Source organism: Tauraco erythrolophus, unplaced genomic scaffold, assembly GCF_009769465.1.
Source record: "Tauraco erythrolophus isolate bTauEry1 unplaced genomic scaffold, bTauEry1.pri scaffold_40_arrow_ctg1, whole genome shotgun sequence".
In the NCBI taxonomy this organism is placed as follows: Eukaryota; Metazoa; Chordata; class Aves; order Musophagiformes; family Musophagidae; genus Tauraco; species Tauraco erythrolophus.
This window is the reverse complement of record NW_028238614.1, coordinates 1119537-1189397: the sequence shown is the minus strand read 5'-3', so window position 1 is coordinate 1189397 and position 69861 is coordinate 1119537. Positions and strand designations below refer to the sequence as shown.

General features: G+C 52.8%; 3 protein-coding genes and 2 pseudogenes across 3 annotated transcripts; 2 read left to right on the top strand and 3 right to left on the bottom strand.

Moving 5' to 3' along the window:
* The first annotated feature begins 1802 nt into the window (after nucleotides 1-1802).
* LOC147526043 (olfactory receptor 14J1-like) lies at nucleotides 1803-2873 on the top strand (annotated as a pseudogene).
* A 674-nt stretch (nucleotides 2874-3547) lies between these two features.
* On the bottom strand, nucleotides 3548-4282 carry LOC147526042 (olfactory receptor 6E1-like; annotated as a pseudogene).
* Nucleotides 4283-23743: 19461 nt separating this feature from the next.
* LOC147526041 (olfactory receptor 14A16-like) lies at nucleotides 23744-24712 on the top strand. The gene has a single exon (XM_086630608.1). It carries the CDS (start codon nucleotides 23744-23746, stop codon nucleotides 24710-24712), a length of 969 nt encoding a protein of 322 aa, XP_086486734.1.
* An 8850-nt stretch (nucleotides 24713-33562) lies between these two features.
* Nucleotides 33563-58468, bottom strand: LOC147526040 (antigen WC1.1-like). Its single transcript, XM_086630607.1, has 11 exons — nucleotides 58378-58468; nucleotides 49783-50109; nucleotides 49382-49696; nucleotides 48716-49030; nucleotides 48190-48252; nucleotides 47784-48105; nucleotides 47335-47363; nucleotides 46937-47074; nucleotides 46273-46368; nucleotides 45758-45841; nucleotides 33563-33654 (listed from the first exon to the last, which is right to left on the bottom strand). Exons 1-11 carry the CDS (start codon nucleotides 58466-58468, stop codon nucleotides 33563-33565), a joined length of 1872 nt encoding a protein of 623 aa, XP_086486733.1.
* Nucleotides 58469-68224: 9756 nt separating this feature from the next.
* Nucleotides 68225-69255, bottom strand: LOC147526039 (olfactory receptor 14J1-like). The gene has a single exon (XM_086630606.1). The coding sequence runs from the start codon at nucleotides 69197-69199 to the stop codon at nucleotides 68225-68227; it is 975 nt and encodes a 324-aa protein (XP_086486732.1). The 5' UTR covers nucleotides 69200-69255.
* Nucleotides 69256-69861: the final 606 nt, after the last annotated feature.

The following is a 69861-nucleotide window of genomic DNA, read 5'->3' as shown; positions in this document are numbered from 1 at the left end:
GGGAACTTTAGGGGGAGAAACAGCAAATGAGCTCTCGTGCTTGGACAAGTCACTGAGAGCCCTGAGCTCTAACTTGGAGATATCAGGAGCTCTGAGAGAAGCTGCTAAAGTGCCTTCAGCCACTGCTCTGCCTATGGGAAGCACCAGCATCACCTTTGCTGGACTCATCAGGGTTGGTCTGACCTCCCCTGTCCCACCTGCACACAGGAACATGTGCCCAGCCCGTGCCCTGCAAACAGGCAGTTTCTGTAGGGCCACGGTGAGTGCACAGCAGTTGGGATGGGGGCTGCCAGAATTCACAGGGAAAGAAATGGCACAGGGAAAAACCTCCCAGGAGGAAAATCTCTTGGCATCAGAGGCATGACCAGGGAATGAGAAGAAATTAAACCCAGAAATGTTTTGGGAGGGAGAATTCAGAAAACTCTGCAGGATCCCCTCCAATGCAGACCCCTCCCTCTGAGCAAGCCCCCTCGCCTCCTCTCCCACCCAGCAAAGCCTCTGCCCTCAGGGCAGTGGGGTCCAAGGCTTGAAGCACCTCCCCAGCAGCCAGAGCTCCAGCAGAGCCGTGCTGCAGCTCTCCAGCCACGTGCCCAGGTCCCTCTGCAGAGCACAGGGGCTGAGAGCAGCTGCCCGGCCATGGTGGTGTCTGGGAGGTGGCGTGACCAGCTGGGTCAGGGTAACGCTGTGCCCAGTGCCCGGCTGCCTCTGCCCTGGCCTCTCTCAGCCACCCCCTCACTGCTGTTTTCCTTGTTTCTCCACTTGTCTGTGTTCATGTCATTGTTATTTCGTTCTTGCTCTCAGGCTCTCTGGGGAGGTGGAGTTTCATCTGCAGAGTCACACTCTGATCTTGTGGGTCCTTTCATGCAGGTGTGTCCATGGGAATGAGAGTCCCAGCTTTCTTCTCACCTGTGCAAATCTGGTCAATGCAGTCTGTCCAGGCACAGTATGACTTGACTCTTACTTACAGAGATGCCATCTTTAAGGCACTTGGCTCTCTATTTGAGGTGTTCTTCCAAGCTTTGAGTGGCTCTCAAGGGTGTAAACTTTTCCCACAGCACCTCTGTTTTATCTGAAAGTCCCATAGAGAAGGCAAAGACTCTACAACTGAGGAAAAGTTCTTGGGTGTGTGAAATGAGCCATGAGTTTCTTTGGCTGGATATTGGGTGCTGAGACCTTGAGAAGAGGTGAGACATTTAGTGGTTTGCACTGGATCCCTTTGTTCTCAGCAGTGCCTGGTTGATTTCAGGGTCACATGGGAGTGTGATCACTCTCCACCTAAGAAAGGTGCAAGCCCAGGGCAGCTGGGAACAAGACAGAGGGACAGACCAGCTCCCCTCCCTCTGTACTGAGCCACAGTCAAGCCTCTTGCCTTGCAGGACTCGCTCTCTTCTACTGAGAGCAGCAGCAATGCTGAGGGTTTCTGACATCCAAGAACACTCCCCAGGGCAGATGGGGGGAGCTGTCAAAAACCCCAAACCTCTCAAACCACCTTCTGCCATCCTGGTTCCTCAGCACTGGGCATGCAGATGCTGGCAGGCACTTCTGCATTAAGAGAGGTTTCATCTGACAAAGTCAAACACCAGGACTGTCCTCTGCTCTCCCCGTTCCCATGAACCCACTGCTGCAGAGCAGGGCTGACTCCTCAGCCAATAGAAAGCAGAGGCCCTTCTCCCTGTGGCACAGTTGGTCAACATCAATGAGCAGTCCATTTGCTAGGCTGAAGGAACATCTCCTGGAAAAGGAAAAGTAGGTGTGTGGAGCAAGAGTAGTGTGTATGAGAAATACCTCTGATTTCGCTTAGAGAAGTCTCCCAAAACTTGTCACTCTCTTTTCTTCCTTGAACAGGTCCCCATGCTCAGAGAAAGAAAATGTCCAATGGCAGCTCCATCAGTGAGTTCTTCCTCCTGGCATTCGCAGACACACGGGAGCTGCAGCTCTTGACCTTCTGGCTCTTCCTGGGCATCTACCTGGCTGCCCTCCTGGGAAACGGCCTCATCATCACCACCATAGCCTGTGACCACCACCTCCACACCCCCATGTACTTCTTCCTTCTCAACCTCTCCTTCCTTGACTTGGGCTCCATCTCCACCACTGTCCCCAAAGCCATGGCCAATTCCCTGTGGGACACCAGGGACATCTCCTACTCAGATTGTGCTGCACAGATGTTTTTCTTTCTCTTCTTGATAGCAGCAGAGTATTTTCTGCTCACCGTCATGGCCTATGACCGCAACGTTGCCATCTGCAAACCCCTGCACTACGGGACCCTCCTGAGCAGCAGAGCTTCTGTCCACATGGCAGCAGCTGCCTGGGCCACTGGGTTTCTCCATGCTGTGCTGCACACGGCCAATACATTTTCACTGCCCCTCTGCCACGGCAATGCCCTGGACCAGTTTTTCTGTGAAATCCCCCAGATCTTCAAGCTCTCCTGCTCACACTCCTACCTCAGGGAAGTTGGGCTTCTTGTGGTTTGTGCCTGTTTAGCATTTGGGTGTTGGTGTTCATTGTGGTGTCCTATGTTGCAGATCTTCAGGGCTGTGCTGAGGATTCCCTCTGAGCAGGGACGGCACAAAGCCTTTTCCACGTGCCTCCCTCACCTGGCCGTGGTCTCCCTGTTTCTCAGCACTGCCATCTTTGCCAATCTGAAGCCTCCCTCCATCTCTTCCGCATCCCTGGATCTGGTGGTGTCAGTTCTGTACTCGGTGGTGCCTTCAGCAGTGAACCCCCTCATCTACAGCATGAGGAACCAGGAGCTCAAGGATGCCCTGAGGAAACTGTTGACTGGTTGTTTTTAAGCAGCAATAAACTGCCCATCTTCTTCTGCATATAACTCACAATGTAACTCACTCCAGGACCAACTTGTCTTTGGTAGTTGATTTTGTTTGCTCGGTTTCTAACTTTTCTTAGGAGTGCAATGTTTGCTGGCACCCCAGAAAGCCAACCGTAGGAATTAGGAGTTAGGAATTCAGTTTAATGAGAAGACAGAACAGAGTGCACTGGTCAGGTTCCTCCTCTAAACATCCCATAAGAAGTCCTGTGCAATCCAAAATGCTCTTTCACTGCGTCCCAGAAAGTGTCCTACATCCCTCGGCAACACACCTCTTAGTTCAAAGGGTGATCCAGAGTGCTGCTTTCAGTGACTCGTCTTGATGTGACCTGGACAAAAAGGCTGATGGCTCTCCCAGGGCAGCCCTGGAAGGAGCTGGGACAAGATGCTCATTCCTCAGGAGCCTGTCATTTAGGTTCCCATATGTCAATGTGCCACTGTGCTCTTCCTGGTTTGTGGAGACGGGCTCTTGAGGAGCTGATGGCTCTCCTCACATGGGCCTGGCAGCAACCTGGGCAGGATATTAACTGAGTTACTCCTCCTGTCATTGTTTGTGCCTTCTTTGTGTGTGCGGATGAGCTTCTCATCACTGAACCTAACACAAGCTAAAAGGAACAGCGATCTCCTGAGGTGTCTGTGTTTGGAGGTGCCGTCCATATGCATGGGCATTATTTAACATACGACACCAGCTCATTGGAATTGCTGTCTAGAAAGTCATCCTGGTTAGGGGAGAAGTTGTGCTGTGGCACGGGCAATGGCTTCCTTCAGGGCCTGTAGCACAGTCCTGTTTCTGAGACTGTAGATGACGGAATTAAGAATGGGTACAGGACAGTGTTCAGCAAAGCCACAATTGTGTTTGTCTCCACGGAAACAGCTTCAGAAGGACGCACGTAGAGAGCGATGCAGCTCCCATACCCAATGGCCAAGGTGGTGAGATGGGAAGAACATGCAGTAAAAGTTTTTTCTTCTCAAAGATGACTGGCAGGTGTAGAATAGAGAAAAGGATGCCCAAGTAAGATGCCAGAGTTAAACAGAAGGAACCCAGTATGACACAGGATGAGAAAACAGAGTCTGCTTTCCAAAGCAGGCTGGTGTCAGAACAGGACAATTTGAATAAGGGCGAGTTGTCACAAAAAAAATGGGGATCTTCGAGCCACAGAAAGTCAGCTTGTAGAGGAGGACCGGACGGAAACTCGAGAGTGTGATGCCTGTGACCCAAACAGCAACAGCCAGGTGGATGCAGAGCTGAGGCTTCATGACGGCAGCGTAACGCAAAGGCTGGCAGATGGCAACATAGCGGTCAAAGGACATAACGACAAGGAGAACAAGCTCTGTACAGCCCAGGCCAAAATAGAAATAGGATTGGGCAAAGCAGTTTCTTCGTGAGATTGTTCTCCTTCCAGAACTCGACTCCAGTGTCATCTGCAAACTTGCTGAGGGTGCACTCGATCTCCTCATCCAGATCATTGATAAAGATGTTAAAGAGAACAGGCCCCAACACTGAGCCCTGTGGAACACCACTGGTGACCGGCCACCAGCTGGATTTAACTCCATTCACCACCACTCTCTGGGCCCGGCCTGCCAGCCAGTTTTGGATCCAGCGAAGCACACACCCGTCCAAGCCACAGCCAGCTTCTGCAGAAGAATGTTATGGGAAACAGGCTTTGCTAAAATCGAGGTAAACAACATCCACAGTTCTTCCCTCGTCCACCAAACGGGTCATTTTATCGTAGAAGGAGATCAGGTGGGTCAAACAAGACCTGCCCTTCATAAATCCATGTTGACTGGGCCTCATCATCTGACTGTCCTGTACGTGACGCATGATAACACTAAGGATGATCTGCTCCATGAGTTTCCCTGGCACTGAGGTCAGACTGACAGCCCTGTAGTTCCCTGGGTCTTCCCTCTTACCTTTCTTGTAGATCGGCGCCACGTTCGCCAGCCTCCAGTCAGCTGGTACCTCCCCCGTTAGCCAGGATTGTTGGTGAATGATGGAAAGTGGCTTGGTGAGCACTTCTGCCAGCTCCCTCAGAACTCTTGGGTGGATCTCATCCAGCCCCATGGACTTCTGCACATTTAAGCTGTGCAGCAGTTCGCTTACCGTTTGCTCTTGAAAGAAACCTTGACAAAGCTCTCCATCTCCAGCATTTGGTTCTAGAGGCACATCACCCAGTGAGTTGGTCTGACCACGAAAGACTGAAGCAAAGAAGGCATTGAGTGCCTCAGCCTTTTCTTCATCCCCAGTCACTGTTTCTCCCGTTGCAGTTAGCAAGGGGTGGAGATTCTCCCCAACCCTCCTTTTACTGTTAAGGTGTTTGTAGAAACTTTTCTTATTGTCTTTTATGTTGGCTGCCAGATTAAGCTCCAGCCGGGCTTTTGCCTGTCTAATCTTCTCCCTGCATCGTCTCACAGAATCCTTGTCGTTTTCGTGAGTGACTAGCCCCTTCTTCCATAGGTCATAGTCTTTCTTTTTCTTCCTGAGCTCTGGCCAGAGCTCTCTGTTCAGCCAGGCTGGTCTTCTGCCCTTCCGGCTCGTCTTGCGGTTCACTGGGACAGCCTGCTCCTGGGCTCTGAAAATTTCCCGCTTGAGATTGTCCAGGCTCCCTGGACCCCTTTGCCTTTCAGGACCAACTCCCAAGGGACCCTTCCAACCAGTCTCCTAAGAAGGTTGAAGTCTGCCCTCCGGAAGTCCAAGGCAGCAGCTCTGCTGACCCCTCTCCCTACTGCTTCTGTGACTGAAAATTCCATTATTCCATGGTCACTATGAGGTGACATATTTTGTGTGCTCTTTGACTTAGTTATCATCAGAAAGGTCTCCCAGGCGTTTGTTCCTCAAGGCAGGACTCTGAAGGAAAAAAGCTAACGGTGGGAATCCAATGAGGGGCTACTTGAACCAACTCAAACATTACTGGTCAGAAGGGACCAGATGTACAAATGTCTGTTTACACAGTGGGAGAGATGATGTCATTGGCTTGCTGGACCATGCCCATGGCCTATGAAAAAAGTCATGAAAATTTACAGACTAGGGACAAATTTCTGAAAACAAAGACTTCTTACACATTTATGGCACTGGGTTATTTCTTACAAATGATTCAACTTCTGCCTAACATCTTCAATCAGGGGTTGATAGAGTTGCCCACACACAGGTGGCCACTGCCTTCAAGATTCCCAGGGGTGCTAAAACCCCACACGGGACTGGGAAATGTGACCCAGAACTGATGGGAGCCTTTCTGAAGCAGGAACTCATGGACAGGCAGGGTGGGCCAAATCATCTTAGCTGAAACAACTCATTTCTCTCCCTGGAGTAGAAAAGGATGTCTGGAACATTACAGCCAAGCTGCCCAGTGTTGGAGGAGAATGAGAAATGAGAGGGTCTAAGGGCTGCAGAGTCTACACAGAACATGCTGCTGTAACCCAGATATGTTGGGGTTAGTGCAGATCTGGCTGTTCTAACGAGAGCGTTTCGTTCCCTTTCTCTCTTTGCTTCCCCCTGTGAATTGAGGGAACTCAGGACTTCAGCATGTGACTTGCTGTGTGCAAAGACTGAATATGGACAAACAGACCAAGGAAAGGAGTGTCTGGGGGGTTCTTGGGGTCTGTGCTTGACACAGAAAGATGTTTTCTATTGGTCTATAAGCCACCCACTGTGGAAAGTGGACCTCAGAGGAGGGAAGGTGGGCTTAATATGCAACAGAAGACCATGCATTCATATTCTCTTTTTTATTGGACCATGTCTTCCTTTTGTGGTTTTTTGGTTGTTTTTTGCTGGGTTTTTTCAACGATTAAGAAACATCCTTCTGTGGCTGGGTGCAGCCTGTTCTCCAAGTGAAGCAGGTGGAAATTGGTGCCAAAGGGCTGAAACACGCAGCTACAGACTGCAGTGGAGAAAGCCCGGACTGGAACAAAGGTGCTGGAAGTGCCAGGTGGCTGACGAGAGAAATGTGGGGTTGGAGGCAGGGACCAAGACTGCCATAGAGTGTCTGACATACAGGGTCTTGAATTCCCTGTGTATTCAGACTCCATTTGGAGATGATTATTTTCAATATCCTTTGGAGATTGCTGATGTCACTTGGTGTGTAAGCAGATAAATGAAGGAAAGTGGAAGACAAAGAAATCCTTTCTTATTGTTATTGACTATTGAAACCTTTTCACTTCTGAAATCTCTCTAATTAACCACATAAGAATTGAGGAGTTACGGCAATTATACCCAGAGACTTGGCTTGTCAGGGCATTTTGCATGTCAATGAGCCCTCTGGTGCCGAGTTCCTGAACTGCAGATCCTGACAGCGAATTGAACTGGCCTCTGGAGAAGTAAAAGTCAGCAGCAAACCTCCAAGTTCCTGAGGGTGTTAGCGGGCCCCACTGAGGGCCATCACTGAAGAGACCATGGAGGGAATGAGCAGTCAAGGTGGCTGTCCCTGGATCAAGAAGCCAGAGGCAGTGCTTACGGGTTGAAAATCCAATGTGGAGGTGCCCGTGAAAGTACTTGACATGTTCCATCAAGCAGGATGTTCCAGCCTGACCCTTATCCCCTGGGAAGGGGGATTCTTTCCCTCATGGGATGCTCAGGGCTCTTCCTGGGGGCGATGAGATGAGGGGGGTTGAGGTGCCGAGTGCAGGACAGTGGTAGGACACCTCCCAGGCTCTCTGGAGAGTGGGGGAGGAGGCAACAAAGTGCTGGGGCTATAAGGAACTGGTGTCCTCCCAGAGGCTTCAGGGGAAGAGACAGCAGCCATGGACAATGAGACAAGGATCTCAGCTCTGTTTGGGAATTCCCATCCCAACAAAGGGACCATCCCCACCACAGACAGTCCTGCACTGTCCTATGCCTGTGCCTCTTTCTCTGCAGAGTTTAACCACCAGCCCTGCTTCCCCACCTCACCCTGACCCCATGCTGTCCCAAGCTTTACTGATAACTCTCTGCCTTCACTCTTTCTTTAAACACCAAGCTGTGCTTTTGCTAAAGGCTTTGAGTTCCCCCAAACCTTTTGCAGCTTCTTCCCAAGCCCTGATAATGCTCCCAATCACCCCAGATGTCCCAGCCCCCAGAGTCATTTGAATCCTCGATTTAGCTCCGTATCCAGCACTGAACAGCACATCCTCCTTCTCTGCTGCCTTAAAATCCAAACTCAACCTATTTCCCTACAGTTTGCCACACTCCTACCCCCCACTTCTTCACATTTCTTCTTGTTTTTTACACACATGCTGCCACGCACACCACCCTCCCATCCTCTCTCTGCACTCCCAACTTTTTCACAAACCCTTCCTCTTCCCCTGCAGTGATGGGACCTCAGCCCAGGAGGTTTGTGCATCCTCCAGGCTCGTGGATGTTTCCTGAGGTCCATCCAAGTGTGAGGAGGGAAAGAAGAAGAGAGCGGTGTCTCAGCCTCCCCATCAGCCCCAAGGCTGAGGGCCAGCCATGGCATGAGGAGATGGAGGCCAGTGTCTCCCTGTGTCCCCTGCTCCTGTCTCCAAGACATCCTCATTGTCTACTGCCAGCAAGCCCATCGATACCAGCCCATCTCCTAGGAAAAGTCTCCTGGCCCAGGGGCTCCTCTGGCTGCCCCAGCAATACAGAAACCTGCCCTGAGCTGGTGCCTGCAGGAATAGGTGTCTCTTTGGTCACTTATTCCTCCCCGGAGGCATAGAACCTCTCCTTTGCTCTTCTCCAGGGATGTCCCTGCCCCCAGAGAGCCTTTCACCATGGAAGTGTGTCCATGCTGACCTGACTTACCGCTCCTACCTCCTCGCTATGGCCTTAACATGGCCCTGAGCTGGTGGCACTGCTCTGCAGAGCAAGCGGGCTGTGGTGCCTGAAAGCCATGGGGGGACAGTCCTAGGCACTCACCCTGGTCGATCACTCACCATCTCCAGGAGAACTGGGCACCCACAGGTGCAGGCTCAGCCCGGGCCCATTACCTAACACATCACCCCATTTCCTCCTCCCCTCATTCCACAGAGAACCAAAGCCCAGCACCACGGCCTGGTGGGGGCAATTCCTTCAGCTTGACCTCAGTTTTGGAAGAAGAGCCCAACCTCCAGACCTGGCATTGAAGGAATCCCCTTTCATTACAGAGATGCGACAGGGGAGGCAGCTGTACCGTTGTGCCAGACAGACGTGATCAGGCCTGTGGGTCAGACAGGCTGGGTTCATGCCTCTGGGGAACTAGAGTCGTCCAAGTAGACATGGAGAAACATGATTATCACAGAAAAAGTACCCAAACTGCAGGAAGTTCCCAGATGAATTTTAAATCACTTCTAAATTAACATGAGCATCTTATTGCTGTTGACAGAAAAATGATTGTATCGGCTTCTTCAGTGTGACTTTAAGCTCCCCGTTCCTGATGCTGTAGATAAGGGGGTTCATGGCTGGAGGCACGACTGAGTACAGAACTGTCATCCCCATATCCAGGCATGGGGAGGAGATGGAAGAAGGCTTTAGATAGGTCACTTCCAACCCAAACCATTGAATGGTTTGGGTTGGAAAGCACCTTCAAGATCACCTAGTTCCCTTTTGGTGAAGAAATTTTTCCTAATATCCAACCTAAACCTCCCCTGGCACAATTTGAGGCCATTTCCTCCTCTCCTATTGCTTCTCACTTGGGAGACAGACACCCACAAGGTAACTAGAAGACCAGGATCATTTGCCATGATCGTATCTGAGGTAGATGGGATGAATCTCACTGGGACAGTGGAGGTCATTCCTGGAGTAACACACAGAAATTCCAGGTGTCCTCATCTGAGCTGGCCTCGTACACTCATCATACAGACGTGGGTGTTCAGAGACCAGAGGCCTTCCTTTGCAGACGTAGAGGCAGTGCACTGCAGCAGTTGTAGTGTCTCCCTGGCCTGCTGTTGCCACTCCCAGGGGCTGGGAAGCACCTAAGCCCTACAGAGTAGCACCCTGCTTTGCACTCATTGGACATGTCCCGGCGCGTGAGGAATGGACACAGGAACTTCGGGTCAAGGAAGCACATCCCAGTGCTGCCTTCAGGTGGTTTCCCAGGGGACGTTACTCTCAAGGTGAAGTGACCTCAAGACACCGTCTTTCCCACAGGCCTTCACGGCAACCCAAGAAGAGCTGATGGCGTTTGTGCTCTGTCGCGTTCACCTCACTACAGGCACACGATGTCTTTAGTCTCACCTCATACAATCACAGAAGGGTTTGGGTTAGAAGGCACCTTTAAAGATCATCTAGTCCAACCCCACGTTTGTGGGCAGAGACATCTTTTACCAGATCAGATGGCTCAAAACCTCATCCAACCTGACTTTGAACACTTGCGGGGATGGGGCATCCACAGCTCCTCTGGGCAATCTCTTCTAGTGTGTCTTCACCCTCATCAGAAAAATATTTCTTCCATATGTCCAATCCAAACCTCACCTCTTTCAGTTTAAAGCCATCGCCCCTTGCCCTGTCACTACAGGCCTTTGTCATTCTCTCTCTCCATCTTTCCTCTAAGCCCCTTTTATGTTTTGAAAGGCTGCAAGGACGTCTCCCTGGACCTTTTCCTTCTCTGGGCTGAACAACCCCAACTCTCTCAGCCTCTCTTCATAGGAGAGATGGTCAAGCCCTTGGATCATTTTCGTGGCTCTTCTCTGGACCTGCTCCAAGAGGTCTACATCTATCTTGTACTAGGGAATGGAGAGCTGGACACAGTACTGCAGGTGGGGTCTCACGAGAGTGGAGTAGAGGGCGAGAGACACCTCCCTCATCCTGCTGGCCACGCTTCTTTTGGTGCAGCCCAGGATACACTTGGCTTTCTGGGCTTCAAGAGCACATTACCAGCCCATGCCCATCTGTTCACCCACCAATTTCTCTAAGTTATTGTCTGCAGGGCTGCTCTCAATCCACATTCATCTCACACTCTTTACTGACAATGGGCATTTCCCCGACTCAGGTGCAGGACCTTGCACTTGGCCTTGGTGAACTTCTTGAGGTTCACATGGACCTACTACTCAAGCCTGTCCAGGTCCCTCTAGATGTCATCTCTCCCCTCAAGCGAATAACTGTCCCGCCACAGCTGGTGCCCGCTGGAAACTTGCTGAGGGTGCACTCAGTCCCACTGTCTATGTCACTGCTGAAGAAATTAAATAGTACTGGTCCCAGTACGGAGCCCTGAGGGACAGCCCTCCCTCGTTACTGGTTTCCACTTGGACACTGAGCCATTGACTAGAACTATTTGCATGCGGTCATCTTTCCATTTCATAGGTGTGGCGAGTCTCCCTCACAGGGGGAGATCGGATTTTACTAAGTGAGGACGAGGCAGGAGGTTTTTGGGGTCCTGGTGTGTTTTTAATTCCTATACCTGGAAATCATTATTGTTCCTTAACTACACGAGTGGCGTACTGGGCAGGTGGTACAGATCCTCAGAAAAAGGCAATCTGCTGAGAATTGCCACTATGGGATTCTCCGATTTGGCTTCCTCAGTGTGATGATTTGATGTGGGGGGTGGAGGTTCTGGTGGCAGGAGCTGGCCACCAGATCGGACTCCCATTCCCCTCGGGGTTTGAGCCAATCGGCACCTCTGCGAATTGTCCTATTTAAGTTGGGACAAAGGAACTGGAAAGATGTGTCTTTGCCCAGGAGCAAGGAGAGGGGAGGAGGGCTCTGCCCTTGTTCCCTGGCCCCCAGCTGGGCGGCTGCCCACGCGAGGCCAGTGCCACGCGCTCAAGATGGCAGTGACGGAGCCGTTTGGGGAACTCGGGGAGCATCCTGCTCCCGGGTTGCCTGCTGGGCAGAGTTCACCCAGAGAGGACTGAGATCTGAGAGAAACGGCCACACAGACACCAGGTCAGTGAAGATGGAGTGGGAGGAGGTGCCAGAGCTGAGTTTCCCCTGCAACCGGTGGCGAGACGGCAGGCTGATGTTCCCTCCCGCAGCTGGCGAGAGAAATATCTTGGGTAAAAGGATGACAGACAGAGGGAGAATTTTGGGTTGCAGAGGTTTGGGGGAGTCTGTTTAAGGCCTGAGCAGCCCGAGCTTTGGACATGAGAAAAAAACAAAGCAGCTTTCAAGAATGGTTTGGAATTAGTGGTACTGTCCCTTATAACAGTCACAGGGCGGTGCTGTAAGGGAACGCCTGAAATCCTTCTTTTTGCTCGGTGATGATAAACTGAAGCTGTTCCATTTCCTTCCTGACAGTCATTCTGTCTGACAAAACAGCTGTAGGTCCGCAAGGGTTAACCACTGGCATGAAGTTTTTACAATGATGCTTTTTCTCTCTCTGCTATCTCTTTTTTATCATTTAAAAATTACACCTCAGAAAATACTGCCCCTGTGTCATCCCTGCTTTCTGTCTTTTCTCTTCATCTGTTTTTGGCACATAAGGGAAGGTGAAATAGGAAAGTTGATTTTTTTTAATTTCTTTTTTTTAGCCAAAGAGCAGCAAGGGGCAGATCGCAGATTAGTTGCAAAGGCACAAAGGAAGCCAGAATTTTCTGTGATGTTCACTGACACCACCATTACCTTCAGTTCCAGTCTCTGAAGTCCCAACTCTGCTGCAGAGATCCTGGAAGCTCCGAGCTCCCTTCAGCTGCCCTGCATGTCAGGATGTAAAATGAAATGAACCTACTCAGAGAGCGGGTTTTGATTCTTTTCACAGCCTAAAGCACCTCATGGACCAGGAGACAGGCCACACACCACAAGAAGACTTGGTAACTGCACCAAAAAGGGCTCCCAGCAACCAACAAGGACTCCTGGTAACCGCACAACGAAGGGCTCCCGGTACACACAAGGAATTCTGGAAACCGCACCAACAAGGGCTCCCAGTAACCAGTAAGTGATACTGGTAACTACACCAACAATGGCTCTCAGTAACTAAGAAGGGCTCCCAGTAACCAGTAAGCGATACCAGTAACTACACCAACAATGGCTTTCGGTAACTAAGAAGGGCTCCCAGTAACCAGTAAGCGATACCAGTAACTACACCAACAATGGCTCTCGGTAACTAAGAAGGGCTCCCAGTAACCGCACCAAGAAGGGATCCTGGTAACTGCACCGACAAAGACTCCCGGTAACCAACAAGGGCTCCTGGTAACCGGTGAGGGCTCTCGGTAACCACACCAACAAGGGATGCCAGTAACCTAGAGGGGCTCCCAGTAACCAATTAGAGCTCCTGGTAACCACAACAACAATGGCTCTTGAAAAGCAAAACGGGCTCTCAGTAATCGCACCAACAATGGCTTCTGGTAACCAACAAGGACTCCCAGTAACCAGCAAGATCTCCTGGTAACCACACCAAAGAGGGCTCGCGGTAACCAATAAGGGCTCCCAGTAACCAGAAAGGAATCCTGGTAACTACACCAAGAAGGGCTACTGGTGACTGCGGTAACAAGGGCTCCCGGTAACCAACAATGGCTCCTGATAACCACACCAACAAGAACTCTCAGAAACCAGTAAGGGCTCCCAGTAACCAACAATGGCTCCCAGTAACCAATAAGGGCTACCGGTAAGTGCACCAACAAGGGCTAATGGTAAACAACAAGGGCTTCTGGTACTGGCACCAACAAGGGCTCCAGTTAACTGCACCACCAAGGCTCCTGGTAACCGCAGCAACAAGAGCTCCTGAGAAATAACAAGGGCTCCCGGTAACCAACAAGGAATTCTGGAAACCACACCAACAATGGCTCCCAGTAACCACACCAACAAGGGCTTTGGGTAACAGCACCAGAAGGGATATTGGTAACCGCACCGACAAAGGCTCCCAATAACTAACAAGAGCTCCTGGTAACCATGGAGGGCTCCCAGTAACCGTACCAACAAAGTTGCCTGGTAATGAAGAAAGGCTCCCAATACCCAACAAGGGCTACCAGAAATCGCACCAACAGGGATTCTGGGTAACCACATCAACAAAGGCTCCTGGTAACCAACAAGATCTCCTTGTAACCACACCAACAAGGGATCTTGGTAATCAACAAGGGGTAATTGCAACTGCACCAACAAGAGCTCCCACTAACCAAAAAGGGCTCCTGGTAACCAACAAGGAATCCTGGTAACCGCACCAACTAGGGCTCCTGGTAACTATCAAGGGCTCCTGGTAACCAACAAGGAATCTTGGTAACCGCACCAACAAGGGCTCCCGGTAACTATCAAGGGCTCCTTGTAACCAACAAGGAATCTTGGTAACCGCACCAACAAGGGCTCCTGGTAACTATCAAGGGCTCCTTCTAACAGACAAGGGCTCCCGGCAACCGCACCAACAAAGGCTCCTGGTATACCTCGCCAACAGGGGTTCCCAGTAACTGCACCAAAAAGGGCTCCCAATAACCAACAAGAGCTCCCGGTAACCAGCAAGGAATTCTGGAAACTGCACCAACAAAGGCTCCCGGTAACCGCAGTAACAAGGGCTCCCAGTAACCACACCAAGCAAAACTCTCAGAAACCAACAAGGGCTCCCACTAACCAACAATGACTCCCGGTAACCAATAAGGGCTACCGGTAACTGCAATAAGAAGGGCTCCCAGTAAACAACAAGGGCTTTCAGTAACCAACCAGGGCTCCCGGTAACCAAGAAGGGTTCATGGCAACCACACAACCTAGAGCTCCCAGTAACTATACCAAGAATAGCTCCCGGTAACCAATAGGGGCTCTAGGTAACTGCGCCAACAATGGCTCTCCATTTACTAAGAAGGGCCCCCGATAACCTCACCAACAAGGGCTCCTGGTGACCGCACCAAGAAGGGATCCCAGTAACCAACAGGGGCTTCCAGCAACTGCACCAACAAGGGCTCCTGGTAACCGCACCAAGAAGGGATCCCAGTAACCACACTGACAGGGGATCCCAGTAACCAACAGGGACTCCCAATAACCAACAAGTGCTCTCGATAAACGCACACACAAAGGCTCCTGGTATACCGCACCAACAGGGGTTCCCAGTAACCTCACACGAAAGGGCTCCCGGTAACCAACAAGGGCTCCCGGTAACCATGCCAACGATGGCTCCCAGTAACCACATCAACAAACACTCTCTCAATAACCAACAAGGGTTCTCAGTAACCAACAATGGCTCCCGGTAAGCAATAAGGGCTCCCAGTAACCGCACCAAGAAGGGCTCCCAGTAACCGGCAAGGGCTCCTGGTAACCAACAAGGGCTCATGGTAACTTCAGAAACAAGGGCTCCCGGTAACCAGCAAGGGCTCCTGGTAACCAACAAGGGCTCTTGGTAACTTCAGAAACAAGGGCTCCCAGTAACTGCACTGAAAAAGGTTCCCGGTAACTAACAAGGGCTCCCAGTAATCAAGAAGGGCTACCGGTAACCGCATCAACAAGAACTCCCAGTTACCAAGGGCTCCCAATAGCCGCACTAACAAGGGCTCCTGGTAGCTGCACCAACAAGGGTTCCTGGTAAAAGCACCAACAAGGGATCCTGGTAAAAGCACCAACAAGGGATCCTGGTAAGCAAAAATGTCTCCAGGTAACCAGCAAGGGCTCCCAGTAACTGCACCGAAAACGGCTCACGGTAACCAGAAAGGGCTCCCAGTAAGCAACAAGATCTTCTGGTAACCGCACCAACAAGGGATCCCGGTAGCCATTAAGGGCTCCTTGTAACAGACGAAGGCTCCCGGTAACTGCACCAGCAAGGGATCCCGGTAACCGCTCCAACAAGGCTCCTGGTAACCATGAAGGGCTCCTTGTAACAGACAAGGGCCCCCGGTAACTGCACCAACAAGGGATCCCGGTAACTGCTCCAACAAGGCTCCTGGTAACCAACAAGGGCTCCGAGTAACCAACAAGGAATTCTGGAAATCGCACCAACAAGGGCTCCCAAATAACCAATAAGTGATACTGGTAACTACATCAACAATGGCTCTTGGTAGCTAAGAATGGCTCCAGGCAACCACACCAACAAGGGCTCCCGGTAACCGCACCAAGTTAGGATCTCGGTAACTGCACCGACAAAGGCTCCCATTAACCAACAAGGGCTCCTGGTAGCCAACAAGGACTCTCAATAACCAATAAGGACTTCTGTAAACCAACAATGGGTCCCAATAACCAAAAATGGCTCTCGGTAAGCAACAAGGGCTCCCGGTAACTGCACCGACAAGGGCTCCCGGTAAGCAACCACGGCTACCCGTAACCAACAAGGGCTCCTGGTAGCCACACCAACAAGGGCTCCTGGTAACCAGCAAGGGCTCCCTGTAGATACACTAAGAAGGGCTCCCAGGAGCCGCACTGTCAAGGGCACCTGGTATCCAGTAAGTCTCCCAGTGTCCAACAAAGTCTCCGGGTAGCCAATGAGAGCTAAAGATTACTGCACCAACAGGGGTTTCTGGGTAACCAGCAATGACTCTTGGTAACCAACAAGTCTCCTGGTTACCACACCAACAAGACCTCAGTTTCCTTGGTGCATTCACCAGATGGTAAAGGGCTAGTGAGATGTTGTGGTTTACGCCGCTCCAGCAACTAAACGCTACACAGGCGCTTACTCACCCTCCCCCACCTCCCAGGAATGAGGTAGGGAATTAAAGGAGAAAAGGGAGAGAGACCCGTGGGTTGAGATAAGAACAATTTAATATCACTACTACTAATATATTAATATATACTGATATGTACAAGGATAAATATATACAAACAAGTGATGTATGGTGTAATTGCTCACCACCCCTTGACCGTGGCCCGTCTCGTCCCGAACTAACAATCCCGAAACAGATAAGTCCCAATACCGCAATCCTGGACAAGCGAGAGGCCCAAAAAAAGAGAGCGAGACACTCCAAGAGTCCAAGAGTGAGAGTCCCGGAAGAGCAAAGGCCCTTCTTTCCAGCTGATCCTCATTTTTATATTGGGCATGATGCTGCATGATGCGGAATACTAATTGGCTAATTTGGCCCTCCATCCTGAGTCTAAGCACAAATCATAAGGAGAGTCGTGGACCCTCTGTCCCGGCCATGCTCCCCCATACATATATATACAATGATAAATACATGCGAATGAGTGATGTACGGTGTAATTGCTCACCACCCCTTGACCGAGGCCCGTCGGTCTGTGTCCCGCACACTGACAAGAACGCGGCAGCTGAAAAGTCCTTGAGAGCTCAGTGCCAATTATAAACATCAGTGTGCTGTCAGCGTTCTTCTCAGAGCAAGTCTCAGTTAAAATAAAAACCATGGAGCTCTTCTAGCTGTTACAAAGAAGAGCTGACTCTGTCCCAGCTGAAACCAGGACACCTCGCGTCGCCTTGCCCTTCCCTCGCCTCGCCTCACGGTTGCATCGCCTGGCCTCGCCACTGCTTGCCTTGCCCTTGACTCGCCTCACTATCTCCTCGCCTTGCCTTGCACTTGCCTTGCTTTTCCTTTCCCTCGCCTCGCCCTTTCCTCGCCCTGACTCTCCTTGCCCTCGCCTCACCTCGTCTCACATCGCCTTGGCTTCCCTCACCTCGCTTTGTCTCACCTTGCCTTTCTCTTGCCTCGCCTCGCCGTGCCTTCTATGAAGGCATTTCTGTGTAAGGTCTTCTTGTGATGTGCTGTTGCAGAAGAGAACCTGGCGTGATATTCATTTCAGGAAACTTCATGCTCCTAAGAAAGAAAGGTCTCATTTCCCCAATTGCATCATAATCATGTGTTTGCCCTCCTCACCCCTCTCGCCTTTCAAAATTCACTTACAAAATCTCTTCTCAGGTGAGAAACTGTTTCCTGAAGATCATCAGCCTTCTCTTCAAGCCTGCCTTGAGAGCATCTTCCATCAGCTGGTTCCTGGGGCTGAAAATAAAGGGACACATCAAAGTAGTGACCACTGTGTTAAGGGCCACAGTCTTGTTATAGGAGATGTGGTGACTCGCAGGATGGACTTACAGGAAGATGCAGCTACGATAGACCAAGATGACAATGATGAAGTGAGAAGAACATGCGGAGAATGTCTTGTGCTGTGGGGGAATGGAGGACAAGCTAAGTATGGTGTTAATGATGTAAAGGTAGGCCATTGCTGTCACGTTCACTGTGTCCAGGAGGATGATGGACAAAGGTATGAAGGTGATCAGCTCAACAATCTATGTTTCTGCCCAGGACAACTTGATCAAAAGCACGCTGTCACAGAAGAAGCGGTCAAATCGATTGGCACTGCAGAAGGGCATCATCTTGGCAACCAAGACTGTGGAGACAACGGTGGCCAGGAAGCCCACTGTCCACAAGCCCAACAGTAGCCGAAAGCAAGACCATTCATGAGCATGGGGTACTGAAGATGGTGGCATATGGCCACGTAATGCTCATGGGACATGACAGCCAGAAGAAAAATGTTGATGTAGCCCAGAAGGGAGTAGAAGTAGCCCTGAGTTGAGCATTCTGGGTAGGAAATGGCTTTGCTGCCCATCGGCAAGTTTCCTATGGCTTTGGGTGTGAAGGATGTAGTGAAGAAGATCTCCAAACAGGAGAGGTTACAGAGGAAAAGCACATGGACCTGTAGAGATCTCTTTCAGCAAGAACGAGGGAAACGATCAGCAGGTGTCCCCCTAAGAACAGCAGGTACAAAGCCAGGGGAGTGATGGCCATGAGGTGCTCCCGGTGGTGGAGGGAGGGGAAGCCCAAGGGAAGGAACTCTGTGACACTTGGGTGATTCAACATTTCTGCTTCTGAGCTGCAGTGAGGGAAGGCAGATGGTCAGTGGAGGAAACTGCTTCAGGAGGTTTAAAGATGAGACACAATGAAAGAATGAAGAAGGGTGAGAAAAGAGATTCATGGGGACATTCAAACAAAGGCTGGGAGGAAAACAGAGGAGAGGAGAATCATCCTGGAGCAAAGAGACATCATTTCATGCACTAAGAGCAAATTCAGTGTGGCGGTTAGGGTAGGAATGCACGATGAACCATATGGAAGTTGTTGTGTTTGAGCTCTTCACCCAAGAGACTCTTTACAGTCAATGGAGAAAAAATGGGCTTTTTCTCATCCATTCTTCCTCTAGTTAATTCAAACAGATCTTGCAGTGAGGCGTTCTCTTGGAAACACCTCAGCAAAGTGGCTTTCACCTTTTGATTAGGAGAGAAACGGAGAGAAAGCGGCTTGAGGATGGTGATAAGTGAGGAGACGTGTGGGAAGTGAAGGCAAAGGGACAGTTTGAGAAGAGGGAAGTTTTACTCTCTGGGAAAGGTTTGGTTTTCAAGGAAAACCAGAGCCAAAGAGGGAAAAGACAAACATCTTGTGTTTAAAACTCTCCCGTTTTCAGGACTGTCTTTCCCTCCACACTTGCACTGTGCCAGGTAGAACAGAAAGTTTTGTAAACAGATTCCTCCTCAGTCACTGACAGCTTTCCTGCTGAAAAACAGTTTTGATAGAACATTCTGGCTGTCAGAGGGAAAAATAAAAAATTAAAAAAGCAACACAGACAACGTGTATAAACCAAAGGAAAAACCTCTGGGTTTGCTTCTTTCAGGAGCCTCAACTTTACCGTCTCCTCCCTGACCGTTACACCCCTGCCCAGCTCTTCCTTGTCTGTAAGTACGATGCCCCACAGGGCACTTCACCTCACTGGCTCCTCCGTCACCCTTGTAAGGAAGACGTCACCAATGAGCTCCAAACCCCTCCTGGATGGCTGGAACCTCACTGCTTTGCCCCTGCAGCACATGCTGGGATAGTTTAGGTCTGCCATGACGACCAGGGCCTGCAAACATGACACTTCTTCCAGTTGTCTGAAGAGGCCTCAGCTACTTCCTCTTCCTGATCAGTGGGGTCCATAGCAGACACGCACCCAGCACAGCGTTGCCCACCTTGTTCTGCCCTCTCCTGCTGGCCCTTCAGCTCTCAGCTGAGTCAATGTCCATCCCCAGGCAGATCTCCATGGCTTCCTGCTGCTCTCTCCCATAAAGGGCAACTTCCCCTCTGGGTCCAGACCTATGACTTTGTCAGTCCCAGACCCCCAGGACCCACAGTTTCTCCAGCAGGGGGTGTTGGTAGTGCCTTGCAATTCCTCATGTCCTTCTCTTGTGACAGACACCCCAATCAAGAGGAGCCAAATGCATGGAAACATGAAAAGCTGAGCAAATGGTGCTTCAGGGCAAGGGCAGGTGCATATGGGGCTGCATTAGAAGGAGCGTGGGCCATCTAAACAACCTGAGTTATCTTTACCCTCAACTCAGCCCTGGTGTGGCCCCACACAAATGGGTGTGTCCCAGTGTCTGGATCCTCATTTCAGAGAAGTACTGATGAACGAGAGAGTGTGGAGTGGAGATGTGCCAAAGTGGGTTCAGGACCTAGTGCACATGATCTGCGTGGGATGGCTGAGGAACCTGGAGTTCTTTGGCTCAGCGGCGTGGAGGCTTCAGGCAGTATAGGAGTAGCCTGAGCGTACCTGAAGGGTGGTGAGGAAGATTTTCTCTGTAGTAAGAAACAGCATGAGAAAGAAATACTGACACAATGGACAGCTAGGGAGACCCAAACTAGACGTGAGGAAGAAGAAATGTCACTGGAAAGACAGTGGTGTGTTGTAACAAGTCACTCAGAGGGAGACTGGATCAGCCCAAGGCTCTGTGTTTCCAGGAACAGTCAGGGAGGATGGAGAGACACCAGTACAGGAAGGAAGATGCTCAGGTGAGAGCAAGGTGTATTAGCAGGGTGGATGTCTACAGCCTGCAGAGAAAGAGGTGCAGGTGTGGGACACTGTGGGACAGCCTGTGGTGGAGGTGATAGAGGGACGAAGAAAGCCTGAGAAGCTCCCAGTGGAGATGAGCTCTTTCTCCCCTTGGCTGTGGCTGGTGTCTCTGCCACTGATGCCTCTGAGGAAGCCCCTTGTCCTTACAGCGCCCGGGTCTCATTGCCTCCCCTTCCCCACCCAAGAGCCTGGGAGGTGTTGTCCCATAGCCCTGCCCTTGACATTGCACATCCCCACATCGCAGTGCCCCAGGAAGGGCCCTGAGCACCGTGTGAGGGACAGGATCTCCCTTCCCAGGGGCTGGGGGTCACGACTTGGCCCTTTGGCTCAAGGTAACACATCCAGGTTTGCTCAGGATCTGTTCCACCTTTTCCTTGCCTTTGCCTACCTGTCATCTCTGCCTCCAGTTTTCTGCTGCAACCAGCACCTGGGGAGGCTTTGCCAGTGATGGTCCTCAGGGGGACCCATTAACTCTGCAAGAAACTTTGGAGTTTGCCTCTGACTTGGACTTCCTGAGAGGCGTCTGCAACTGCCTCTGACTGCCGGAGGGTCCTGGAGTCAGCACCAAACCCACCAGAGGGGTCATTAAAATGTGCTGGGCTGGTCCTGTGCTGCTGAGCTGGGCCGGGCTCCTGGGATGGAGGGAGCTCCTGGCAAGCGGGCAGCGCTGCAGAGAGACAGCTGTGCCCAGGAGCAGGGCTGGGGGCACTGCCTGCGGGCACCCAGGGGAGAGGGGGGAGGCACGGAGGGGTTAAAGGCAGACGGGGGTGGGAGGGTGCTGGGAGCTCAGAAGAGGAGAAATGTTCACAGCCCGTGACACAGTGAGTCTCTGGGTGCGGGGCAGGGCAGCTGCAGTTCGGGGAGGGATCGTGTGAAGCTGGAACAACCCACAGCCGGTGGGATCTCTCTCTTCTATGGAGGAGGAGGACACGCTCCAGAGCAGGGCTGCCCTGCTGCACTGTCAGAGGGACAGGGCATGATGGCTGCCTTCTCCCAGGGATGGCTGCAGGGTGTGAAGGTGGGTGTGCAGCCAGGGGTGCCCAGGGCTGTCCTTCCCAGCAGGGTCCCTGCACCCCAGGGGCTGTGTGCTGGGGCAGGGACTCTGCCGCCTGCCAGGGTCAGCACTCAGCTGCCCGGGGAGCTCCGCATGGCACTGTGGGGAGAAGGTGTGGGTGGAAGGAGCAACTCCTGGCAGGAGAGTGTCCTTCTGCTGTCAAAAGAGTGCTGTGTGGGTCAGAGCTGCTCACAGGTCCAGATCAGCCCCAGGACAATGGCAGAGGCAGCATTTCCAGAGCGATATCAAGGCAGGGGCTGCCTTAAACATTGAGACCTTTCCAGGGTCTGTGATTTCAACTTTCTGCCAAGGGAGAGGGGAAAGATGCTGACAAGTTTGAGTAAGTCCCTGAGACTCCTGACCTGTTACAGTGTTACAGTTACTCCCCTACCTACAGACAGCACCAGCATCACCTCTGCCTGCAGCATCAGTGCTTCTCTGACCTACTCCTTAGGACCTGCCCACCCAGAGATGCCCCTGGGCAGTGCCCGGCTGCCAGGAGGGGTCTGCAGGGCAGAGCTGAGCACCCAGTGGGTGGGATGGGGTCTGTGAGCACTGACAGGGAGGAGACCTGGGAACAGAGAAACAGCCCCGGCAGGGACAGCTCCAGGCACAGAGAGCCAGGCCACCCCTCTGCGTCAGTCTGCTCAGCTGCACGGGGAAAGAGAGGAGAGTTTGGAGAAATGAACTTTGAACCTGGGCTCTTCTGAGCTCACAGAAGTCCACTTTCTTCTTCTAATACATTGTTACTGAGATCATCCTCCAAAGGAGAGAGGTGCAATAAATAAAGGACACCTGCGTGGTGACCAGCAGGTCACTCGTGGGCAGAGCAGCTCTCCTGACTCTTCAGTAGGACACAGGGAGACCTTGTGTCCCTCAGGGCTCACCAGTGTTCAGGCTGAGAGCAATGTGAAAGAAAAAGGATTCTGCCGTTTCCAAGAAAGTGCCCTCACTCAGCAGCACAAGCCTGAGCTCACCAAAAGGAGCTGAATTAAGTTTCCTCAAAGAAAGAGAACTAATTTTGAGGAAATTTTTTAAGAAACAGCATAGGTGTTGTGGTTTTTGGACTGAGGGTCGAGACAAGAACCGAGAGGGAGAACCCACCAACCATGGTCCCGGGCAAAGCATGACTCAGGCTTTCTTCTTAAAACAAAACAATTTATTAACAGTTACTAAACAAGAGACACAAGGGAACGAAACAGGTTACTTGAGAGGAGAAAGAGAAAACAAGGCCAGATCTTAAAACAACATCTCCCCACCCCCTGTTTCCTTTCATTCCTGGCTCTACCTCCCCCCCGGCGGCGCAGGGGGGACAAAGAATGGGGAGTGCAGGTCCATCCATGTTGTTACTGCTGCTCCTTTCTTAAGGGAGGAGGAGTCTTTACACCATTTTTCCCTTGCTTCGGTGGATCCCCTACTCACGAAGAAAAAAGTCCCCAAACTTTTCCAACGTGAGTCCTGCCCGCAGGATTGCAATCCTCCCCATGGATTGTACCAGTTCGGGCTTTACCAGTCTCGGCCTCTTAGGGAGCTGCTGCCACTCGCGTTGGCATGGGTCGTCCCACGGACTCCAGATGCCTCCACGACCTCGTCGTGCATTCCATGCCCATTATTAACAGTACCTCGTCGTGCATCCCGTGCTCCACGACCTCTCCTGGGCTCAGGCATCTCCTTCCCGACGTGGGTTTCTCCACGGGCCACGAGTGGGTCTCTGCTCTGCTGAGTACACCCTGGCTGCAGGGGGGCCGCCTGACATCTTCACACCGATTGCAAGGGAAAACTTCAGCTCCAGCACACCTCCTCCTGCTCCATCTTGGCTGACCCGGTCGTTGTGGTTGTTTTCTCTTAGATCTTAATCCTCTCTGGGGGAGCTCGGCCCGGCGGGCACCCCGGGAGCGAGGCGCTTCCCGAGCCCCCCATGCGGCTCCCCCGGTGCCATCTTGAGCACATGGCGCCGGCCCGGGCCCGGGCAGCCGCCCGGCCGGGAGCCAGGAGTGAGGGCAGCGCCCTCCTGCTCTCTCCTCGCTCCTGAGCAAAAGACCACCAAAAGAACGCCCTCCCATCCCTTTGTCCCAACTTAAATAGGGTAATTCGCAGAGTCGCTGATTTGGCTCAACCCCCAAGGGGGATGGGACTCAGATCTGGTGGCACAGGGAGCAAATCACCTCTCCTGCCACCAGAACACCCACACACACATCAAACTATCACAATAGGACTGGCTCAAAAAAAAATCTGCTTTAAATTGTCAATGTCCTCTTCTCTTTCAACAGGCCCTCATGCCCAGAGTGAACAAATGTCCAACGGCAGCTCTATCACCCAGTTCCTCCTCCTGGCATTCGCAGACACACGGGAGCTGCAGCTCTTGACCTTCTGGCTCTTCCTGGGCACCTACCTGGCTGCCCTCCTGGGCAACGGCCTCATCATCACCACCATAGCCTGTGACCACCACCTCCTCACCCCCATGTACTTCTTCCTCCTCAGCCTCTCTTTTCTTGACCTTGGCTCCATCTCCACCACTGTCCCCAAAGCCATGGCAAATTCCCTGTGGGACACCAGAATCATCTCCTACTCAGAATGTGCTGTGCAGCTCTTGTTCTTTATCTTCTTTATCACAGCTGAGTATTGTCTTCTCACCATCATGGCCTATGACCGCTACGTTGCCATCTGCAAACCCCTGCACTACGGGACCCTCCTGGGCAGCAGAGCTTGTGTCCACATGGCAGCAGCTGCCTGGGCCACTGCGTTTCTCAGTGCTGTGCTGCACACGGCCAATACATTTTCACTGCCCCTCTGCCATGGCAATGCCCTGGACCAGTTCTTCTGTGAAATCCCCCAGATCCTCAAGCTCTCCTGCTCACACTCCTACCTCAGAGAAGTTGGGCTGATTGTGGTTATTGCCTGTTTAGGATTTGGGTGGTTTGTGTTCATTGTGGTGTCCTATGTGCAGATCTTCAGGGCCGTGCTGAGGATCCCCTCTGAGCAGGGATGGCACAAAGCCTTTTCCACGTGCCTCCCTCACCTGGCTGTGGTCTCCCTGTTTGTCAGCACTGGCATCTTTACCTACCTCAAGCCCCCCTCCATCTCTTCCCCATCTCTTGATCTCTTGGTGTCAATTCTGTACTCGGTGGTGCCTCCCACAGTGAACCCCCTCATCTACAGCATGAGGAACCAGGAGCTCAAGGATGCCCTGGGGAAACTGATGACTGGATGGTATTTGGAAGCAATAAACCACCCATTTTCTTCTGCACAGCAGTTACAATAAAACTTGTTGCAGGCCCAGCCTGTCATCTGTAATTTTTGTTGTTATTGGTGGTTTTTCACTTGTAGCGATGTTGTCATCCCCTTTCTCACTCACTCTCTGCTTTCCTTCCCTGACCGAGTGGCTGTGCAAATGAGGAGCTGTGATCTCTTTGTGATTAAACAAAATAAAAGTCATCACAGTGACTTTTTTTTTCCTGAGATCCTTCTTCCAAGATCTTTCCAGAGCTGCAGCGACAGGTCCTGTGTGCAGAGGTGGAGGGCAAGAGAGTCCCAGCATGGCAGCCCTGCCAGGGAGCACTTGTTCTTCCAGAGCTGCTCTCTTTTCCCTCCCACACTCTCTCTCTGAGCCCTTGGGTTTGGTGTCAGCCCTGAGCTCTCTGGCAGCTTGGTCACAGTCCTGCGGGGTGGCAGCCCTGCGACCGCAGGCAGGGGCAGGCAATGGGCACTGCTGTGACAGAGCTGGCCTCCCTAAGAGCGGTTCCATCATACCAGGGGATCTTCTCAGGGCAGTGCAGGAAGGCTTAGCTCTTATTCCAAAGTCGTTTTCAAAACATGCCCAGGAGATTGACCACAACAGAAACCACCAGTGAACAGCTAAAGTGTGTGAGTGTTCAGGGTGGGGGCACACAGCAGTGTCCCTGCCATGCCATGGGACAACCAATACAAGCTCAGAGCAGGGTGACACACCACAGGGCTGAGGTGCCTCCCAGCCCCGGGGAATGGCAGCAGGAGGTCAGGGAGATGCTCTGACTGCTGCAGTGCACCGTCTGTGCGTGTGCGAGGGAAGGGCTCATGTCTCTGAGCAGCCCTGTGTGTGAGATGAGTGCACGAGGGCAGCTCAGGGGTGGACACCTGACAGAGCCCTGACACTTCTGTGTGTGACTCCAGGTTTAACCCTCACCATCCCCATGAGATTTCTCTCACCTGCCATGGACAGGGTCATTGCAAAACATAGAATCATAGAATCATAGAATTTCTAGGTTGGAAAAGACCTTAGAGATCATCCAGTCCAACCGTCCCTAATCCCCCATTAAACCATATCCTCAAGTAGCTCATCCACCCTATTCTTAAACACATCCAGGGATGGGGACTCAACCACCTCCCTGGGCAGCCTATTCCAGGGGCTGACAACCCTTTCAGAGAAGAAATACTTCCTAACATCCAACCTGAATCTCCCCTGACTAAGCTTATACCCATTTCCTCTTGCTCTATCACCCATCACTAATGTAAAGAGCCCTTCCCCCACCTCCCCACCATCCCTTCTCAAGTATTTATAGGCCGTAATCAGGTCTCCCCTCAGCCTCCTCTTCTCCAGGCTAAACAGCCCCAACTCCCTCAGCCGCTCCCCATAAGTTTTATTTTCCAGCCCCTTGACCAGTTTAGTCGCCCTTCTCTGGACCCGCTCCAGGAGCTCAATATCTCTCTTAAAGCGAGGGGCCCAAAACTGGACACAATATTCCAGGTGTGGCCTCACCAGTGCCGAGTACAGGGGCAGGATCACTTCCCTGTTCCTGCTGGTCACACTATTCTTGATACACGCCAGTATCCCATTGGCCGTTTTGGCCACCTGGGCACACTGCTGGCTCATATCAAGCCGGTAGTCAACCAACACCCCCAGGTCCTTCTCCGCCAGGCAGCTCTCCAGCCACTCTTCCCCAAGCCTGTAGCCATGCTTGGGGTTTTTACACCCCAAGTGAAGGACTCTGCCCTTGGCCTTATTAAAGCTCATGCCATTGGCCTCAGCCCAACGATCCAGTCTGTTCCAATCCCTCTGAAGGGCCTCCCTACCCTCGAGCAGATCGACACAGCCTCCCAGCTTGGTGTCATCCGCAAACTTACTGAGGGTACATTCAATCCCCTCATCCAGGTCATTGATAAAGATGTTAAACAGAACCGGACCCAGCACTGAGCCCTGGGGAACCCCACTGGTGACCGGCTTCCAGCCGGATTTAGCCCCATTTACCACCACTCTTTGGGCCCGGCCATCCAGCCAGTTTTTAACCCAAAGGAGGGTGTGCCTATCCAGGCCAGCAGTTACCAGTTTCTCAACCAGAACATTATGAGAAACTGTATCAAAGGCTTTACTGAGGTCAAGGAAAACTACATCCACAGCCCTTCCCTCATCAACCAGGCGGGTCACCCTGTCATAGAAGGTGATCAGGTTTGATTGGCAAGACCTGCCTTTCATAAACCCATGTTGACTGGGCATGATCACCTGGTTAGCCTGTATGTGCTCGTTAATAGCACTGAAGATGCCCCTGTCTGCTCCATCATCCTTCCTTGGCTTTCTGGCCTGTGCCTTCAAATGCACACTATGAAAGAAGCTTGACTGTGGAGCATCTCACCTGTGCAGTCAGAAAGGGTTCTGAAGCATGACTGACATTGCCCTTCAGAAGAAGCCATTTCTCACCTTTCAGAAGGCACAGAGCCCATCTGGGGAGCATGAATGCACTCTGAGGCACACACCCTTTCATGTTTCACCTCTCTGAATGCTCTTACCAATTTATTTAAGCAATTAACAAAGACACGGATGTTCTTCCTCGCAGGTACCATCTCCTCTCACAGCAGCGTTAGTGCCGTTATCAGCACCTTTTGCAGGCGCGGAGCATTTCCTCACTTTGCAGGCCTGAGCGTGGCCTCATCCTATAACCAGTACCGGGCTTTGTGCCACCCGCTTCTCTCTACATGGTTCCTGATCTGGAAGGTCTGTATGCAGAAAGAAGCTGCACCTGGGCTGCAGATATTTCTTTCATCTACAGTAATCATTTCCTTCTTGTCCCAGATACAATTCTGTGACCTCAGCGGAGTGGATCATGTCTTCTGTGATGTCACTGGAGCTCTCCTGCAGTGACACCATGACATTTCTGCTGCTTGCTTTCATAACCTGCTTTTTAGTCCCTGTCCTCTTCTTCCTGTTCACACGGGCATCTGGTGTGTGCATCAGAACTGCCACCCTAGGGCAGCTCTCCCACCCAGAATGGGCAGACAGAAGGTGTTCTCCAACCGCTCCTCTCACCTCACTAGTGATTTGGGAGAGGTGAGGGAGAAAAATGCTCAGAAAAGCTGTGAGCTGCACATTGGAGTTGTGGGCCTGCAGGAAGAAATCACTTCCAATTCTCTTCTGAACAAGCCCCTAGGACACGGGCAAGTGTGGTCTGTTTCCTAGGCATTCTTCTGGAAGTGCGTCATAGAGAAAGTTTTGGGCCCAGGAAGGGACAGATAGGTCATTGTAGAGCTGGCTGGCATTATCATGAGACCTCTCTAAAACATCTTGGAAAAGCCAGAGCAATCAAGGAGGTTCCAAGGTCCTTGGAAAAGGAAAATATCAAACCTACCATCAAGAAAGGCAAGAGAGAGATTTGAGAGAAATTTCCAACCTAGAAATTCTATGAAATTCTATGAATTTTTTTTTTGTCCATTTTTTTTTTCCCTTATGCATTGTTTATTCAGATGCCTCTCACCAATGCTGGTACTTTGACCTTCAGGGGGTAAAAGCTCACCTGTCTTTCCCCAGTCTAATGGTCTCCTTTGCCAATTCTTTCATTGTGTTTATGTCTGTCTTTTTGTATCTCCCTACCTAACATATTTCTCACAAGATTATGCTCTGTAGAAGGGCGGCCTCATGAGAGACAGTTTGTATTTAGCATGTGGAGGAGCAGTGTGTTTTATTATAAATCTCTATCATGTTTTACTTTTCTTTGCTTGCAAAGAGGAAAAATCCTCCTGTGGCTGTGTGCAGCCAGTTCCCTGAGGGAAATGTGGGAGATGGTGCAAAGGAGCTGTAACATCCAGCTGCAGAGATCAGTGGAGTCTGATGTAAGGAAAAGTGATGCAAGTCCCAGGGGGACAGTGAGAGAAATGGTGGGGTTGGGAGGTGAGGAGCAAGGTTGTCCATACAGTGTCAGACCTCAAGGATCTGCTTGTCCTACCAGTCTAGATCTCCTGAGGAGAAACTCAGGATCATTATCACTTGGAGAATGCTGCTATAACCTCTTCTCTAAACTAAAAAGGAATGAAATATTCCCTTTAAAATAAAAAATAATGTTGATCAGGTGTACATTGAAATCTTCCTCCTTAACTACACTGTGAAAGAGCTCCAATTAGCTATAATTGAAGTCTTGAAGAAAATTACAAGAAGATAAAGAGCTCATCAGGGCATTTGAGGCTCATTACATGGACCTCAGATACTGAGAGATGACTCAACAAACCTCTCAACAAGTTCAAGTCAGAAGCAGATCCCAAACTTGCTTGGAGCATTGATTGGCCCCACTGAGGGCCATTACTGACAAAGCCTCCCCAAGGACTCGTTAGAGCAGATCATTGGAGGCCATGATTGCAGGTGGGCAAAGGCCCTGAGCAGGCGGCTGTAATGCTGAGAAAAGCCTTTTGTTTGTTTTGTGAAGCAGAAAGGCCAAGCCCTGACCCCCAGGCCCTGGGAAGGCACATCCTGAGACCCTCAGATGAATGTTTTGACTCACTGACCTTGGTGGCAGAGGCAACTGCTACAGCCAAGGGGACAAAGACCTCAGTCCTGTTGGACTTTTCAGCTTTGCTAGAGCCCTTGGCCATCCTTACTGCAGGCTGTCCTACACTGTCCCACACCTGCACCTCTTTCCCTTCAGGTTGCTGATACCTTTCCTGCTTTCCCACCTGGCTCTCACCGCACCATTTCTATACCTTCACTGATGTCTCTCTGCCCTCTCTGTTTTGTCTTTGAAACACATAGCCATGGACTGATCCAGACTCCCTCTGGGTGACCTCTTGCATCACAATATTACCCTTTGAGTGAGATTTCTTTTTTCTCATCTCCAGTCTGAACCTTCCAGGCTGCACTTTGCGGTTTCTCATCTCACTATCAAGAGAAGCCACCTTTCAAGCAGTTGCAGGCTACTACTGTAGTGTCCTGAGCCTGCACTTCACCAGGCTATAGAAGCTCAGGTCCCTCAGCCTCTCCACAGAGGACCCAAACCCCATCCTGGCAGATCTCCTCGAGAACCTCCCATCATGAAGGGATGATCTGTTTTGGAAGGAAATACAGAATCATTTACACTGAAAGGGACCTCAGAAGGTCTCTAGGTCAACCTCCTCCTCTCAACAGGGTCAGCTGTGAGGTCAGAGCAGGTTGCTCAGGACTTTATTTGCTTTAGAACATCCAAGGATGGAGGTGACACAAGTTCTCTGAAAAATCCACTGCAGTGCTTGAGTGTCTTGAAGGGGAGAAAGTTTTTCCTCCCTTATTTCACCTGATGCTCATTGGCCCTCATCCTCCCATCATGCACAACAGTGTGAACCTGGCTGCATTTACTTGCTGATACCCAAGAACATGTGAGAAAGCTGTTATCAGGTCTCTCCAAAGCCTTCTCCTGGCTTTGCACCTTTGCAGCAAAGACGAACAAGGGCATCTGGGCAGCATTAGGCAGAGCACTGCCAGTAGGTTGGTGGAGGTCATCCTTCCTCTCTACTCAGACCTACTACAATTTGTCCTGCTGACTTGCCTCAGAGTTTTCTGCTGTACCTCCTCGCTCTCACTGCAGCCAAAGCTGCCCTCCACACATTCCTCCAATCCTGCCTTGTCTTCTTGTGGAAGAAAATATCTAGGAGAGCATTTTCATCATGTTGGGTCAGGGATTACCCTCCACCTTCCCTGGAACTGAGGTCTTCTAGCAGAGGTCCCTGATCTTCAAAATCCCAAAGTATTACCAGATCCTAAAATTGTGTCCCTTCCTCCAGCTGCCTAGAGGGCAACTCATCCTCTTCCCAAGATTCCTTGGGTCAGTGACCCTGACCAAAAGACCATTGTACCTCAAGGAGTGAGTGAGCCACCTAACAGTAAACCTCAGCAGACCCAGGCCTGTGCTGTGCTCTGCGTCCAGCTTGGCCTTCAGGCTGTGCTGTACAGATCATGCTCCTGGGTTGCAGAATGAATCTGAATGAGAAGTCTGCAGGAAGCTCCCACCTGGTATCGGTGATTGGGCCAACTGCATGTCCTTCCCTGTGTCTGACACGGCCACAACAAATTCACATGGAAACAGCCTCTTTTGGGGCAGCAGAAATGGTTCGAATTTTTATCCTTGTAGGAAAACACTGCAAGTGATCACAGGAACAAAATGGAACAACTCTTTTACAGACGGATCTGCAGGACTTGCTGCACCAGCTGACTGGACAGAAGGAACCTCACCATGATGTTCCAAGCCACCAGCCTGCTGCTGGCCTTTCAGCTTCTTGCAGAAACACAACCAAAGCGTGTGCTGCTGTCCCATCAGGTGCTCGGGGGAAAGCACATGACAGCCACAGCCAAGCCCTCTTCTTGGATGGGCCTACCAGGTATTTCAAGGGATTCCCAAATCAATGTCCCAACCACGTGTCTTCTGCTTTCCTATCAGGGGCGCTGGCAGATGTGAGCCTAAAAACACATATCCCAGCCGCGGTTCAAGGGCTGACCTATCAGCTCCTGCAGCAAGAAGTGACCTCACAGGCCTTTTCCCTGCCATGTACCTGCTGCTGGCCTTTCAACTCCAGAGACACCAGTGACCTCACAGCCACCTTCCCAGCCTTGTGCCTCCTGCTGGCCCATGAGATCCTGAGGCACCACTGACCTCACCATAGCGTTCCCACCCATCTCCTCCCTGTGGCCTATGACCTGATGAGATGCAGGTAACCTCAGGTTCCCTGCGGCTCTTCTGGGAACGCACCATCCCCTTCCTGCCCCCAGGGGCCCAACAGCTTCAGTCAGGGTTACGAAAGGTTTGAAGGTGAGAGAATCAGAGTGTGGGAAAGAAAAGCTTTGGGGGTTGGGTGTTCAGGTTAAGCTTTAGGGATTAGAGCTCCCTTTTCATGGTTAGGAACTAGGCGAAGGTTTCTAGGGTTGATTTGGTGTTTGCTGAGAGTGTCTGGTGCGTGTGAGGGTATGGGCTGGGTTTGTGGATTTTGATTTTGTTTTGGGTTGGGGTGAGGGCTGGGGTTATGGCCAATATTTTAATGCCAAGCATATGTGCAGGCAATTAGGGTGATCCATAGGGTAAGAGCACAGGGAAGGGGTGATGTGTCTGGCTTTGGTTTAGTGGTGGATTTGGAGATGAGGGATCAGAGTAGTGGATTCCTTTCAGGATGAGGGGTCACATGTAGGGGTAGGGTCAGGATTTAAGGCTCTTGGTAGAAAAAGGGTAACAGCCTGACCTGAATGTTTCCACAGTCAGTGTCTCAGTGACATCAAAATTACCTGAACGGATCTTACCTCTTCCAATCTCTGTTGGCCAAACCCCTCTTCCTTCCCCCAAATCTGGAACTGCTCTTATGGAGGCCAGCTCTGTCACAGCAGTGCCCATTTCCTGCCCCTGCCTGCGGTCGCAGGGCTGCCACCCCGCAGGACTGTGACCAAGCTGCCAGAGAGCTCAGGGCTGACACCAAACCCAAGGGCTCAGAGAGAGAGTGTGGGAGGGAAAAGAGAGCAGCTCTGGAAGAACAAGTGCTCCCTGGCAGGGCTGCCATGCCGGGACTGTGGGAAAATAACTGAAATTGGAGGGGAATAGGAGAACATTGTCTCCCAAAGTTCAGCTACATCTCAACATAAGCTGTAATATCAGAGCAGCTCTGAGATGAGACACAGCTGCTGCTCCCAGGAACAAACAAGGCCTATGTAATACCCTTGAAATGGGGAGTAGACTGGTACAGAGGTATCACGGCTCATCCCTGTTCTCAGGGATAAGGGGCGCCTGGTGAGGATAAAGATGAATCACAACACTGCCTCAGCAGTGATGGTGAAATCATGTCCTTCAGCTACCAAATCACACCTCCACCCGCCTCCGAGCTGCGACCACCCCTCACGAGAGAAATTTACACCAATCCTAATGAAGTTATGTACGACCAGAGTCACTCGAGCTCCACCTAAAAGAAATGAAAATGGTATAAAATGGCAAAAGACAAAGGGCATGTCAGGGAGAAGCCCCTCCATCAAAATGTCCGGGATCAGTCGCTGGGCTGAACCTCTCTTCTCCCCCCATAGGGACGCCTATTGGGTAAGAACTCTGTGTTATGTGCATTTACTTACTAACATCTCACTAGCTATTTGGTATTATCACTGATCAGTAATAGTTTCATATTATCTCTGCAGTATTTTAATCAAAGTTGTTTTGTAGTCAGTCACTGTCACCGGCTATCTACGAATCTATATCCTGTCACGAATAAAATCTGATATATACAAAAGTTCTGGAGACTTTTGCCCTTATTATAAGGAGGTTGGGCTATAGAACTACCAAACTGGTGCACTCGCCAAAGATATATCTACACAAAAGGCCCAGCAACCTTTGACCTTATTATACAGACCGGTCATTTTCACTTTACAGCGTGACACCTTGTGAGCGAGGGACAGTGTTGCAGAGCCCTTCTGTGGACGGCCCAGAGTCATGACCATACACCAATATGGTTAGAAATCATGCTCGTTTATTACAAACAACACACAGGTTATATAGCGGAATGTGGCGTGACACGACTACATTCTACAATTGGCTTGCTTAGCGTAAACACACTCTCGTGGGCTATAGTGATAGGGCAGCGCTAGCAGACCACAGGTAATAAGCTCATCCCTTTAGTCTCCTCATTGCGGTCATCGGAGAGGCATCCGGGAGGCGTGCATCTTGGCAGGCAATCAAACTATATTTCCTTTTAAGGCCGTTAGGCTAACTTGAAGGACAAAGTAATCTAGTTGGTAACCTTGTGCTCTGGGGCCCAAACAGGGATTGTCCATACCCGAAAGAATATTATTGCCAGTCTCGGAGAGGAACTCCTCCACAGGACAGAGGAGGGGCCAGTAAAGGTGACATCATGGTGGGAGGCGAGGAACCCTCAAGGTGGGTCAGTTGGCGTAGTGTTGCCTAAACGCTCCAGGGAAGTCTCTGGCTGTAGGAGCCTGGGCCTCACTGGGGGCTTTACTGACCCTGGTGTTTTCTGGAAGGGGAAGACAGCAACATGTGAACAGTCCAGGCGGTTTCTGGAGTGTCTTGGGAGAACTCCTTAGCACAGCTGCCAGATGGGCCAAGAAGGGTAATGCAAACCTGGATCTGATACTTGCCAGCAAGCAAGAGCTGGTGGGTGAACTGCAGGTCAGTGTAAGCCTTGGAAGTTGTGTCCATGAAATAGTGAGGTCCCAGCTCCCTGGGGCATGAGGAATGGAAATATGATACTGCAGATGTCAGACATTAGAGGAGTAAACTTCAGTCTATTTGGAGAGTTTCAGAGGAGTCTCATGGTCAGTAGAATGGAAGGGCAGCAGAGCTCAGTACAGCTGGTTTTCAAAGAGAGCATCCTTCAAGCACAGACATGGTCTATATCAAGACACAGTTGAAACTTGAAAGTAAATTCAAGGGCACCATAACGAGCTGTTACTACTTCAGGGAGAAGAAGCACTTCTTTAAAGAAGCACTTCTGAAGCGCTTCTTCAGTTAAAGAAGCAGCAAGGACAGAAAGGATCATTCCTAAATTTAGTAAGAGTGGGTACAGACAGGTCTGAGATATTCTGTGTGTTGACTCAGTTATCACCAGCAAGGTCTCCCAGGACTCTGTGCCTCAAGGCAGGACTCTAGAGTAAAACAGCCAATGGTGGAGAGGAATCAAAGCAGGGGCTACTTGAGCAAACTCCAATGTTACCAGTCAAAAGGGACGAGTTCTATAAATCTGTATTTACATAGAAGGAGAGAAAGTGTCATCAGCTTGCTGCTCCATGGCCGTGTCCTCTGAAAAAAATCAGGAGAATTTACAAGCCAGTGTCAAGGTTCTAAAAATGAAAAGTTCTTACACATTTATTCCACCAAGGTGTTTTCTGCCTCTTTTTCAACTTCGGCCTAACAACTTCATTCAGGAGCTGATGCAGTGGTCCACACAGAGATGGCCACGGCCTCCAAGATGCCCTGAGGTAGCTCAAGGCCCCACAAGGGGCAGAGAAATGTGATGCAGGACTGACAGGAGCCCTTCTGGAGCATGAGCTGGTGACCAGACATGGTGCATCAAAGCATCTCAGTCAAGACAACCAATTTCTCTCTCTTGAGTAGAAAGAGAAGCCTGGACAATTGCACCCAAGGTGTCCAGCGTTAGAGGTGATCACTCTCATCCCTGCCTTCACCTGCAACTGAGTCACATGTAATTTACCCTACAGCGAATGAAAAATGTGTGGGTGCAGGTGTTGCAGAGTCTACTTGAAGATGTTCCTGTAACCCAGATATGTTGGGATGGGTGCAGAGTTGCCGTGCAAAAGAGAGCATTGCCTTCACTCTGTCTCTTTGAGTCCATCTGTGAATCGAGGGAGCTCGTGACTTTGGTGTGTGACTCGCTGTGGGCAAAGAGCAAATATTGGCAAACACATTCTAAGCGGGGGGTGTCCTGGGGGGTCTTTGCTTCTGTGCTTGACACAGCACTGTGTTGTCTACTGGTCTAAGGCTAGCCAGTGTGGAAAGTGGACTTCAGTGGGGGTAACATGGACTTGAGATGAAGCTGAGGGGTGTATTTTGTGATTAATCGAACTGTGCCTTACTTTGATTGTGTTTGTTGGCAACTAAACTCCTTTCAGTGTCTGCGAGCAGCTTGCTACCCAAGTAAAGCAAGGAGTTGGTGGCACTGGGCTGAAACTTGTAGCTACAGACTTGAGTGGAGGAAGCTCAGATCTGCACAAGGCTGCTGGAAGTCCTGAGTGGCTGATGAGAGAAATGGTGGGGTTGGAGGTAGGGAGGAAGACTGCCCATAGAGTGTTGGACATAGAGGGTCTTGATTCCCTACATGCTCGGAGTCCATTAAGAGATGTTCTGATTCCCTGTCAATTGGAGATTGCTGATACAGCGTAATCTGTATGGAGAAAAATCGAAGTGGTAAAGAAGAAATTCTCTTTTATTATTATATAGTATTGAAATCTTTTCACTTTGACTACACTCCTGAAATCGCTCTAATGAACAACATGGAACTGAAGACTTAAGGAATATTATGCCCAGGGACTTGGCCGAGTTTTTTTGCATGTTAATGAGCCCTCTGGTGCCACGTTCCTGAACTGCAGATGCTGAAAGTGGATTGAATAAGCTTCTAGAGAGGTGGAAGTCAGCAGCAAACCCAGTTTCAGAGCGTGTTCTCGAGCCCCACTGAGGGTCACAGCTGAAGAGACCATGGAGGGGATGACCAGACAAGGTTACCATCCCTGGGGACTGGAAAAGCAGGAATTTAGAGGCACCAGTTCAGGATGGAAAATCAAATGTGAGTTGGCTCTGGTGCCAAGTCAGCCCTTCATGTGATTCACCAAGCCAGACAGCCAAGCCCTGATCCCACAGGAAGGGGGATCCTTTCCCTCAAAGGATGTTCAGGGCTCTTCTTGGGGGCAGTGGGATGGGGATATGTGCGATGCTGAGTGACAGGTGACAGGACACCTTCAAAAGGTGACAGGACACCTTGCCTCTTGTCTTACCACCCAAGCTGTGGAAAGAACTAGCAGGGACTGTGAGGATGAACCACCGCCCACTGTACTTGAAGAGCAGGTTCGGGAACATCTGAGGAACTTGAAGGTGCACAAGTCCATGGGACCTGATGAGATCCATCCGCGGGTCCTGAAGGAACTGGCGGATGAAGTTGCCAAGCCACTGGCCATTGTATTTGAGAAGTCGTGGCGGTCTGGCGAGGTCCCCGATGACTGGAAGAGAGGGAACATAACCCCCATTTTTAAAAAGGGGAACAAGGAGAACCCGGGCAACTACAGGCCGGTCAGCCTCACCTCTGTGCCTGGCAAGGTCATGGAGCAGATTCTCCTGGGAACCATGCTAAGGCACATGGAGAGCAAGGAGGTGGTGGGTGACAGCCAACATGGCTTCACCAAAGGCAGATCGTGCCTGACCAACTTGGTGGCCTTTTACGATGGGGTGACAGCATCGGTGGACAAGGGTCGACCAACGGATATCATCTACCTGGACTTGTGCAAAGCTTTTGACACTGTCCCGCACGACATTCTTCTCTCTAAACTAGAGAGGCATGGCTTTGATGGATGGACCACTCGGTGGATAAGGAATTGGCTCAATGGCCGCACTCAGAGAGTAGTGGTCAATGGCTCGATGTCCAAGTGGAGACTGGTCACGAGTGGCGTCCCTCAGGGGTCCGTGTTGGGCCCGGCCCTCTTCAACATCTTTGTCGGTGACGTGGACAGTGGCATGGAGTGCACCCTCAGCAAGTTCGCCGATGACACCAAGCTGTGTGGTGCCGTAGACACGCTGGAAGGGAGGGATGCCATCCAGAGGGACCTCGACAGGCTGGAGAGGTGGGCCCGTACCAACCTCATGAAGTTTAACCAGGCCAAGTGCAAGGTCCTACATCTGGGTCATGGCAATCCCAGGCACAAATACAGACTGGGCGGAGAATGGATCGTGAGCAGCCCTGAGGAGAAGGACTTGGGAGTACTGGTGGACGAGAAGCTCAATATGAGCCGGCAATGTGCTCTTGCGGCCCAGAAGGCCAACCGCGTCCTGGGCTGCATCAAGAGGAGCGTGGCCAGCAGGTCAAGGGAGGTGATTCTCCCCCTCTACTCTGCCCTCATGAGACCTCACTTGGAGTATTGCGTCCAGTTCTGGAGTCCCCAACATAAGAAGGACATGGACCAGTTGGAGAGGGTCCAGAGGAGGGCCACGAAGATGATAAGAGGGCTGGAGCACCTTTCCTATGAGGACAGGCTGAAAGAGTTGGGGCTGTTCAGCCTGGAGAAGAGGAGGCTCCGGGGTGACCTTATAGCGGTCTTCCAGTACCTCAAGGGGGCCTACAGGAAAGATGGGGAGAGGCTGTTCAAGAGGGCCAGTTGTGATAGGACAAGGGGTAATGGTTTTAAAATAGAGGGAGGTAGATTCAGGTTGGATATTAGGAAAAAATTTTTTACCATGAGAGTTGTAGAACACTGGAACAGGTTGCCCAGAGAGGTGGTGGATGCTCCATCCCCGGAGACTTTCAAGGCCCGGTTGGATGAGGCCCTGAGCAACCTGATCTAGTTGGAGATATCCCTGTTCCTTGCAGGGGGGTTGGACTAGATGACCTTTGAAGGTCCCTTCCAGCCGTAACGATTCTATGATTCTATGATTCTATGAAAATGCTCTGTGGGTGAGGAGGGTTCCTTGTCAATGTCTCCATGTTTGCTTTGTCAGGTCTGTGTGTCTGTATTTCGGTTTCCAGCTTACCCCTTTTTTCCTTGGTTTCTTAACTGACAAGGTCCCCAATCAAATACCCTCGCTGGAATAAACAGTCTCACCCTCCCAAATGTCCTCATCCATCAGAGTAATGGACCAGGTTTGGTTCTTACCATCACCTCCGTTATCATTTCTTGGTCAGGTTTGTGTCCCTGTATTTTCTTATTTACAGCTTACTCCATTTCTTGTCCTCCCTCGATGCACTGACAAGCTCCTTGACCACGTACTCTTGAAGGAGCAGACACTGTTCTTCCACATCCCCTTACAGAGCACCTCAGCGCTCCATGACAACAGCTAACCCAGCCTGTGTCCCATCCCACAGAGGATCTCCATGCTGCTCGTCTTGATTACTCCCCGTGCCGCGTGTATTTGCATAGAGGCATTTCAGTTGTGCCCCCAGGGAATCTGACTGACTGGCTGGAGTGTCTGGAATTCCCTTCTGCTGCTCTTCAGGTGCCCTCAGCTTGTCTTGATCCAGCCTCATATTATTCCCCTCCCCCGTGAAGTTCAGTTTAAAGCCATGTCGATGAGCCCCGCCACTGTCATGCCAAGACCCTCGTTCCTCTTTGAGAAAGGTGAATGCCATGTCGTGCCAGCCAGCCTGGTGCCGTGTAGGCCATCCCATTATCAAAAAACCCAAAATAGTGGTGGTGACACCAGTCATGGAGCCACGTATTAATAGGCTGGGCCTGTCTAATTCTTCCAGTGTCACTGCCCGCAACTGGAAGGAGAGAGGAAAAAATAACCTGTGCTCCAGATCCCCTTACCAACCACCCCAGGGCCTTGAAGTCTCTTTTGATGGCCCTTGGACTACTTGTTGCGGCCTCATCACCACCCACATGGAAGAGCAGTAATAGGTAATAGTCTTCCCAGGCTGGGACTAAAGAAGGTCCCTGGTTTGCAAAGGTGCTTTTGAGGTAACCATTTTTTCAGTATCTTCTTGGAAATGAAATGACCACAGGCTTGTGTTTTAGTACTGAGCTGCATATCTGATATGGCAGGAGAAGGCACCTGGGTTTTGCAGGTGTTTGTGATGTCGTAAGTGGCTGAGTAGATGGTAAGGTTGGTGCAGGACCTGGCAGGTACAGATGCTTCTGGCATCACTGATGTCTGGAGTTGCTGCTGGGTACGAATGCAAACCTGGCTTTTGGAGGTGCTTTTGCTGTCACTGAGGACTGATGAGGTGGCAGGGCTGAGACAGGCCCCTGGCTTGCAAAGGCCCTTTTGAGGTACCTGTTCTCTGAACATCTGCTTGTGGATGAAAGGGCCCTTGGCCCGTAGGGGCGTTTGTGTTGTCATACTGAGCTGCATATGTGACAGCGCAGGAGGAGGCACCTGGCTCGTGCAGGTGCTTGTGACCTCACAGGTGGCTGAGGACGTGACAGGACACGTGAAGGAACTGACTTGTAGAGCTGCTTCTGATGCCACTGGTGTGTAGCTAGCTGCTGGGTATGACTGCCTACCTGTCTTGTAGAGGTGCTTCTGATGTCACTGATGTCTAAGTAGCTCCTGGGCGAGAATGGCCACCTGGCTTTTGCATGTGCTTTTAACGCCAGTGATGACTGCTTGTCCTGAGGTTTGCTGGGAAAGAGTTAACTTTTTGGCAGGAAGCTGAGAGGGGACAGAGTGCAGGCAGTTAACCCAGCCTGGCCAGGGGCTATTCCATACCATGTGATGTCATGCTCACAGTATACATTGGGGGAACTAACTGGGGGAGGGGAGTCGCTTTGCAGGTCCGAGCGGGCTGAGTTCCCGGTTCCACACGGTGAGCAGCTGTAGCGCTCGTTTTGTGTTGTTCTTGTGCTATTGTGGTTATTATTCCTCCTCGTTTTTCTTCTCTTCTCCTACTAAATTGCCTTTATCTCAACCCACCAGTTTGGCCCTTTCCTCTGGGTTTTCTCCACCCCACCCCACAGAGCGGGAGCAGTGAGCGAGCAGCAGCGTGGTAGCCCAGCTGCTGGCTGGGTGAGCCCCAACACCGATGAGGTGGGAGGGCTGGCACAGGTCCCTGCCTTGCAAAGGTCCTTCTGAGGTGTGAGTTGTCTGAGTATGTGCTTGGGAATGAAAGGACTCCTGGCTTGTGGAGGTGCTTGTGATGTCATATGGAACTGCATACTGATAGGTCAGGTGGAGGCACCTGGATTCTGCAGGTGCTTGTGATGTCATAGTTGCCTGAGTAGGAGATAGGCCAGGTGCAAGAGCTGGACTCATTCAGCTGCTTCTGAAACCACTGATGTCTAAGCAGCTGCAGGGAATGAATGACCACCTGGATCTTGCAGGTGTTTTGATGTCATAGGTGGCTGAGCAGGCGATAGGGCAGATGCAGAACCTGGCATGTACAGCTGCTTCTGATGTCACTGATTTCTAAGTAGCTGCTGGGTATGAATGACGATCTGGTTTTGCATGTGCTCTTGATGTCACTGATATCTGATGAAGTGTAGGGATGAAGGAGGCCCCTGGCTTGCAAAGGTCTTTTTGAGGTATCTCTTGTATCTGCATGGAAATGAAAGGACCCCTGGCTTGTGGAGGTGCTTGTGATGTCATAAGTGGCTGAGTAGGTGATAGGGCAGCTGCAGGACTTGGCTTATACAGCTGCTTCTGATGGCCCTGGTGTCTAAGGAACAGTTGGTTATGAATAACCACCTGTCTTTTGCAGGAGACTGTGATGTCATAGGTGGGCAAGCAGGTGACAGAGCAGCTGCAGGACCCGGTTTGTACAGCTGCTTCTGGTCTCATTGATGTCTGTGAAGCTGCTGGGTATAAATGATCACCTGGCTTTTGCGTGTGCTCTTGATGTCACTGGTGACTGATGAGGTGGCAGGGCTGGAATAGGCCCCTGACATGCAGAGGTACTTTCAGGGATCTTTCTTTCTTTCGACAAGGGTCGACCAACGGATGTCATCTATCTGGACTTGTGCAAAGCTTTTGACACTGTCCCGCACGACATTCTTCTCTCTAAACTAGAGAGGCATGGGTTTGATGGATGGACCACTCGGTGGATAAGGAATTGGCTCAATGGCCGCACTCAGAGAGTAGTGGTCAATGGCTCGATGTCCAAGTGGAGACCGGTCACGAGTGGCGTCCCTCAGGGGTCCGTGTTGGGCCCGGCCCTCTTCAACATCTTTGTCGGTGACGTGGACAGTGGCATGGAGTGCACCCTCAGCAAGTTCGCCGATGACACCAAGCTGTGTGGTGTCGTCGACACGCTGGAAGGGAGGGATGCCATCCAGAGGGACCTCGACAGGCTGGAGAGGTGGGCCCGTACCAACCTCATGAAGTTTAACCAGGCCAAGTGCAAGGTCCTACATCTGGGTCGTGGCAATCCCAGGCACAAATACAGACTGGGCGGAGAATGGATCGAGAGCAGCCCTGAGGAGAAGGACTTGGGAGTACTGGTGGACGAGAAGCTCAATATGAGCCGGCAATGTGCTCTTGCGGCCCAGAAGGCCAACCGCGTCCTGGGCTGCATCAAGAGGAGCGTGGCCAGCAGGTCGAGAGAGGTGATTCTCCCCCTCTACTCTGCCCTCATGAGACCTCACCTGGAGTACTGCGTCCAGTTCTGGAGTCCCCAACATAAGAAGGACATGGACCAGTTGGAGAGGGTCCAGAGGAGGGCCACGAAGATGATAAGAGGGCTGGAGCACCTTTCCTATGAGGACAGGCTGAAAGAGTTGGGGCTGTTCAGCCTGGAGAAGAGGAGGCTCCGGGGTGACCTTATAGCGGTCTTCCAGTACCTCAAGGGGGCCTACAGGAAAGATGGGGAGAGGCTGTTCAGGAGGGCCTGTTGTGATAGGACAAGGGGTAACGGTTTTAAAATAGAGGGAGGTAGGTTCAGGTTGGATATTAGGAAAAAATTTTTTACTATGAGAGTGGTAGAACACTGGAACAGGCTGCCCAGAGAGGTGGTGGATGCTCCATCCCTGGAGACGTTCAAGGCCAGGTTGGACAAGGCCCTGAGCAACCTGATCTAGTTGGAGATATCCCTGTTCCTTGCAGGGGGGTTGGACTAGATGACCTTTGAAGGTCCCTTCCAGCCCTAACCATTCTATGATTCTATGATTCTATGATTCTTCTTAGTATCTGCTGGGGAATGAAAGGACCTGCTGGTCGTGGAGGTTCTTGTTTTGTCACATTGATCTGCCTATTGACAGGTCTGGTGGAGGCACCTGTCCTGTGCAGGTGCTTGTGATGTCCTATGTGGCTCAGTACGTGATAGGGCACATGAAGGAACTGTCTCGTACAGCTGCTTCTGATGTCAGTGGTGTTTCAGTAGCTGCTGGTTATGAATAATCATCTGGCTTTTGTACATGCTTCTGATGTCATGAGTGGCTGAGCAGCTGATAGGGCAGGTGCAGGACCTGGTTTGTACAACTCCTTTTGATGTGACTGGTGTCTAAGAAGCTGCTGGGTGTGAATGGCTCCCTGTCTTTTGCAGGTGCTTTTGATGTCACTGATTTCTGATGAGTTGGTGTGCTGGGTTTACAGGAGGGGCTGCAGAAACAGCCTCTGTAAGTAGCTGTGAAAACTTCCCAGCTGCAAAACCAGTGGGACCAGCCTCTGGCCAGGTCAGACCCTCCCCATCCCCTCAGGCCAGGGCTGAGCCAATCAGCACCTCTGCGAGTGCCCCATTTAAGACGGGGACGAAGGAGCCCTACACTGAAGAGTGGGGGCTGCAGGGGCTGGCTGTGTGCTGGAGCTGAGATTCCCCTGCAACCCGTGGTGAGACAGCAGCGGCCCCCCTGCTGCCGTGGAGATTAACGGTGGAGCAGAGACCCACCCGCAGCCCTTGGAGAACCCCACGCTGGAGCAGAGATGCCTGTGACTGAAGGAGGTCATAGAGAATGGTCTCTGTGAGCTGCTGGAGGCTGATGACAAGGTGGAGAGGCATCTGAAGGCCATGGAGAACCCCATGCCACAGCAGGTGGCAGCTCCCTAAGAACCTGTGACTGTGGGGAAGAAGCTCGTGCTGGAGCAATCTGATGGGTCAGGATTGCATCCTGCGGGGAGGACTCACGTTGGAGAAGTCCATGGACTGTCTGATGAGAGGATCCATTGGAGCAGGGGAATAGAGCCAGGAAGAAAGGAGGGGTGAGGGGAAGGTTTTTTGAGATCTGGCTTTGTTTCTTGTTATCGTCTCTGAATGAGCCGTTAACGAATTAAATTGATTTGTCCCCAAGTGGAGTCCGTTTTGCCACCATGGTTTGTGGGTGCTCCCTCCCGGTTCTTATCCCAACCCTTGGGCATTTTGTTACATTTTTCTCCTCTCCACCTCCCCAAGGAGGAGGAGTGACAAAGGGTCCACAACTCCCCTTAGGATTTGAACTTGAATTTAGGATTGAGAACCAAATTGGCCAATGGAGTATTCCGTATCATGCAACATCATGCCCAGTACATAGATGAGGTTTGACTGGGAAGTTGAATTCTTTCTCTTCTGGGGGGACTATTCTCAGACTCTTGGAGTCTCAGCTCTCTCTCATTCTCTTTTCGGGCCTCTCACACCTCTGGGATTGTGGTGTTGGGACTTACCTATTTCGGGATCACTTGCTGGGATGGGACAGGCGTTGGTCACCAGGTGGTGAGGAATTACACTGTGCATCACTTGTTTGTGTGTATTGACATCGTTATATATATTTTTACATATATTATTATTATTATTTCATCAGTATTACTTTTAACTTTGTATTATTATTAATAATCATAATATGCTCTTATCTCAACTGATGAGTCTCCTTCCCTTTTCCCCTCTAACTCTCTTCCCCATTCCCCGGGTGCTGGGGAGGGTCAGCGAGCGGCTGCGTGGCCCTTAGTTGCCGGCCAGGTTAAACCATGACAGTACGGAGCAGAGGGATGCCTGAGCCTGGGCTTCCTCCAGGTCCCCCCAGGGTCACCCCAGGGCTGGAGGAGCTCCCAGCAGGGAACAGGGCAATGCTGTAGTGGGAGAGGAGGCTGGTGACAACCACCTCTTCCTCTCCTGTCCTTGAGGGTCAGATCCTGCTGTTTGCAGCAGTGCTGAGCTGCAGCAACTCCCCACAGACAGCCAACGCACTTTCCAGCCTGCAGCAGAGGAGCCTTTTGGGGAAGAGCTGGAGGGGGGTGGAGACCCACCAGTTTAGGCACCAGGTCCTGTCCGGGTGTCAAACCCTTCTCCTCGCTCACCTCCTGTGTAAGAGGTTTCTCTGCCCATGGGTGATGGGGCAGGCGAAAGCCTCAGCTAAGGGAGAGGGACCCTGGCTCAGCTCCCAGCAGCACTGGCTTTAGGGGATGGACGCCAAATCTCCTCTGCCATGGAAATATGCCCCACATGAGCATCCTCCCACATTAGACCTTCTCCAGACCAGGGGCTGGACCATGGCTTTGGGATGCAGTGCATGTCTCATGGGGATCCTTTCTCCATCCTCCTGGCCTCTTCCTCCTCTGCCTCCCAAAGCACTGAGGAGAAGATCCTCCGTGGCTCTTAACCCTTGTGGAAGGTGATCTGTGGGCTCTGAACCCACTGGGGCTGTCTGAGCTGTTCAGGGTGCTGAGGCCACCTTAGGGCTCCCTTCTGCGGGGCCACAGCTCACCCCGACGTGGCAGCTCTGTCATGGCCTGTGCATTGTGAGACCAGCAGGGCCCAGGCAGGGCCTGGGGGAAAGAGCAGCTGGGAAAGCCCAGGCTGAGGGAATGGGTGCTGGGGGGCACCACGGGACCCATCAGAGCCATTTGGACTAGAAGCTGCCTGTGACCAGCAGGATGGAAATGTCTCTGTCAGCAGGATTATTTCACAGGGACCGTGGGCTCTCACAGCCCCACAGCCTGACCCCAATCCTGCTGTCCCCGAGACATGCCCCTTCCTCACGGACATGTCTTTGTTCTCTGCTGCCCTTGATCAGCGTCAGGGAGATGCCCCAGCACCTGGGTGAGCAAAGAACAAGCTCTGGGTCAAAGCCCCCACAGAGTTTTAATAACAACAAATATGATGCACAGTGTAAAAATGGGAATAAAACCAGAGGAAACTCGGGGCTGTTTCTGCTGCCCATGGGCCCAGGGAGATGATTCCCTGGTGCTCATGGCTCTCCCAGGGGCACATCAAGCATGGGCTCTGCTGGCCCGGGGCTCAGGGACTGTCGTGCACCAAGCTGTGGTGTCACAGCCTTTGTGTCCTCATGGGGATGAGCCAGGGACACCTCTTCAGCATCATCATAGCCCATGCTCCCCGGGGACAGGGACGAGGTGTCACCTTCAGCTCCAGGGAGCACAGCACTTCTCCGGGAGCGCAGGCTGGCCCCTGCAAGCAGCAAGGGATGACACTGCAGTTCACCCCATAGGGTCTGTACATCACCTCCCTCCCTGCTCCTCACCACATTCAGCTCCTTCTCCCACTCCCAATCCCTCCATGGAAAACTCCCGGGGCAGGTTCACCCTTCCCAGGAGCTTTGGGTCTCAGTACAGCAGCGACTTGGGTGGCACCAGCAATGGCACCCCAGGAACCAGCAGTGCTAAATCTCCCTCTCACCTCTGGGAGCATCTCTGGGCCCTGCTCCCTCCTCTGGTGCCCTGGGCATTTTCCAAGATCCCTGCCCAGGGGCACCATTTTCGCCAGAGTCAGAAACCTCCCTGGCATCATCATAGCCATCCAGTGGGTCACCTCCGGGCAGGACAAGAACATCTGAAAGCAGAGGGGAGCTGGTGACAGGGAGCAGATACGTCCTGCAGAGCAGAGGACAGGAGGATGCGCAGGGACACAGTGCTGAGACACTGGTGGTGGCAGCACCACAGGAAGCCCCCATGACCCCCCATCTCTGACAGTGATGCTCAGTGACACTTCTGTCCATCACATGTCTGCAGGGAGATCAAGCCCTTCCTGCCTCCTTTACCTGGTGCTGATCCCCGACCATCCTCCTCCTCATTGACCCCAGGGTAGAGCTGCAGCTGGGTCAGGGACTCCTCTGAATAGGAGCCTGGAGAGATGCACAGCGGGTGTTGAGGAGCGAGCCCCGCTGACCTGGCTCATGGTCGGCGCTGCTGGGGAAGGGGGACCCACAGAGCTGGGGCTGCATGGGGAGGAGGGCTGGGAATTCACCCTGCTCCCCCGGGACAAAACCTCTCTCAAAAGTGCCCCCAGAGCTGCCCTAGAACAGCCCCTTCCCTCACTCCTCAGGTGTCACATGGGGTGCAGGGGCAGGAGGAGAGGGGCTGTCCAGCTGGGACAGGCAAAGCTGGTTGGGAGAAATCTCCTCTCCCCAGCCCAAGACCAGGATGCTCTCCCCACAGCTCACACAGCCCCAGCACTGCAGGGACCATGGGCTGGGGGGCTTCAGGAGATCAGGTGTGGGTTGGGGCCAGGAGAAAGGGTCCTGCAGATGTTCCTCCAGGGGGGACCCACACCCACCTGAGCGACCAAACCTGGCCTGCTTCTCCCACGCTGGGCTGTAACCGATCTCCTCGTACACAGCCTCGAGGAAGGGATCCTGAGCTCTCCTGGACCCTGGGCACAGAGGCAGGGCTGGCACAGGGACAGGCAGAGGTTCGACGGGACCCCACTGTGCTCGGCCAAACCTGTTCCTTAGGCCAGCCCAGCACTGCTCCAACAGCCCAGCCCCACTGCACTGTCCAGGCGCGGATGCCACATCCCCAGTGAGGGCATCATTGCTGTGGAGATTCTCTGGGGCAGTGTCACCCTTGGAGGCAGCGCTCATGGTCCTCTGGCCCCTGGGTCATGCCCCCTTGTCTGACCCTGGAGCAGCGCCCAGGTTTCCTCTCCATCTGGAGCTGCCCTCTATCTGCCCAACTGGTCTATAGCAGAGCCCCAGCCTTGGCCATCCCTCCTCTGCCATTTCTCTTCTCTCCCCATCGCCAGCTCCCTCCACCTCTGGGCTTTCTCCAGCCCTTGCTGCTGGTGCCCCATGGCCAGGCACTCAATGGGACAACACATGGGGCAGGTGGCAGCACACAGTCTATACCCCAACTCTGCTTTACCCCTTCCTGACACCTGACAGCACTCCACAGCCCTTCCAGAAGGTATCTCCCCATGGAAGCACTGTGGAAGGACCCACCTCTGCGCCCAGCCCTGGCACTTAGCACTTGCCCGGCCAGGAGGGCCAGGAGCAGGCAGAGAAGGGCCCCCAGGATGATGCAGATGATGATGGGCACTGAGACTCTCCCACTGATGGTCAGGCGGCCTTGTGTGGGATCTGCGTGGGCAAGACCATGGAAGGCGCATCACCAGTTGTGACCCCCCATCACACAAGGCAACAGGGGGTGGAGCACCACAGGGGTGAGTGATGGGGAAGCTTTTGCCCTGCTGGGTAAATTACAACCTTACCCAATCCCACCTCCATGCCCCCAGTGCAACCTCCTGGGAGTTTCACACCCCAGCAAGAACCCCTTCCATCCAGCTGGGGGTCACAGCCTGGTCCCAGTAATATCCAGCCCTGGAGGGAGGACGAATTACCTGCTCGGAGTGGGGATGCTGCTGTTGTACTGGGTGTAGCTGCAGAGGAAGGAAAGGAGAGCTGGGCTGAGAGGGTGAGTGTGCGGGTAGCGGGAAGCCTCCTCCCCAGCACACCGTGTGTCTGTAGATGTCCCTGACACATCCCACCCAAACTGCCCCTCCTGTGGTGCTAGAAAGGGAGGCCGGGACAGGGCCCAGGGCCTCTGCTCCGGACAGCAGGCAGGATGGCACAGGCATCCCAGGAGATAGTCCTGGGGCTAAAGGGCCCCACGGGCAGTGGCCAGAGGACGTCCAGTTCCACCAAGGCTACTTCCCGCCTGGCACCAGGCTCCTGCACTCCACAGAAACATTCTTGCTCTTGGGAGGTCAGGGGCCATGCCAGGACCAAAAGGTCCAAAAGGCCTTCCCCAGCTCCCTGCCAACACCCGAGACAGGGCTCCCAGCCCTGCCGCTCACCTGAGCAGCGCACGGCAGCGTCTTCCTTATGCCGGCACGCACCGCCATCCCCAGGCCGGGCCCAGCAGTCCTGCAGAGACGGCTCCATCCCTCGGCACTCCACCTGCTCCAGCCAGATGGGGCCCGTCCCCATCCCGAACGCAGCCTCATGCAGGGCAGACACAGCGGGGCCACAGCCCAGCTGCCTGCAAGCCACCTCGGCGTCCCGCATGTCCCAGGAGTCATCGCACACTGTCCCCCAGGAGCCGCGGTGCCAGACCTCCACTCTCCCTGAGCACCCGTCCATGCCACCCACGGCACGAATCTTCTCCCTGTCTGGAGAAGGCAAAGACCTCCCGTGGCAGTGGGACAGCAGGCAGAGCCCTGCCAGACAAGAGGGGCACACGGAGGAGCAGCTACCTGTGCAGCTTGTGGAGTTGGGGCACGGGGCCAACGGGGCCGGGGGTGTTTCTGGGCGTCCTCCTGAGGAAGGAAACACTGTAGTGAAGGGGCTGGTTTGGGGGATGGTGGAGAAGAGAGCAGGGCTGAGCTCTGCTCGTGCCTCCCTGGACCTTCATGGTCATGGCAGGTGGACATGTCCCCGGTCATTCAGGGGACACCTGCAGGACTATGGGGGGACCCCAACTGCTCAGCCCCAAAAGGTGTCTGGCTCCCTGCCTGTCTATGGAGGGGAGGCTCTTCTGAACCCTGTCTGGTCTCTTCTGAGACCTCCCCTGGAGCTGCCTCTGCCTCTCCCAGGCCCTGTTGTCAGCCTGGGTGACAGCTGCTGCTGGACGTGTGTGGCTGTGATCACCTTGGTGCCACCAGCAGCAGAAGGGTCTGACATGGAAAGGAAAAGCCTCCCCAAGCTCTTCCTCTGCATTTGGCCGTGCCCAGTGGGGAGCAGGAGCTGGGGTGACACTGGTGCCTGCTGGCTCAAAGTTACCATTGCAGGTGATGTGGACCTCTTCTCGCAGGTCATCGCACGACTGTGGGTCCCAGGGAGCAGAGGGACACTGCCAGAAGGAGCTGTTTCTCTCCCCACACTGCAGGTTATCCAGCCACGCAGGGCCAGACACCTTGCCATAGGGCAGGTGTGTTTCCAGGGACCCTCCATCCCCGCAGCCCAGCTCCCTGCATGCCAGCGACACCGTCTGGAGAGTCATCGAGTTGGAGCAAACGCTCCCCCACGTCCCGTTGTAGAAAACCTGCAGGCGCCCGGAGCAGCCGTCGCTGTTCTGCAGCCTCAGGGCCACGAACTCTGGGAGGAAAGGCACGGAGGGGGAACAGGCTGGTCTGGGGCAGGGGGAGCCAGAACACCTCTGTGCTCCCCAGGCCCCCCGTCAGGCAGGGCCATGGCCAGCGCGTCCCCATGCACCCCGGGGGCACAGAGAAGTCCCTGATGGACACACACCCCCCCGCCCTTCCCGCCCGCCCTCGGGGACGGTTGAGCTCCCCAGGGACCCCAGTGGGACTGAGGGCACCTGTGCACGTGTGTCGGCAGGACGGGCTCGGGCAGGGGCTCAGAGGCCGCCATGGACAGCCTTGGCCGTGCCCGGCTCTCCCTGCATCCCAGCCTCCCCAGGGTCCCACCGCATCTCCCAGCACAGACCTGAGCAGACGACTCCCGCGTCCTCCTTGTGCCCGCAGTCGTGCTGCCCCCAGGGCCCGGCAGGGCAGTCCCAGAGAGCAGCTTCGGCCCCGGAGCAGTTCACGCCGTCCAGCCAGATCTGCCCGGAGCCTTCTCCGAAACGAGCGGAGCCGGCCGCCTCCACTGCCCCTCCGCAGCCCAGCTGGCGGCAGACGACGCCGGCGTCAGACAGGTCCCAGCCGTCGTCGCAGACGGTCCCCCAGCTGCCCTGGTAGTAGATCTCCACTCTGCCCGCGCAGCGCCCGGCCCCGTTCGCCAGCCGGACCCGCCGGCTCCCTGCAGCGGGTACAAATCCCAGTTGCTGTCCGGGGCCGGCTGCCCCCACACCCCATCGCCTGGGCGGCCCGTGCAGCACCACTCACCCCGGCAAACGACTCCCACGTCCTCCGCCACCCCTGCTGCCCGTGCGCTCTCGGGCAGAGAGGTGTTGCAGAGGGTCAGGTTGGCCTCGTGCCCGGCGCACCGCACCCCTCGCAGCCCCACGGGGCCCGTCCCTCGCTCAGGCTTCGGGGGGCTGTAGGCTGTCCCTGCCTCTCCGCACCGCAGCTGCCGGCACACCACGCTGGCCTCCTGCACGTCCCACTGCTCATCCAGGACTCTGCCCCACGTCCCGTGCTGGAAGATCTCCACTCGCCCGTCGCACCGGCTCCCTCCGCCCACCAGCCGCAGGGATCCAAAGCCGGCTGCACCTGGGCAGAGAAGAGATGCCACAGCCACTGGCGGCACCGGGGAGCACGGCACCCGTCAGGGAGCAGGGCAAGGGGGGACTTTCTGACCAAACGGGACAAGATGGAGCCTTGTGCTGACAAGAAGAGAGGGCAAAGCCTGGGCCAATTCTGCAGTTCCCACCCAGCTCTGCTGCTGCTGGGGGCACCCAGGCAGCTCCTGCCTGGATGGTGGGATGGGGCTCTGCAGGGCAGAGTGGGGATGGGATGTGGTGGTCTGCAGCCACAGGGAGGGAGCAGAACCCGTAGCCATGTCCTGGGCTCGTCCCACAGGATGAGAACAGAGAAGCCCAGGCCTGGGGGCAGATGCCTGCCTCCGTCCAGTCCTCAGCTCTCCCATGGTAGAGCAGTCAGTCTGAGCAGGCAAAGTTCTCCAGATGGCTCCTGGGGAAGCCAGGGTTTCTCCAGGGAGAAGTTCAGCCTGGTACCACCATGGGACCCCTGCTTTGGGTGGCCACGTCACACACCAAGGGCAAACGGAGTTAATGCAGCATTTTTCCAGCACTCACCTGAGCAAATGACAGCAGCGTTGTTCCCATGGGAGCACGGTGAGGCCCCCAGGGTGGTCGCTGGGCACTGTCCCAGGTGGGCTTCAGTCCCATCACAGTGGAATGAGTCTCTCCAGACAGGCCCAGTCTCTCTCCCAAAATGCTCTCCTCCAGGAACGGACTCAGCAAACCCACAGTCGAGTTGACGGCAGAGAACGTGGGCATCCGAGAGATCCCAGTGGGAGGCACAGAGGGTCCCCCAGGTGCCCAGCACCTGGACCTCCACCCTCCCCGCACACGCTGTGCTGTCGTTCACAAGCCTGAACCCTGTGTATTCTGGGGACAGAGGAGGAGGAGAGAGGGTGGACTGGTGCTCCTGTACCCTCAGCAGCTGGTGGAGAGGCCAGAGGGACAGCATGCCTTTCTTCTCCTTCTGCACTATATTCCCGCTGCAGACAACCCCTCGCCCCTCCTGTCCTCACGCCCGGCCCAGCACGGTCCGTGCTCTGCTCCCCAACCCTCAGCACAGCCCCAGTGTTCGACACCCCACCCCGAGTCCTTACGTGTGCAGGTGACAACAGCCCTGTTCGCGTGGGTGCAGGGCTGGTCCCTGGGGGAACCCCTGAGGCAGGAGGCAAGGAGGAATTCATTCCCCACACACTGCAGCTCTCCATCCCAGATGGGACCAACCCCTTCTCCAAAGCGAGCTCCCCCAGTGACAGGCAGGGCCACACCGCACTGCAACTCCCTGCAGACCACGTCAGCAGCTTTGGGACCAAAGTGTGAGTCACAGACAGTTTTCCACAGGTCCCCATCAAGGATCTCCACACGTCCTGAGCAGTGGGTCTTCCCTTCCACCAGTCGAAATAATCCTGGAAAAAAGAAGCCAACTGAGAACCCTCTGGCAGTTAAATGCCCACATCCCACATCACCTCCAAGGAAGCCGTGACCACATCACCCATGGCACATCCCAGAGGAAGCTGTTGGGGCAGTGTGGGTGACACAAACACATCCAGGCCCCCCAGCACCTCTTCTCTACACCATCACAGCACTCAAGGGTATGTGTCTAGCACAGACCCACAGCAGGCCCTGCAGACCATATCGGCACCTTTGAGACCAAAGTGCAAGTCACAGTTTTCTAAGGGTCCCCGTCGTGGATCACTACAGGTCCTTTGCAGGGGCTATTCCCTCTGACCGGCCAGACAGATCCTAGAGTGACCAAAGACCCCTGAGAGTTCCCACAACCCTCTTGCAGTGCCCTGACCACATCCCATCTGGTCTCCATGGTGGTCAAAGGCAAAAAAGCGCCACAACCACCTCAGCTGCTCTCACAGGAGTGCTGATGGCACAAACACATCAGGGCCCTCACTGCTACTCCTTGGAATTCAGCACAGCACTCCTGGACTTGCTTCCCTCCCAAACCCACAGCGACAGGCACTGTTCGGACAAACTGCTGCTGCCCCAGACACCTTGGGCTGCCTGGCACTGGTCCCTGGGCACTGCAGCCCCCAGAGCACTTGGGGCCCTGGGAAATGGGCCCAAGTGCTGTTGGCTGTTGTAGCTTGTCAGGGCCCCCCTGAGCTCAGGGCCAGGTGTGAGGAACCCTGTGCTGCCACCAGAAACGCACTCTGTTCCTATGGAGGTCTGGGGCTGTCGGTGGATGGGACATGTCATGGGAAAAATACGGTGACGCTGCACCTGCGGTTGGTGTCTGTGCCACCATCGTGCTCAGGCATCTACCTGGCTGGAGGGCACTGCTAGGCATGCATGTCCCTGGCCAATGGCCGGGCAGAGGGCAGGAGAGAGGACAGAAGAGCAGCCCTGGGCTTACATGAACTCCCAGCGCAAGGGCAGTGTGATAGTTTGATGGGGGGGGTGTTCTGGTGGAGGGGATTTGCTCCCTGTGCCACCAGATCTGAGTCCCATCCGCCCCCGGGGGAGGTTGAGCCAAATCGGCGCCTCTGCGAATGGCCCTATTTAAGTTGGGACAAAAGGGGCGGGAAAAGGGGGGGGCAGGGTACGGGCACCCTTGGGTGGGTTTCCACTGGGCTTTCCCCAAGGACCGAGGACACCAGTAATGACAGTTCCAGCTCATCAGTGCGACCGGCCACATTGGGCAATGCTCTGGTTCCTGACTGTTGCTCCCTGAGGGCACAGCCAGGTTCCTTCCACAATCCCAGCCCCAGAGGTATGGAACAGGCTCTCCCCTTACCTGAACACACCACTCCAGCATCATAAGCATGAATGCAGTAATGTTTACCCCATCCTCTGTGTGTGCAGTCAGACAGGGCAGACTCCGAGCCTTTGCAGCCAACATTATCCATCCAAATAGGGCCAGATCCTGGACCAAAGTGTCCGTACTGAGGAGCTTCAACAGCAGACCCACAGTCCAGCTGCTTACAAACCACTGCAGCATCGTTCATGTCCCAGAAGAAACCACACACAGTTCCCCACCGGCCCCTGTGTTGCACCTCCACTCTCCCAGCACAGCGCCTGCCGCCATCCGCCAGCCTCACCTCCGCAGCCCCTTCAAACACCAACAAGAGATCGGTTAGGAGAGCACCAAGGCCCAGCAGTGCAGGACTGGGGGAAGTCCCTGCTCGTGTAGAGTCAGGGTGGGAATCCTCTCCCATCTGGGCTGTTCCCACGACAGCGCTGGGGTCCCTTCTATCCCCACGGGCTGTACAAGGCTGGGGATGTCCAGGTCCAGCCCTGCTGGGTCATTCACCATCTCACTACACAAGGCACCTTTCCCCACCCCGATGGCCACTTGCTCCCTGCACATGACCACCTGCACACTGCCCAGCCCTGCACAGGGCACCCACTCCTCTGCCACCCACTCATCCCCAGCCCAACAAAGCCTGAACAACCCCAGGTGCCTAAACCTGGAGTGAGCAGCACACCAACCCTCCAGGGACCCCAGAGGTAGGCAGTGCCCTGGGCATCTCTGGGTGCTGCCATCACCAGCTTGGCCACCACCAGCTCCAGAGGCACAGTGCTGGGGAAAAGCAGGTCCCAAAATGGTACCCCAGGACCCGGTGTCTAGGAATCCAGCCAGCCACAGACTGCCCTAAAGACTGGAGCCCTGGAAAAGGAGAGACTCTCTCCCACCCTGATGGGCACGGGGAAGAGCAGAGGGTCCGTGGCACATTCTGCCCCTTGTCTCAGGAGCATCTTGCAAAGAAACTCCTGCCAGATCCCAATGACCGCACTGGTACCCGCTGGCCGTGGGCTGTGGGACAAGGGACCCGGTACTTACCCCTGCACAGCTGCACCCAGAGGAGCAGCCACAGCATCTGAGGGGACAGGAGTCCCTCTCTGCCCATCCTGAGCCTCCTGCCCCGCCAGCACGTCCCTGCTGTGCCACACTCCCTGCCACAGCTCCTGCGGACTCACGGAACGATGACGATGGGACGGCAATATATCTGTGCAGACGCCAGCCCAGCTACAGGAGGAGCCAATCGAAGCAGCAGCACCTTTTTAGACATTATTGGGAGCTATCTCCCCTCTGACACAGCTCAGTCCTCCAATGAACTTCTCCAGCGCCATTCATGACCATATATGAGGGATGGCTCCGCTGCAGGTGTCACGTCACTGTGGTGGGAGGCTGTCACAGGACAGGGCCGGTCATAGTGGGGGAAATGGGTCTTTCGTTCCTTCAACCCCACCATGTGGACCAGGAGCACTGAGCATCTCCGATGCTGGGCACATCCAAGAGCCCAAGGTGCGAGTGTCCAGCCATCCCCATGCCATGGGAACCACAGGGCTGGGACTGCACTGGGGACTGGGTCAGGAAGGGAACAGCCCCTGCCCCTGATCCACACCCCGCTGTGCTGGGAGCAGCAGGTGGGAAAGGGCCTTAGCCCAGGCCAGAGCCCCATCCCAGGAGCACTGGCTCGCCCATCCCTCCCTGGAGAGCCTCGCGTAAGGTCCCTCACAGGATCCAGAGCTGAGACATGTCCCTGTCCTGGCAGCAGACATGCAGCCCAGAGCTCAGACATATCCCTGACTCTTGGGCTGTCACCCAGGGGCCGTTATTCCCCACGGGTGGCTCGGGAGCTGCAGCCTGCAGGTGCACAAACCACAGCCCATGTGACCTCGCAGCACTCGACACGCTTCCCCCACAGTGCCCGGGCAGGAAGTCTGTGGTTTCCTCCTGGCATCGTGCCCGGGCACATCCCTGTGGTGCCCCTGAGCCACCCCTGCTCCAGCCAGGGCTGCAGGGGCTGCTCCTTCGGCATCACAGACACAGGGCAGGGCAGCTCCCATCCTCCATGATGTCCCTGTGATAGCACATGGCTGCTCTGAACCAAGCCCCACAGCCATGGGGTGCTTTCAGTGATGTGACCTCATGCCCTGCTACTGCCACTGCTGTGTACTCATCAGTTGTACTGACAATGACCTCACAGCCCTCCTACAGCCAATCCTATGTGCTCATGAGTTGCATTGACAGTGACCTCACACCCTTCCTATTGCCACCGTGTACTCAACAGTTGTATTGACAGTGACCTCACATCCCTCCTACTGCCACTGCTTTGTGATCCTCAGTTGTATTGACAGTGACCTCACACCCCTCCTATTGCCACCGTGTACTCAACAGTTGTATTGACAGTGACCTCACACCCCTCCTACTGCCACTGCTTTGTGATCCTCAGTTGTATTGACAGTGACCTCACACCCCTCCTACTGCCTCCACTGTGTGCTAATGAGTTGTCTTGACAGTGACCTTACAACCCTCCTACTGCCACCTCTGTGTGATCATCAGTTGTATTGACAGTGACCTCACACCCCTCCTACTGCCTCCACTGTGTGCTAATGAGTTGTCTTGACAGTGACCTTACAACCCTCCTACTGCCACCTCTGTGTGATCATCATTTGTATTCAAAGTGACCTCACACCCCTCCTACTGCCACTGCTGTGTCCTAATGAGTTCTATTGACAGTGAAATCATACCCTTCGTTCTGCCAGCACTGTGTGGTCATGAGTTGTACTGACAGTGACCTCATCACACCTCTCCTACTGTCACCTCTATGTGCTCAACAGTTGTATTGACAGTGACCTCACACCCCTCCTGCTGCCACAACTGTGTGCTCATCTGTTGTCTTAACTGTAACCTCACACCCCTATGCTGCCACCTCTTTGTGGTCATGAGTTGTTGTCATGGGTTAGGCCGCTCTGTCAACTGTACCCTACACAGTCCCCTCTCACCCTCCCCCACCCCAGGGATGAGGGAGAGAAGGAAAGAGGAAAAAGAAAAGAGACCCGAGGGTTGAGATAAGAACAATTTACTGCTACCGCTACCAATATATATATGTACGATATGTGCAAGGATAAACATATGCAAACGAGTGATGTACGGTGTGATTGCTCACCACCCCTTGGCCGAGGCCCGTCTCGTTACGAAGCTGCAATCCCGAAACGGATAAAACTTGATACCGCGATCCTGGATAAACGGGAGGCCCCGAGACAGAGAGAGAGAGAGAGAGAAAGCACTCTGAGAGCCCGAAAGTGAGAGTCCCGGAAGGGCAAAAGCCCTTCTTTCCGGCTGACCCTCACCTTTATACTGGGCATGACACTGCATGATATGGAATATGAATTGGCCAGTTTGGCCTCAATCTTAAGTTCCACCACAAATCACAAGGGGATTCATGGCCCCCTTGTCCCGGCTTTGCTCCCCCCTTATCCCGCCGTGCTTCTGCACTCCGGCTAGAACATGGCAGATTGAAAAGTCCTTGGAGTCTCACTTCCAACCACAAACATCAACTTGCTATCAACATTCTTCTCAGAGCGAGCCTCTGAGTAAAACCAAAACATGGAGCTCTTCTAGCTGCTAAAAAGAAGAGCTGACTCTGTCCCAGCTGAAACCGGGACAGCATCTCATGAAGTTTCTGACAGAACAGCCCTCCTGCCTGTCAGGTTTCCCTTGAATGGCATTCCTAGGGCACAGGAATGGTCATCTCAGTTTAGTGTTATTGACAAACATGGTGAGAGTTGCCTCCTCTAGGTCACAGATACAGCTGTTAGACTGTATCTAGACTCCAGGAGAGTCCCCTGTGCTGCCCCACCATGCCCCAGTATGTCCCGCTGGCCTCAAGGCAGGGTATGGCCCCTTCACTGCTGCTCCCTCACCCTGATCCTGCCACTGGCATTTTATCTGCCTGTTTCTCTACGCATCCAGATTAAAACATCCTAACTTGGGTACAAGAATATTGAGGGAGATGATGCCAGGAGTTTTACTGAGGCTGACCTAAGTGGCATTCACTTTTCATCTTCTCATGCTCAGCTACAGGTTGTCAGGTTCATGGGGCATCATTTACCCTTGGAAAGTCCATCTTCACAGTTCTTCACCCAAGATGATACTAATTGATGTCACACTCTTCACCAGTGTGAGATTGTACAGCCTGGGGTTCCCTGGGTGGCATTTTCGGCATTGTTCAAAGATGGCTGCAACACTTGCTTGTCCTCTCTTACAAGAGACCTCTGCCAATCCCAGGACCTTTCAAAAGGGACATTCCAAAGAAATATTGATTTTCTCCTGTAACTTCATTGCCACTATTCTGCCTGTTATACCACATGCAAAATTTCTCTAATCTTTCATCTATTTGCACCTGTTCAGGATACAATGACCATTTCTCCAGTCACCTTTCCAGCAGACTGTCTGGGCAAAGGCCCTTTCCGTTTTATTTCCAGTTTTCTCCTTCCCTTATTCTTTCTTCATTCAGTTGCCTCTCACCAATGCTGCTGTTTTGAGTTTCAGGGGGTAAAAATCTCACCTGTTCTAATTGTCTCCTTAGGCAACTCTTTCATTGTGTTTATATCTGTCTTTTTGTATCTCCCTACCTAAAAATAGTTCTCACAAGATTATCGCTTGTATAAAAGCAACCTCATGAGAGACAGTTTGTACTCAGCATATGGTGGAGGAGGAGTGTGTTTTATTGTTTTGGAATCTCTATCATGCTTTACTTTTCTTTACTTGCATAGAGGAAAAATCCTCCTGTGCCTGTGTGCAGCCAGTTCCCTGAGGGAAACAGGTGGGAGATGGTGCAAAGGAGCTGTAACATCCAGCTGCAGAGATCAGTGGAGAGTCTGATGTAAGGAAAAGTGATGCAAGTCCCCAGGGAACAAGGAGAGAAAAGGTGGGGTTGGGAGGTGAGGAGCAAGGTTGTCCACACAAGGAACTGCTTGTCCTACCAGTCCAGACCTCCTGAGGAGACACCCAGGATCATTATCACTTGGAGAATGCTGCTATAACGTCTTTGCTAAACTAAAAAGCAATGAAATACTCCATTTAAAATAAAAAATAATGTTTGTGATGTTCACTTTGAAATCTTCCTCCTTAACTGCACTATGAATGAGCTCCAATTAGCTATCAAGTTTTGAGGACTTGAAGAAAATGACAAGAAGATAAAGAGCTCCTTAGGGCATTTAAGGCTCATTACATGGACCTCAGATACTGAGAGAAGACTCAACAAACCTCTCAACAAGTCCAAGTCAGAAGCAGAACCCAAAGTTCTTTGAAGCATTGACTGGCCCCACTGAGGGACAGTACTGACAAAGCCTCCCCAAGGACTCGTTAGAGCAGATCATTGGAGGCCATGATTGCAGGTAGGCAAAGGCCCTGAGCAGGTGGCTGTAATGCTGAGAAAACCCTTTGGTTTGCTTTGTGAAGCAGAAAGGCCAAGCCCTGACCCCCAGGCCCTGGGAAGGCACATCCTGAGACCCTCAAATGAATGGTTTGTCTCACTGGTCTTGGTGGCAGAGGCAACTGCTACAGCCAAGGGGACAAAGACCTCAGTGCTGTTGGACCTTTCAGCCTTGCTAGAGCCCTTGGCCATCCCTACTGCAGGCTGTCCTACACTGTCCCACACCTGCACCTCTTTCCCTTCAGGTTGCTGATACCTTTCCTGCTTTCCCACCTGGCTCTCACCCCACCATTTCTATACCTTCACTGATGTCTCTCTGCCCTCTCTGTTTTCTCCTTGAAACACAAAGCCATGGGCTGATCTAGACTCCCTCCAGGTGACCTCTTGCAGCATAAGGCTACACTTTGAGTGAGATTTCTTTTTTTCACCTCCAGTTTGAACCTTCCAAGCTGCACTTTGCGGTTTCCTTCCATCCCACTACCAAGAGAAGTGCCATCATCTCTGAAATTACCTTTGAAGCAGTTGCAGGCTACTACTGTAGTGCCCTGAGCCTGCACTTCACCAGGCTAAAGAAGCTCAGGTCCTTCAGCCACTGCACAGAGCGCCCAATCCCCATCCTGGCAGGTGTCCTCTAGAACCTCTCATCATGAAGGGTTGATCTGTTGTGGAAGGAAATACAGAATCATTTATACTGAAAGGGACCTCGGAAGGTCTCTAGGCCAACCTCCTCCTCTCAAAAGGGTGAGCTACGAGGTCAGAGCAGGTTGCTCAGGGCTTTGTTTGCTTTAGAAGATCCAAGGATGGAGATGACACCAGCTCTGTGGAAAGTCCACTGCAGTACTTGAGTGTCTTGAAGGGGAGAAAGTGTTTCCTCCCTTATTTCAGCAGATGTCTATTGCCCCTCATCCACCCATCATGCACAATAGTGAAGAACATGGCACCGTTTACTTGCTGGTATCCAAGAAGATGTGGGAAGGCTGTTATTAGGTGCCGTGGTTAGCCCAGCCTGTAGCCCAGCAACTACACCACTGCTCGCTCACTCCTCCCCTAGGTGGGATGGGAGGGGAAAATCAGTAGAAACAGAGTAAAACACACGGGTTGGGATAAGGACGATTTAATAGAACAGTGCAAAAAACGAGAAAAGAGTAATAACAGTGGTAATGAAAAGAGAGCGGTACAAAAGGAGCGGTACAAATGCCCACCACGCCACGATGCGAAGAAGCCCCTCCCTCGATGAGCTCCGTCAATGTACAGACTGGGGGCATGACACGTGGTATCCCATAGCCCTATGACTAACTCCGGTCAGTTTCCCGAGCTGTGCCCTCTCCCACTTTTCCTGTGGAAGGTTAACTCTATCCCAGCCAAACCCAGGACATTAGGTCTCCCCAAAGGCTTCTCTTCTCCCGGCTTTGCACCGTTGCAGCAAAGGCGAACATGGACATCTGGGCGGCATTAGGCAGAGCACTGCCAGCAGGCTGGTGGAGGTCATCCTTCCTCTCTACTCAGCCCTGCTAGAACTTGTCCTGCTGACTCGCCTCAGGGTTTTCTGCTGTACCTCCTCACTCGCACTGCAGCCAAAGCTGCCCTCCACACATTCCTCCAATCCTGCCTTGTCTTCTTGTGAAAGAAAATATCTAGGAGACTGTTTTCATCGTGTTGGGTCAGGGATTACCATCCACCTTCCCTGTAACTGAGGTCTTCTAGCAGAGGTCCATGGTCTTCAAAGTCCCAAAGGAGTACCAGATCCTAAAATCGTGTCCTTTCCTCCAGCTGCCTAGAAGACAACTCATTCTCTTCCCAGCCTTCCTTGGGTCAGTGATTCATAGATTCATAGATTCATAGATTTCTAGGTTGGAAAAGACCTTAGAGATCATCGAGTCCAACCATCCCTAATCCCCATTAAACCATATCCTCAAGTAGCTCATCTACCCTATTCTTAAACACACCCAGGGATGGGGACTCAACCACCTCCCTGGGCAGCCTATTCCAGTGGCTGACAACCCTTTCAGAGAAGAAATACTTCCTAACATCCAACCTGAATCTCCCCTGACTAAGCTTATGCCCATTTCCTCTTGTTCTATCACCCATCACTAATGTAAAGAGCTCTTCCCCCACCTCCCCACCATCTTTTCTCAAGTATTTGTAGGCCGTAATCAGGTCTCCCCTCAGCCTCCTCTTCTCCAGGCTAAACAGCCCCAACTCTCTCAGCCGCTCCCCATAAGTTTTATTTTCCAGCCCCTTGACCAGTTTAGTCGCCCTTCTCTGGACTCGCTCCAGTTGCTCAATATCTCTCTTAAAGCGAGGGGCCCAAAACTGGGCACAATATTCCAGGTGCGGCCTCACCAGTGCCGAGTACAGGGGCAGGATCACTTCCCTGCTCCTGCTGGTCACACTATTCTTGATACACGCCAGTATCCCATTGGCCTTTTTGGCCACCTGGGCACACTGCTGGCTCATATCAAGCCGGTAGTCAACCAACACCCCCAGGTCCTTCTCCGCCAGGCAGCTCTCCAGCCACTCCTCCCCGAGCCTATAGCGATGCTTGGGGTTTTTATACCCCAAGTGAAGGACTCTGCACTTGGCCTTCTTAAAGCTCATGCCATTGGCCTCAGCCCAACGATCCAGTCTGTTCAAATCCCTCTGAAGGGCCTCCCTACCCTCGAGCAGATCAACACAGCCTCCCAGCTTGGTGTCGTCCGCAAATTTACTGAGGGTACATTCAATCCCCTCATCCAGGTCATTGATAAAGATGTTAAACAGAACTGGACCCAGCACTGAGCCCTGGGGAACCCCACTGGTGACCGGCCTCCAGCCGGATTTAGCCCCATTTACCACCACTCTTTGGGCCCGGCCATCCAGCCAGTTTTTAACCCAAAGGAATCATAGAATCATAGAATGGTTAGGGCTGGAAGGGACCTTCAAAGGTCATCTAGTCCAACCCCCCTGCAAGGAACAGGGATATCTCCAACTAGATCAGGTTGCTCAGGGCCTTGTCCAACCTGGCCTTGAACGTCTCCAGGGATGGAGCATCCACCACCTCTCTGGGCAACCTGTTCCAGTGTTCTACCACTCTCATGGTAAAAAATTTTTTCCTAATATCCAACCTGAACCTACCTCCCTCTATTTTAAAACCGTTACCCCTTGTCCTATCATAACTGGCCCTCCTGAACAGCCTCTCCCCATCTTTCCTGTAGGCCCCCTTGAGGTACTGGAAGACCGCTATAAGGTCACCCCGGAGCCTCCTCTTCTCCAGGCTGAACAGCCCCAACTCTTTCAGCCTGTCCTCATAGGAAAGGTGCTCCAGCCCTCTTATCATCTTCGTGGCCCTCCTCTGGACCCTCTCCAACTGGTCCATGTCCTTCTTATGTTGGGGACTCCAGAACTGGACGCAGTACTCCAAGTGAGGTCTCACGAGGGCAGAGTAGAGGGGGAGAATCACCTCCCTCGACCTGCTGGCCACGCTCCTCTTGATGCAGCCCAGGACGCGGTTGGCCTTCTGGGCCGCAAGAGCACATTGCCGGCTCATATTGAGCTTCTCGTCCACCAGTACTCCCAAGTCCTTCTCCTCAGGGCTGCTGTCGATCCATTCACCACCCAGTCTGTATTTATGCCTGGGATTGCCACGACCCAGATGTAGGACCTTGCATTTGGCCTGGTTAAACTTCATGAGGTTGGTACGGGCCCACCTCTCCAGCCTGTCGAGGTCCCTCTGGATGGCATCCCTCCCTTCCAGCGTGTCGACGGCACCACACAGCTTGGTGTCATCGGCGAACTTGCTGAGGGTGCACTCCATGCCACTGTCCACGTCACCGACAAAGATGTTGAAGAGGGCCGGGCCCAACACGGACCCCTGAGGGACGCCACTCGTGACCGGTCTCCACTTGGACATTGAGCCGTTGACCACTACTCTCTGAGTGCGGCCATTGAGCCAATTCCTTATCCACCGAGTGGTCCATCCATCAAACCCATGACTCTCTAGTTTAGAGAGAAGAATGTCGTGCGGGACAGTGTCAAAAGCTTTGCACAAGTCCAAGTAGATGACATCCGTTGGTCGACCCTTGTCCACCGATGTTGTCACCCCATCGTAAAAGGCCACCAAGTTGGTCAGGCACGATCTGCCTTTGGTGAAGCCATGTTGGCTGTCACCCACCACCTCCTTGCTCTCCATGTGCCTTAGCATGGTTCCCAGGAGAATCTGCTCCATGACCTTGCCAGGCACAGAGGTGAGGCTGACCGGCCTGTAGTTGCCCGGGTCCTCCTTGTTCCCCTTTTTAAAAATGGGGGTTATGTTCCCTCTCTTCCAGTCATCGGGGACCTCGCCAGACCGCCACGACTTCTCGAATACAATAGCCAGTGGCTTGGCAACTTCATCCGCCAGTTCCTTCAGGACCCGCGGATGGATCTCATCAGGTCCCATGGGTGTCCCTATCCAGCCCAGCAGTTACCAGTTTCTCAACCAGAACACTATGAGAAACTGTATCAAAGGCTTTACTGAGGTCAAGGAAAACTACATCCACAGCCCTTCCCTCGTCAACCAGGCGGGTCACCCTGTCATAGAAGGTGATCAGGTTTGATTGGCAAGACCTGCCTTTCATAAACCCATGTTGACTGGGCCTGATCACCTGGTTAACCCGTATGTGCTCATTAATAGCACTCAAGATAACCTGTTCCATGACTTTGCCCGTCACCAAGGTCAGACTGACAGGCCTGTAGTTCCCCAGATCCTCCTTCCTCCCTTTTTTGTAAATGGGGGTAACATCCGCCAGCCTCCAGTCCAGCGGAACTTCCCCAGTGAGCCAAGACTGTCCTATTTTGATCCTGACCAAAAGACCATTGTACCTCAAGGAGCGAGTGGTCCACCTAACAGTAAACCTGAGCAGACCCAGGCCTGTGCTGTGCTCTGCGTCCAGCTTGGCCTTCAGGCTGTGGTGTGCAGATCATGCTCCTGGGTTGCAGAATGAATCTGAATGAGAAGTCTGCAGGAAACTCCCACCTGGTACCAGTGATTAGGCCAACTGCATGTCCCTCCCTGTAGCTGACACGGCCACAACAAATTCACATGTAATCGGCCTCTTTTGGGGCAGTAGAAATGATTTAAATTTTTTGCCTTGTAAGAAAACACTGCAAGTGATCAGAGAAGCAAAATGGGACAACCCTTCTACAGACGGATCTGCAGGACTTGCTGCACCAGCTGACTGGACAGAAGGAACCTCACCATGATGTTCCAAGCCACCAGCCTGCTGCTGGCCTTGCAGCTTCTTGCAGAAACACAACCAAAGCGTGTGCGTGCTGCTGTCCCATCAGGTGCTTGGGGGAAAGCACATGACAGTCACAGCCAAGCCCTCTTCTTGGATGGGCCTACCAGGTAATAAAATGGTTACTTTAAATCCAGTTGAATAACTCAGGAGATTAATATGTGGCTCCATGGCTGGTGTCATGGCCACAATTTCGGCTTTTTGGATAATGGCATGGGCCACATGGCACCAGGCCTACTGGAACCAGATAGAACTTGTCTTTCTCAGAGGGGAACGAGGGTCTTAGTGCAACAGCTAGCAGGGCTCATTGACAGGGCTTTAATCTAGATTTGAAGGGGGAGGGGGGTAATACCAAGAATGATAAAGATGCTGGAAGTACCTGTAGAACAGCAGAAGGGAATTCCAGCCACTCCAGCCAGGAAGTCAGATTCATCTGGGGCCCAACTTAAATGCCTTTATGCCAACGCGCAGCATGGGGAACAAGCAAGAGGAGTTAGAAGTGTGTATGTGCCTGTCGGGATATGATCTTATTGGCATCACGGAGACGTGGTGGGATGAATCCTATGACTGGAGTGTCAGAATAGAAGGGTGCAGGCTCTTTAGGAAGGACAGGCAGGGGAGAAGACGAGGAGTTGCCCTCTGTGTCAAAGACCAGCTGGAGTGCATGGAGCTGCACCTGGGGACGAATGAGGTCCCGACTGAGAGCTTATGGGTTAGGATTAAAGGGAGAGCAGGGACAGGGGACATAGTAGTAGGGGTCTGCTACAGACCACCTGACCAGGAGGACTGGGTGGATGAGGCCCTCTACAGACAGATAGGAGCTGCCTCATGTTCATGAGCCCTGGTCCTCATGGGGGACTTCAGCCACCCCAATATCTGTTGGAAGGACGACACAGCAGGACACAGGCAATCCAGGAGGTTCCTGGAATGCATGGAGATAACTTCCTTCTCCAAGTGGTAGAGGAACCAACGAGGAGAGGTGCTGCTCTGGACCTTGTTCTCACCAACAATGAAGGGCTGGTGGGGAACGTCACGCTCAAGGACAGCCTTGGCTGCAGCAATCATGAAATGGTGGAATTCAAGATTCTTAGGAAGCAAGGAGGGTGCATAGTAGGCTCACTACCCTGGATTTCAGGAGAGCAGACTTTGGCCTCTTCGGGGATCTCCTTGCTAGAGTACAATGGGACGAGGCCCTGGAGGGAAGAGGGGCACAAGAAAGCTGGTTAATATTCAAGCTCAGGAGCGGTGCATGCCAACAAAGAGAAAGTCAGGTAGGAACACCAGGAGGCCCGCATGGATGAACAAGATGCTCCTGGACCAACTCGGACACAAAAAGAAGGCCTACAGAGGGCGAAAGCAAGGCCAGGTAGCCTGGGAAGAATACAGAGCGATTGTCCGAGCAACCAGAGATCAGGTTAGGAAAGCCAAAGCCCTGATAGAGTTAAATCTGGCCAGGGACATCAAGGGCAACAAGAAAAACTTTTATAGATATGTCCGTGATAAAAAGAGATCTAGGGAAGATTTAGGACCTCTCTGGAAGGAAACGGGGGACCTGGCTACCCGGGATATGGAGAAGGCTGAGATTCTCAATGACTTCTGTGCCACAGTCTTCACTGGCAAGAGCTCCAGTGGCACAGCCCAAGTCCCAGAAGGCAAAGACAGGGACTGGGAGAATGAATAACCACCCACTGTAGGAGAAGATCAGGTTCGAGACCATCTAAAGAACCTGAAGGCATACAAGTCCATGGGACCTGATGAGGTGCATCCGCGGGTCCTGAGGGAACTGGCAGATGAAGTTGCTAAGCCACTATCCATTATATTTCAGAAGTTGTGGCAGTTTAGTGAAGTTCCCAATGACTGGAAAAGGGGAAACATAGCCCCTTTAAAAAGGGGAAAGCGAACTACCGGCCAGTCAGTCTCACCTCTGTGTCCGGCAAGATCATGGAGCAGATCCTCCTGGTGACTCTGCTAAGGCCCATGGAAAAAAAGGAGGTGATTGGTGACAGCCAGCATGAGTTCACTAAGGGCAAATCCTGCCTGACTCATTTGGTGGCCTTCTATGATGAGGTTACAGCATTGATGGATAGGGGAAGAGCAACTGACATCGTCTACCTGGACTTGTCCAAAGCATTTGATACTGTCTCACATGACACCCTGGTCTCTAAACTGGAAAGACATGATTTTGATGGATAGACCACTCGGTGGATAAGGAATTGGCTGGATGGTTGCACTCAAAGAGCTGTGGTCAATGGTTCATTGTCCATGTGACTATGTCAAAGTGACGAGTGGTGTTCCTCAGGGGTCAGTACTGGCACCAGTGCTATGTAACATCTTTTTTGGAGACATGGACAGTGGGATTGAGTGCACCCTCAGCAAGTTTGCAGATGACACCAAGCTGTGTGGTGTTGTGGACACGCTGGAGGGAAGGGATGCCATCCAGAGGGACCTTGACAGGCTGAAGTGGTGGACCTGTGAGAACGTAATGAAGTTCAACAAGGCCAAGTGCAAGGTCCTGCACGTGGGTCGGGGCAATCTCAAGCACAAGTACAGGCTGGGTGGAGAATGGATTGAGAGCAGCCCTGAGGAAAAGGACTTGGGAGTGCTGGTGGGTGAGAAGCTCAACAGGAGCCGGCAATGTGCACTGGCAGCCCAGAAAGCAAATCGTATCCTGGGCTGTATCAAAAGAAGTGTGGCCAGCAGGTTGAGGGAGGGGATTCTGCCCCTCTACTCTGCTCTCATGAGACCCCACCTGGAATACTGTGTTCATCTCTGGAGTCCCCAACACAAGAAGGACATGGAGCTACTGGAGCGAGTCCAGAGGAGGGCCACGGAGATGATCCGAGGGCTGGAGCACCTCTGCTATGAAGACAGGCTGAGAGAGTTGGGGCTGTTCAGCCTGGAGAAGAGAAGGCTCCGGGGTGATCTTATCGCAGCCTTCCAGTACTTAAAGGGGGCCTATAGGAAAGTCCCCTAAAAAGAGGGACTTTTTACAAGGCCGTGTAGTGATAGGACAAGGGGCAATGGATTTAAACCGAAAGAGGGCAGATTTCGATTAGATCTAAGGAAGAAATTTTTTACAATGAGGGTGGGGAGGCAGTGGAACAGGTTGCCCAGAGAAGTTGTGGCTGCCCCATCCCTGGAAGTGTTCAAGGCCAGGCTGGATGAGGCTTTGGGCAACCTGGTGTAGTGGAGGGTGTCCCTGTCCATGGCAGGGGTGTTGGAACTGGGTGATCTTTGAGGTCCCTTCCAATCCTGACCATTCTATGATTCTATGATTCTGTGATTCTCAAAGTTAATGTGCCAACCACGTGTCTTCTGCTGGCCTATCAGAGACACTGGTAGATGTGAGCCTGAAACACATGTCCCAGTCACGGTTCAAGGGCTGACCTATCAGCTACTGCAGCAAGAAGTGATCTCATGGGCCCTTTCCCAGCCATATTCCTGCTGCTGGCCTTTCAACTCCAGAGACAGCAGTGACCTCACAGCCACCTTCCCAGCCTTGTGCCTCCTGCTGGCCTGTGAGATCCTGAGGCACCACTGACCTCACCATAGCATTCCCACCCATCTTCTCCCTGTGGCCTATCACCTGATCAGATGCAGATAATCTCACTTTCCTCTTCCAACGCCATGCGACTGTTCTGGGACCTCACGAGCTCCCCCTTTGCCCCCAGGGGCCAAACAGGTGAAGTCAGGATTATGAAAAGGTTGAAGGTGAGAGGATTAGAGCGTGAGAAAGAAGAGCTTCAGGGGTTCAGTGTTCAGGTGTAGGGAGGAGAGCTCACTTTTCATTGTTAGCAATTAGGAAGAGGTTTCTAGGGCAGGTTTGTTGTTTGCTGAGAGTGTCTGGTTAGTGTGTGGGTATGGGCTGGGTTTGTGGATTCGAGTTTTATTTAGGGCTGGGGTAAAGGACAATATTTTATGCTAAGTGTATGTGCAGGAGATTAGGGCGATCAGTAGGGATAAGGGGTGATGTGTTTGGACTTGGTTTTAGAGGTGTATTTTGAGATGAGGGATTCGAGCAGTGGAATGCTTTCAGTGCGAGAGGCAGCGTTTAGGGGTAGGGTTAGGACTTTAGGTTAATGGTTAGAAATAATGTAAAGCTTTAGTTGTTCACTGGTGTTTTCTCTCTAGTGCATTTTCCTGGGCACGTTCTTGAGAACAACGTCAGAAGCAGATCTAAGCCCTCAGGCACTGCCCTGAGAAGATCCCCTTTCACGATGGAGCCTCTCTTACAGAGGCCAGCTCTGTCACAGCAGTGCCCATTGTCTGCCCCTGCCTGCGGTCACAGGGCTGCCACCCCGCAGGACTGTGACCAAGCTGCCAGAGAGCTCAGGGCTGACACCAAACCCAAGGGCTCAGAGAGAGAGTGTGGGAGGGAAAAGAGAGCAGCTCTGGAAGAACAAGTGCTCCCTGGCAGGGCTGCCATGCCGGGACTCGCTTCCCCTCCACCTCTGCACACAGGACCTGTCCCTGCAACTCTGAAAAGGTCTTGGATGAAGGAGGTAAAAAAAAGTCACTGTGATGCTCTTTATTTTGTTTAATCGCACAGAGCGCACAGCTCCTCATTTGCACAGCCACTCGGTCAGGGAAGGAAATCAGAGAGTGAGTGAGAAAGGGGATGACAACATCGCTACAAGTGAAAAACCACCAATTACAACAAAAATTACAGCCAACATACCGGGCCTGTAAAAGTTTATAACTGCTGTGCAGAAGCAGATGGGCAGTTTATTGTTTGCAAATAACACCGAGTCATCAGTTTCCTCAGGGCATCCTTGAGCTCCTGGTTCCTCATGCTGTAGATGAGGGGGTTCACTGCTGGAGGCACCACCAAGTACAGAACTGACAGCACCAGATCGAGAGATGGGGAGGAGATGGAGGAAGGCTTTAAGTAGAGAAAAATGGCAGTGACAACAAAAAAGGAAACCACGGCCAGGTGAGGGAGGCACGTGGAAAAGGCTTTGTGCCGTCCCTGCTCAGAGGGGATCCTCAGCACGGCCCTGAAGATCTCAACATAGGACACCACAATGAACACAAAACACCCAAATCCTAAACAGGCACTAACCACAAGAAGCCCAACTTCCCTGAGGTAGGAGTGTGAGCAGGAGAGCTTGAGGATCTGGGGGACTTCACAGAAGAACTGGTGCAGGGCATTGCCATGGCAGAGGGGCAGTGAAAATGTATTGGCCGTGTGCAGCACAGCATGGAGAAACCCAGTGGCCCAGGCAGCTGCTGCCAGGTGGACACAAGCTCTGCTGCCCAGGAGGGTCCCGTAGTGCAGGGGTTTGCAGATGGCAACATAGCGGTCATAGGACATGATGGTGAGAAGATAAAACTCTGCTGACATCAAGAAGAGGAAAAAAAATAGCTGTGCAGCACATCCTGAGTAGAAAATGTCCCGGGTATCCCAGAGGGAATTGGCCATGGCTTTGGGGACAGTGGTGGAGATGGATCCCAGGTCAAGGAGGGAGAGGTTGAGGAGGAAGAAGTACATGGGGGTGTGGAGGTGGTGGTCACAGGCTATGGTGGTGATGATGAGTCCATTTCCCAGGAGGGCAGCCAGGCAGATGCCCAGGAAGAGCCAGAAGGTCAAGAGCTGCAGCTCCCGTGTGTCTGTGAATGCCAGGAGGGCAAAGTGGGTGATAGAGCTGCCATTGGACATCTGTTGCATGAGGGTATCTGAAACTGTCCAAGGAGGAAAAACAGTGACAAGTTACAGTAGACTTTTCTGAGAACAGTCTATTCAATCTCACAGAAACACTCCCCCCCACCTCTGCCTCTGCCTACCCCTCCCCTTTCAGGAAGACCTTCAGCAGGTCCCTGTTGTTAGCTCAGGTTGGTGCTGGCTGAGGGTGCCACTGGGAGCAGGGGCTCTGCAGGAGTCACTCTTGCCCTGTAGAAACAGTTAAATGGGAACAGGGGGTGATCTCAGATTAAATCCACTTGTGATGTCACAGAGCTTCCCAGCATTGTCACTCCAAGTTTGCCCAAAAGCAGAGCACAGCCGTGGGGATTTGGTTTTGTTCTTTTTGTCCCAGTTTCCTCACCACACCTGAGGAGAGCTTTTAGGGCAGAAATCCTTGGAATTTCAGCAGCACTCCAAGTGAAACCTTGTGGGTTCAGAGAGGCCCAGGGACTGTCATAGAATCATAGAATGGTTAGGGCTGGAAGGGACCTTCAAAGGTCATCTAGTCCAACCCCCCTGCAAGGAACAGGGATATCTCCAACTAGATCAGGTTGCTCAGGGCCTCATCCAACCTGGCCTTGAACGTATCCAGGGATGGAGCATCCACCACCTCTCTGGGCAACCTGTTCCAGTGTTCTACAACTCTC

Bases quoted from the DNA above. Each gene is read 5' to 3' on its own strand.
- LOC147526041 (XM_086630608.1), top strand. From the start codon at position 23,744: ATGTCCAACGGCAGCTCTATCACCCAGTTCCTCCTCCTGGCATTCGCA.
- LOC147526040 (XM_086630607.1), bottom strand. From the start codon at position 58,468: ATGGCCAAGGGCTCTAGCAAGGCTGAAAGGTCCAACAGCACTGAGGTC. The intron at 49,031-49,381 runs GTCTGTGCTGGG...CTTTCCTCCCAG, and splicing joins CGCGGGAGTCGTCTGCTCAG to AGTTCGTGGCCCTGAGGCTG. The intron at 47,075-47,334 runs GTAATTCGTCCT...TTGCCCACGCAG, and splicing joins AGCATCCCCACTCCGAGCAG to ATCCCACACAAGGCCGCCTG.
- LOC147526039 (XM_086630606.1), bottom strand. From the start codon at position 69,199: ATGCAACAGATGTCCAATGGCAGCTCTATCACCCACTTTGCCCTCCTG.